This window comes from Crinia signifera, chromosome 1 (assembly GCF_055691185.1).
Source record: "Crinia signifera chromosome 1, ASM5569118v1, whole genome shotgun sequence".
NCBI classification, from domain to species: Eukaryota; Metazoa; Chordata; class Amphibia; order Anura; family Myobatrachidae; genus Crinia; species Crinia signifera.
In genome coordinates, this window is record NC_139217.1 from 34,711,528 (window position 1) to 34,783,616 (window position 72,089).

A 72,089-nucleotide genomic window follows, 5' to 3' on the forward strand; every position below is an offset into this window, starting at 1 on the left:
CTGGCTCATACTGTGTGGCACAACATGAATTTTTGTCTCATGCAGTGTGGCATAATGTGAATTTTGGCTACTTCTATGTGGCATATTGGTAATTGTGTCTCATTCTATGTGAATTTTGTCTCATTCTGTGTGGCATGATGTGAATTTTTACTCATTCCGGGGTCTATGTTGCATAATGTGTATAAAGGGTATTTAGTGTGGTACACTACAGCTAAGGACATGCCCCTATTGAATGGCTCTTTTCCGGAGAGCGCGCATAACTAGAGATTTCACTTTACCATAACCTAACTTCAACCACTGTGTGTGTATTTATGTAAAATGTATAAAATTATATATATTCTAATGTTGTAGTTGTTAGTATGCTTTGTGTATTATATGCAATTAACAAAAATGTTCTCTGTATTGTGTCGTTGTCACTATAAGCTCTGTATACTGTAATATGACTTTTAATTTGTTTGTTCTATAATGTTGTCTATTTTGTATATACAGATTGAGCCCCTCTCATTCATCCCCAGCACCCGCCAGAATGTCCACGCTGGCAAGCACTGGCTGAGAGGGACTCCATAAGACTGGGACACGCAAGCATCTCACATGCACCAGTCACTCGGTGGCTGGTCCGCGGAAACCATGCCCATCTCTGCTTCAGAGAGACGGGCAGGGTTTGGGGGGGTTCGGGGAGATGGCAGCAGGGAGCTCGGTCAGAACAGGCGTGTGAGCACCTCATGTGCGCGCGCCCCCTTGCGATGGATGATGGGGCCTGGTGGCTGGAGAGGCTGGCGATACTATCGCCAGCCCTTGCAAAGCTAAAGCCTGCTCCATCTGTATATCACTAATAATGACCAAATTATCATACGAAGCAGAATAAAATTACTTTGCATGGTGTATACATGGGAGTATTTTCATTTATTTTGAATAAAAAACAACCCTGTGGAATTACCATCAATATTGCCCTAACATGCTGTGGCCACACCCCCTCCAGGGGGGCTCCAGGAAGTTGTTGTACCAGGGCCTGGGATTTCTCTTGGCAGCCCTGTCCATACTCACCTAGCCCCTGCACAGATAAGTAAGCATCTAGGCAATTCAAAATGGAGAATCACACATGTGTTTGCTAAGCCGCCATCCAATCAGTAGCCACTTCCATTAAATAAGACCAACTAGTGGTTGTGATTGGCTGGCAGGCCTTCAAAAGACATAATCCAGGGGGTTCCAGCATATACATATAGCTGCACTTTTATGACATGTGGGTATTAAAGTTACACTATTACCGTGTGTGTGCACTGTCTTTATTTTTTATATCTGTTTACCGGTAGACTATAGGAATCATCATGCTAGTAATGACCCACATGCTGGCATTTGTGGTACTCCAAGTGGGGGAGGCTTACTGTGACCTCCTGACTATTCTTATGGCTTTCACTCATTTACTATCAATTCAGACCCACTGCCATGAGGTGCCTGGGATAGCCTCAGGCTTCAGTGCCAGCTTGTAGTGCCCTTATTTTTAACAATGTAAGAGAGCAGCAGTGACAACTACTCCATCTACTTCTGAATCAGCCTGGAAGCCCTGTTTAAATCCAATTTTTTTAACAAATCCAAATCCCAAGTTTTGAATTCTGAACCCAAAACAGTTTTTGGCTGTATGGCAAAACCAAAATCAAAGCATGGTGCTGAAATTACAATGCATAATGTATTACATAAATTGACTGTATATTAACCACTTAATGGCTCACTGTGACTTTTCTGCCTTTTCATTTTGTATAATATTTCTGCAGCTGTCAGTGGGGAGATATAAGGAAGAGGACAACAATCACATTACAGTTCTACTATTCAATAATATATTTCATTATCATCTACCAAATGATTTGGTTGTGTGTCCCCAGCATCACACCCTGCACATGTGAGGCACAGGGCCGGGAACCTGGATGTCGGCTTATTCTGAGCAATGGTTATATATTTGAAAATAAATATTCAAAAAGTGGAAATATCATTATAGGTGGAATAATCACAGCCCATAAGTGGGAGTCAATTTTTAAGGAGACATATGGGAGAACAATAATGTGTCTAGGGTAAGTAACAAACTGAGGGGCAGATTTATTAAGCTTGGAGAAGAGATAAACTGAAGATAAAGCGGAGAAAAGGTAAAAGGAGATAAAGCACCAGCCAATCAACTCCCAACAGTCTTTTTCAAACACAGCTGATTGGCTGGTGCTTTATCTCCTTTTACCTTTTCTGAAGGGTTGGGGCGACCAACGCCAAGCTACAGATGCTCTCATTCAGCGCCAGCGCTTGCCAGATCCCCTCCGCTGGTGAGAACTGGCGGAGAGGTGCTCCATATGACTGAGACGTGCGGGTCTCCTGCACGCGCACCCCCGTCTGGTGGATGGCGGGGGCTGGTAGAGGCTGGTGGCTGGCAATTCTTTTTCAGCTGAATGAGAGACGCTACATCTGTAGTTGGCCAGTGACTGGTGAGGATAGCATTTTGGGTACTTGTGTAATATCTGGGCACCCGATTTTTCGATTGTATGCTTTAACTTAAGGCATTCAATCAAATGCGATGGTCCCGATTTTTTCGGGACCAAATCGCGTGCGATGCAAAGCGAGCGACGTGATTTTTACATAGGATAAAATGTTAAATGGTCCCTGAGACCCGATTTTACATTGGGTCCAATGTAAAATACCCCCCAGACCCCATTTTTTATTGTATACCTACCCTGTTCATACACCCACTATCCAAGTGGACATGGAGTTGAATTTATATAGTGTGGCGAGCAAAGTGAGCCACCGAGCCCGAAGCGTGGCGAGCGGCCGCGGATTACTTAACATGTATTCAGTGTCCCCTCGCAGGGCTCGCCACGCTTCGGGCTCGGTGGCTCGCTGTGCTCGCCACACTATATAAAATCAGCTCCATGCCCACTTGGATAGTGGGTGTATGAACAGGGTGTGTATACAATAAAAAATGGGGTCTGGGGGGCATTTTACATTGGACCCAATGTAAAATCGGGTCTCAGGGACCATTTAACATTGGATCCTATGTAAAAATCGCGTGCATCGCATTTTGTCTAGTCAGTGACAGGTTTGCTGGGTAATTTATCGCTAGTGCGATATTGGAGCCAATTCTGAAATTATTTTAAAAAATAATAATATTAATAACAATAGTAATAATTGCACTCTTTTTTTTAGTATAAACGCTAGAGTATACAGACATCTCAGAGCTTTTCTCTTTGCCATTAATGAAATTAACATGAACCCAGACATCCTGCCCAATATCACTCTGGGTTATCATCTGTATGATTCTTGTGGAAGTGAGAATAAAGCTGTGGAAGATGTTTTCTGGATATTGTCTGGATACGAGTTGACTCCTAATTATATATGTAGAAAGAATGGCACAGTAGGTGGTTTTATTGGAGATCTCAACTCTCACACCACCATCTCAATGGCACAGATCCTGAGTATATATGGGTATTCACAGGTACGTGCTATCCAATATGATTACAGAAAATATTTGACAAAATCTGGTCTATATGGAAGTTACTGGATCTAAGAACTCACCTTTTTTTTTGGAATATTACATGTATTACAATGTGACTTTTTGTTGCAATAACAATAAAAAAAATAGTGATAAAAAAAATACCCACCCACCCACTCACATGCCGAATTCACCAGCACGGCTGCCAATGCATGTTTTGCAAATACATCCAATCATAGCCTAGGGGGCGAGCAGCGAATGATGTGGAACGAGCACAAAAAAAAAGATACACTCAGTTGTCGTAGCTTTGCTTGTGACCTGTACGAGGACAGGGTGGGAAGCTGACATCCGGTGATGTCAGCTGCTCACCCCCCAACAGCTGCATCACTGCCTCATTACCATGGAAACGCCCAGCGTTTTAATGGGGACACCCATGAAATGTTGGGCTTTCCCATGGTTGAGTTCATCCGCCGCCAAGCAGCCTAGCCAGTCACTCTCAATTGATATATTATAGTTTTGTTTTGGTTTCTAGTTTTGTTTTGGGTGTACTGTTATCCCTTATCCTTGTGTTCCCCTGTCCTGGTGTTCTTTTTTGCCTTGCCCAGCTTCTAATAGCAGCCTTGTCTATATCAAAGCCTGGAAGCATCTTTGGTCCTAATCCTCCTGGAAAAGGCGGCTGCTAACGGTGAAGTATTAGCATGCAGTAGGTTAAAGGGGATACGGTCATTTGGTATACAGCATGATGGTCAACAGTCATTAGGTCGACGTGGGAAAAGGATGACAATGGTCTAGGTCGACATAGGGAAATGTCAACATGGTTCTAGGTCGAAAGATCATTAGTTCGAGAGGTCGTTAGTTCAATAGGTCATTAGTTCGACAATGTTTAGGTCTACAGTCGAAAGGTCGACATGGGGGTTTTCACTGTTTTTTGAGCCGACATGGCGGTATTTCATGCCCTACCATCCACTAGGGCATGGTGGGAGAATAAAATAGTGTGCAGAGCTCAGCGAGGCACCGTGTCCGACGCATAGCGAGCACAGCGAGCGATGCGAGGGGATGTGGTGCACTTGATGTCGACTGTGTTGACAATCAGATAAAAAACAGTGAAAAACCCCATGTCCATCATTTGACTGTCGAACTAATGACCTGTCGAACTAATGACCTTTCGACCTAGAACCATGTCGTCATTTTCCCATGCCGACCTACATCTATGTCGACATTTTCAAATGTCAACCTAATGGTGTCGACCTAATGACTGTCGACCATCATGCTGTCGACCAAATGATCCCAACCCGGTTAAAGGACTATTGGGCAAAGAGCAAATCCTAACAGTGCTGTAATACTACTGGAACAGTTTTTAAATTATAACAATTGGAAAAGGCCAAGACTAAGGTTGGTAGAGTCCTTCATGATGTGATTTGCCCTGTCTACTCTCAGTGACTGCAGAATCATCAGAGGTCTCGGTACTTGTTTCCTAGCACGGGGTTGATCACATGCCTTAAGTTACGATGATCAACAGCGATTTTCCCATAGAGAACAATGTTAAAATAGTTTTAAAGTTAAAATCGCGTTGATCACGTCAGGCCATTATAGTGGCATCCAATGCGATTGACGCAATCAACCCGATTTTACATAGGGAACAATGGGAAAAGGGCCAATATGGCCAATTTCTCATTTTATATGCCCCCTCAGGGGTATTAAGTATGGTTAATGGCCCCCATTGTTAATGCCACCCCACTATTGACGCCAACCCGAAGCGTGGCGAGCGCAGCGAGCCTGCGAGGGGCAGCGGTACACGTCCTCCGACCTTTTCAAACCCCCACTATCCACATCGGCGTGGAGTTGATTCTATATAGTGTGGCGAGCGCAGCGAGCATACCTGTGAGCCCACGCTTCAGGCTTGGTGGCTCGCTGCGCTCGCCACACTATCTGAAATCAACTCCACGCCGACGTGGATAGTGGGGGTATGAAAAGGTCAGAGGATGCATACTGCCACCCCTCGCGGGCTCGCTGTGCTCGCCACGCTTTGGGTTGGCGTCAATAGTGGGGTGGCGTTAACAATGGAGGGCCATTTCACCCATCGGGGGTGGTTTGCTATCTAAATGGGGGGTTTGGGGGCTTTTTATATTGAAATAAATGTAAAATTGGGGTCTCAGGGAACATTTTACATTGATTCCAATGTAAAAATCGGGTTGATCGCATCACATGCGATTTGGTTGGCATGGGATGCGATCGACGCGATTTTTGCAGCCCCGATCAATACAATTAAAATCGGTGGCGCCGTGCTAGGAAACAAGTACCGAGGTCTCTAATGCAGCTGGTGTTATATCTAAACCACCAGTGGTGTAGCTAGGTCCCACAGTGCCAAGAGCAAGGGCATGTTTTGCGCCCCCCCTTCCCAGATTTGTAGTAGACTGGGCTCTTGCGTGACAAAAAGGGGACATGTCCTAACATTATACCACACACTGTAATGCCCATTGCACATTTTAGCGAACTTTGTAATACCCATTACATAAAGCCACATGCCGTAGTGCCAATTACACATAAGGCTACACCCATTACACCCATGCCCATTACATACTATATAACAAACCATAATGCCCATTACACATTTGACACATAAGTGCCACTTACCTACATGCTCATTGCTGGGAACTTCATGCTCGATGCCACAGGGCTTCATGCTCATTGCCAAGGGGGACTGAAATTGCTCGTTGTCAAGGGGGACTGAAATTGCTCGTTGACAAATGGAACTGAAATTGCTCATTGCCAAGGTGGACTGATATTGGTCATTGCCAAGGGGAACTGAAATTGCTCATTAACAAGGGGGACTATAGTGTTCCTTGATGTTACAGGTTTCTCTTTCATTACAAAGTTTTAGCTCCTCTTGCAATTTCAACTAGGCTTCCCCTGATATATTAGTATTCTGCCACCAATCTGCTATTTAACCATCATACACCATCCCAATGGATCCGATACGATTTCCCGGCGGTCGGGATCCCGGCGGTCGGAATCCCGACACTGGAATCCCGACCGCCGAAATCCCGACAAGGGGGGGACATGGATCGCCCCCCCCCTTGCGGGCTCGCTGCGCTCGCCACGCAGCGGGCCCGGTGCCTCGCTACGCTCGGCACGCTATTTTATTCTCCCTCTATGGGTGTCGTGGACACCCACGGAGGGAGAAAGTTTCGGGATTTCGGCGGTCGGGATTCCAGTGTCGGGATTCCGACCGCCGGGATCCTGACCGCCGGCAAATTAACCGCATCCCATCCCAATGGCTTTACACTGAAACAAAGGGGCTCCAAAAACATGATATCCCTTTCACACATTCTGCAGATTCCAGTCCTGGTTTTCTGTCGCTCACATGTTATTATTATTATTATTAATATTATTAATATTATTATTATAATAATTTTATTTATAAGGCGCCACAAGTGTTTCGCAGCACCGTACAAAGGAACAATACAGGGAGACAAAACTTGGCATAACATTGAACAAATAACAAAAATAGAGTACAAATAAAGAGTGCCACAGATCAATACACATTACAGCTTAAATATAAGTAGTGAGGACTTAATAAACATACAACTAGAGGCTTAAGGCCAATGATGGAGATGAGTATGCAGACGAAGATGGTCACTGAATGTTTGAGTATAGGAGAGCTGTGAGTGAAATGTGAAGAGAAGAGGGCTTTGACAACAGGAGGGAAGAGGGCCCTACTCGGAGGAGCTTACAATCTAGTATGAAAGGGACCCAGATCGATTACAAGAGGTGCAATCAAGTGGGCGGTGGCTAGATAGCAGGATGTAAACAGGCAAGCAGGCAAGGGGTCGGAGAACCAGCTAGTTTATGAAGGACTAGTTTATGCAGTGAAAAGGTACGCTTTGATGAATAGGTGAGTTTTCAGTGCCTTTTTGAAGCTTTGCAAGGTTGGGGAGAGTCTAATGGAGCGAGGGAGTGCGTTCCACTGAAGGGGTGCAGCACGGCAAAGTCCTGTACTCTAGCATGGGAAGCAGTGATCAGGGTGGAGGAGAGTCGACCGTAGAGGTTGGGAGGGTGTTTGAATGGAGATGAGGACATGTAAACTGTACAATTGACACACCTGTGTGACATATTTCAGCTTTCTCATTCCTAGCAACGTATGCACAGACCATCTCTGTGGTTTTTGCTTGGCAAAACCTCCAACATAGCATACAGCTTTACTGATAGTATATGTGGAACTACTATAACCAGCACCTTTTGCAGACAGTACTTTGGTAGTCTGCTGCCCCGCACGCCCAGCTCTCCAACTCCCCGCTGTGCTCGGCCAACAAGCGCCTATGGGCAGAGCTGGACCGCTAGTCAATAGGTGCTCGCAGTCCAGCCGCTAATGCTGCTTCTGATTGGCTGCTGGACTGCAAGTGCCATTTGGCTAGCGGTCCAGCAGGTGAGGGTGACTTTAATTGAAAATAGAGGCAGACTCAGGTGCTAGGCACAGCGGGGAGCAGGGGAGCGGGCAAGCAGGGGAGCCAGCGGCAGAGTGCACAGCTCTGGCACCCAGTGACATTTTGGCGCCCGGAGCTAGTGCTCCGCTACCCTCGCCCTAGCTACGCCCCTGTAAACCACATCAAGTGAATGCCCCACAGTAACCCTAAAATAACAATGCATTCAAAGAATATATCCTTCATGATTAACTTACATCAACACCCTTATGTTGTGAGATCATTTTGGTTTCATTGACCCAGGTCAGTAACCCTAGGGCTGGCTTCTGCATTAAGAGAGTGGATGAAGCTGGTGGCTTGATGAAGCTCTCCATCATGCAGGTTGGTTCTGTAGCACAGATGATAGGTAGAATGCATAGCAGACAGGAAAGCTGGAGAAGCTTAAACAATTGGATCATTGCAAAGCCAGAGACATGAAACCTGATCACTATTTGACAGGCAGGAAGCCGCCATATCTGGGTTTTCTGGGAGTGTCAGGAGAAAATTTATCACTGTAATATCAGTGGCGGCCAGGGCTTAAAGTGGTCATGAAGAGGTGGGGGTACTCATTTCTCTCTGCCACCAAATTACCTCCCCTTCCCTACCCCCATTAGGCAGAGACAGGGCCAGTGGTAGGCATTATGGCACCCCCTGCAAACTAGAATGCTATTCTGTGAGAAATACTGTGCAGGGCCAATGTGGAGGTAAAAATGTTCCACCTCAACATTAGAGGTAGTGGAACTCAGTTCCACCCAGTCCCCCCTCACTTTAACCCCTGGTGGCGGCTCCTTGTATTGGGCTGCAGGACTGGAGCCCCTCTAGTGAAACCCAGGAGGTTTTTAGTGTAAAACAGAAAGCCAGCATCAGAGCTCCGGTGGGACCTACAAGAGGGGGGTGCGCATTCTACCCGTGGGGGGAGGGGGTGCAGGATCTTCCTCTGGAGCTCTCTGCTGGCTGTCTGTGTCTCTCCCAGTCCTCATGTGTCACATGATCACATGTCTTTCCTGTCAGGAGTCACAACACTAGCCTCCATGTGCGACCTCCTCTCGTGTGGTGAGGAGTTCAGCAAGTAGTAGCTTCCTATTGGAAGCTGCTACTACCCTTCATACAGAGGACTGAAAACTCCTCCCCCACTTGGGCTGCCAGTACATGGTTCAATGACAGAAATATATTTCCAGCAGGAAGCCATTCTGTGCACATCACCAGAGCTACAGTGCTTCCATGGGCTGCTGCCTGTGCAGCCCAGCAGAAGCAAATCCTCTGCAGTGAGCATGCCCAGACTTAAGTGAGTCACTCAGTGTGATGCAACTGAAGGAAGGTATGCATTGCACCAGTGGTGCATGTAATTTTTTTTTACAATATTTGAGCCTCTAGGAATAATATCTATTTAAATTATTATTTGTGTGTAGATCTTTAATAGTAGTATAATTTTCTGTACTTTTATTAATATTAAAGTTATTCAAAGTGTGTATTTTGCTCTGAACCTGTGTTTGTGTGCATGTGGGTACAGTATATGCACAACATCACTGGTACAAAGCAATCACAATCAAGGTTAATTTATTCCATAGTTTAAGGTGATTTAAAGTAGATTATCTGTATGTTGTGTTCGGTTTGCAATGAGCAGGACCCAGGCAATTGCAGTCCCCTTTAATTCTAAAGGCAGGAGCCACCACTGGGTAATATAATGAAGAAGTACAGCACCAGGACTTAAGATCATGGGTGACATTCTATGGGATGAGATGTGTGTTTTTTGGCGATTATTAGAAAAAAAAAATGGCGACATCATATTTTTCCTTGAAATCGCATATTTAATAGGATGCGCTAAGGGACGGATATCGCATATTATGTGCGATAACTCATGCGAACTGAAAGTGTGTGAAAAAATTGCATTTTTATCGCATCCATATGTTTTCGTACAGAAAAGTATACAAATCGCTTATTTAATGGGATGCGTTTTTGCAAATCACACTTTTAAGGTGTCTAATAATTGCACTTTTTTTTCAGACCAGGTTCTGTTGGGCGATTTGGCCCAGAACTCACTTTGGTCAAGTGCACAAATGGTTAATTTCAACACAGGTGCACTCAATTTCACTCTGAAACACCCCTACATTTACCCCAACATCATTAAGGACACCTGTGAGGGTTTGAGACATGGAGATTTTGCAGAGTGGTTTGGAGTTGCTGATTTGTGATGTGGCTCATTTGGAGGAGCTGCGCAGGAGGGAGGAAGCTGCGCACCAGATCCAGGTAGCCCCCCGACTACTGCGTACCCCACGTATGTATCGTGCTTGGCTGTACCTGGACTCCCTCTCGGATCAACAGGTTGTGGGGATGTTTAGGCTGAACCGCAATAACCTGTTGGACTTATATGAGCAGGTGAGAGATGATTTGGACCCTTTCGGGGGAGGCAACTATGCAGTGTCTGGGCTGCAGAAATTAATGTGTACCCTCTACTATTTGGCCACAGTCTGTGACCTCATGGTCCTTTGGGGTTTCACAGCCCACTTTCTCTAAGCATTTTACTCAAGTGTTACTTGCTTTTAAGAAGTTTTGGCGCACATACATCAGATTCCCCAGTTCTGAGTTGGAGTGGCAGGACCACAAGGTGGCTTTCTACAGACTCTCAGCATTCCCTCACATGCTGGGAGCTATAGACTGCACAAACATTGGGATTAGGGCACCACACGTGCGGGGATACGTCTATGTCAATCGGCGCGGGCGGCACTCTTTGAACATACAGGTGGTATGTGATGGTCATCTCAAAATCCTAAGTGTAGTAGCAGGCTTCCCTGGGAACTGCCATGACGCCTATATTCTGAGGCACTCAGCCCTCTGCAACCGATTCAACCAACAACAAACACCAGGGGGCTGGCTACTTGGTAAGTACATTTTTACATATTACCCTCTCTGTCCTTATTTGTACCTGCTCAAATGTGTGTGTTTCCAGTTTCACAAGCATATTGCTCTTGTCCCAGTGACTCCTGTTTGCACAATGCACATACCTTACCATACAAGGCAATAATTTCCTATCTGTGTTTTAGGTGACAAAGGATATGGGTGTGTTTCCTGGCTCATGACACCTTTGCGCTCCCCAGAGGGCCCTGCACAGCACCGGTATAATGAATCCCATATTGCAACCCGCAATGTGGTGGAGCATACATTTGGAGTATTGAAAAGTAGATTCCGGTGTTTGGGCCGGTCATCTGGTACACTGCTTTACCACCCAGCAAAAGTAGTGATGATCGTCCAGGCTTGCTGCATGTTACACAACATAGCCCTGTCCCAACCAGCCTATGTGGAGGAGGAACATGCAGCAGTCGTGCAGGAAGCCCAACCTACCACACCTCGGGTAGTGAGGGGTACGCAGAGGGGGAATCTGGTGCATACAGAAATCATCAGGCGTTACTTTTCCACCCACATTTAGCCTAATACACAGAGCCCAACTGATGCACCTGGTGGTGCTGACCTATCCCTTGCTGTAATCAACCTTGTAAGTACATTTGCAACATGTATGAATTAATTTTTCTGTAAAACATGGGTCACCTGGTGTTGTGGAACTACACATGGCAGCATGCCCTGACACACTATAACCATTACAGTCCAAACAATGAGTGCCAGAGCTTGCTGGAATATTTAGTTCCACAACCTGTGACGGGCCAGTAGTTACACAACACTACTTTTCAGCAATCCCATGGCCATATACCATTACACTCTGGGCGGTATTCAATGTGAATACCGGCGACGTGCAGTGAATCCTGTTTAGGATTCGCTGCACATTCGCCACTGCTCGCTGCGTTCCGGAGCCTCGCCGGCTCCGGTATTCAACGAGTCAGGGGCTCGCTGCCCCTGACTGGCGAATTTGAGCTCCTGCGGCGGACGCCACAGGGAGCCTGAGGACGGTGGCAGGCAGGGAGATGGAAGTCTTCCTGCCTGCCCCAGAATGTTTGTGGGGGGGAGGTGGGCTCCCCGGGTGCCAGGCAGCACAGGCTGCCCCCCGGGGGTGCCAGCAGGGGACCGGGTATATTCACTACACCCGATCATGCATATGTAATGATCGGGTGAAGTGAATATATGAATATCTAATGAGCGGCTCGGCTCCGGCCCCCTGCTGGCTGGTCTGTGTAAAAAAAAAAATATATATATAGATATATTTTTTTTAAATTAAATATATATTCATGTGCTTACAGCACATGAATAAAAATAGCATGCCCCTCCTCAGAATAAAATTTCTGATTTTTGGACACCAAATGTAAAAAACAACACACTTCATTTAAAAAGTTCACATTCCACTTCACCATAAAAAGATAGCGATTGCTACTCGGTGAATCATGGCGAAAAAAACCTTGAAATGTATTCGCCATCTGGTCATTGAATAGGGTGATTCACCGTTTTAGTCAGAAATTCGCCTTACAGCACAAAATCGCCATAAAAACCTGGCGAATCAGCCTTATTGAATACCGCCCTATGTCATATTTCACAAAACAATTGTTTTAAAAATAATACACAGACAAAATGGTATGCGTTTAGACATTTTTAATGCAGTATAGTATGTCATAAACAACCTGCATTTTTGTCACTCAAACATTCGTACTGTCGGGGGATGTTACAAGATGTATTGCATAATACATGCAAATAAAAAATGTAAAAAACAAATAAATTATTTTTTTCCCACCATTAACCCACCCTAAACCACCTTTTGAAGCTGCACCCAGGCCACCCCGGGTCCTAATACTCCGACGGGGTGGGGAAGTGGGGGAGCCACTTACTGGGGTGCTAGATACACTACTCAGTGTAGATGCTGCTGCACCTATGACATTGGCCTCCATCTGCTGAATTTGTGCCTGCATACCTATTAAGGCATTGGTCTGCGCTGTACACGATTGGCTAAGTGCAGCTATACTTTGCGCAAGGCTGCCAATATGGCTATTCTGTTCCCTTACAGCAGAAGCAAGATCTGCAAAACGGGTGTCAATGCTATTAGTCATGCACACATGAGTACCTACACCAACCCGTACACTCCTTGAAATTTTTCTTAATTGCAGAAAAGTGTGACGCATGTACCCCTGGATGTTCCCTATTTGCAGGCTTTGGGAGGCCATAAACTCAATTTGTTTTTCCTTGAAATTTACCAAGGAGTTAGCTACTTGTGCAGCAGAAGCTGCTGTATGGGGTGTGTTTGTGGGTGGGGGTGGGTTGGGAGTCACCCCACTTGGTGGAAGATCACTCTGTGATGACGTCTGTATTTCCTCCTCAGCCGCAAAGGTCTCCACGGGTTCTAGAATGATGTCCATTTCATCCAGCATCATAACAGAGGATTCTGTTAGTTGTGTTCCTAGTTGTACAGTACCTGTGGATACAGATGAAGAGGTAAGTACTGATGCATATATAGGCCAGTCTCTCTTCAGTACTGTTTTTGAAAGGGCTTGAGATGCTGAACGCACAAACCTAGGGGTATTATGTACTTACACATGTACCCCGATACTGCATGTTACATTGACATTAATAATAAGTGAGATGGCTAGGTCAGATTACATTCATTTCCGTTGCAATGTAGCAGCAGGAGATGAATGTAGTGTGAGATATTGTTGATGTGACATGGGTGTGTTTACTGTATGTGTAATGGCCTGTTTTTTGTTCCTTTACCTGCTTCCACAGATTCTGCAGCAACGGGCCTTCTTTTCTGTGATGCGTGAGCACTTCGGGACGGACAATCTGTGAAAGGATAGATGGGCAGCCATTATGTACCTTGCAATTGATAAACATTTATGCCAAATATGCATTGAAATGACATTACTGGACAATACTTCCTTTGGTTAAGGACTACATTATTTAGTCCCCACATTATTTGACATATGTTTTACACCTGAATTTTTTGTTAGATTATTATTAAACTATTGGACACATTACAACTGGTGGATAATCTGTGGTATGTAGGCGTGGCAGCTAAACCACCAGTACACCTATGTGTTTTTGGCCCACATACATGTTAAGCTGCTAGAAAGAATGTTAAAGTGTTGATCAATATCAGCAGTTGTGGAACTACAAGGCCCATCATTATGACCAATTTGAAAGTAGGAGCAGGCAATTTTTTTTTGCCTGACCTTGCTGGGCTATGTAGTTCCACAGCAGCACTTTACTTAGCATAACAATACAAGTGAACATTACAGTTTGAAAACATTGCCATGTATGTTTAAGATTGCATGTGGTCACACTTACCAGCTCTGGGTGGCGTCGCCGGCCTATCGGTAACCGCGACGTGCATGCCAGGCAGGACCTCAGGGGGTATGATTCTTTTGAGCTTCACCTCATAGGACGTATAGCAGACAGTGGTGGGGCTTTCTCCGCCAGTCTTGGTGGCCTCCTCCATCTCCATGGCCATTTTACTTTTGAGGTGTCCCATTCTTTTTTTTTTAATTCAGTCATTTTTATTGAAAATTTTGACAATACCAGTAAACATAAACAGAGCGGCTGGACGCATTAGTTATGACAGTGTGCATATGAGAGCAAATACAGATCAAAAGTGCACATGTTAGCAGGATTAGCAGTAGAACATGGTATATTGCATACAATATAGAAGTAAAGTCAATACCCGAAGGCGCCATTCGGGCAGACAATTAGAAGGAGGGAATATACCGACAAAGTCCCATGTTCTACAGTTGGCACATATGGCCGTCTCGCAGCCAATATAATTGTGGAAGGATTCTTATAGCACAAAAATCACACAGTACGAATGAGTATTAGACATCTAGCCACTAAATGGTCTAAATCTAATCTACCCTCAACCCCAACAAAGCAAAAAAAAACAACAAAGCAACCCACCCAGAAAACCCCCCACCCTGTACTACCCACCCCCAACTTAGGTGTACTTTATTCCCTGTAACCGTACCTCACCAATCCTCCCCTAACTATAACCACTGAATAGAGAAAGTTAGTGGCCTATAGCTGGCAAAAGCAGCTACTATAGCCCAAAAAAAGCCTAACTTATCCCTCCCACCCTAGCCTCCCCCCCCTCCACCTATCCCACTAACTATCCCCTCCCACCCATACTATCCCCCCCAAAATAAGGGATATTGAAAGGAGAACTACCAGGGGCATAAAGAACAGAGTATATTTTACAGCGTGAAGTAGCAGAAATGGGATAAATAATTTCTAGAAACAGGATGTAATAGGGACGGTGTGAAAAACAAAAAGGTCAAACATAAATGATCCAGAACTGGGATAAGCGACTCTCCCGTCTAAGTCAGCTGTGCACACCCTATTGTTATATATATATAAAATAGAAAGCAGCAGAATGTATTGTAGCATACATATAAAATCAAATAAAATCATAGCAGGATATAATAATGTAAAACAACATAAAGTAATGTATAGTGAGCACAGTTAGAAAGAGTCACCTCCTTAGGTAAATGGAGTATTACATCAATCTGGCCATCTGCTAGCATTTTGGTATGGGATAAATATAGTGCCAGTCCCATCCCCATAGAGACCATAATATATATCGGAGCGTTCAGCGTATTTAGATATTAAAGATACCAGATTGGTCAACATAAACGGAGGTAGTATTATTGGAAGCAGCGCGGCCATCTCATGGTTTTCACAAGTGATAGTAGGTCAGCAATCCCAGTGAAGTCTTGTATAAAAACAGATTCCCATAGTACACAGGCTTAGTAAGAAACGCAGGGTCATTGCAGGTAGAAATGGCGATTATATCTCCATCATTAGATGCCCCAAGGGTACTTACATTGGGAGTGACCTTGAGGTACATCCCAATAACAGGGGGTAAAGGGGATATTTATCCCTACCTCCCACCCACCCCACAAAAGGATAGCAATAGGATGGACTATCGGGAGTAGCAGACAAATAGTATCAAAGTATTTTGGACGCAGTATTTAAGGATAATATCTGCTGTAACAACCTGGAGCAGCATAGCAATTAAATGAGCAACCCCCCCCCCCCCCATACAGGATAGTACAATTAGACGGAGGACTAGAAACTATTGAAAACCATTTAACAAGTACAAATTATTGTAAGGGCGCAGCAGATGCAAAACAGGGAAGTCAGTCCAGTTATAGAATACAGTATCTTGGATCCGGCCATACATATATGTGTAATGTTATCAATTAATTATTCCGGCCACGAGTCAAGGTGTCTCAGATGCAAAGGCGTATCAGTAATCCCATTCCAAGGGCCAGAGGGATTACAAGAGCACTGTATGGTCGCCACATTAGAGCAGTGAAGGGACCCATTGTCCTCAATTTTGAAAGCAGGAGAGAACGGTAGAAGATCCATAATGTCATAATTATATCCAGACCCTGAAGAAAAACGCTGCTCCATCAGACAGGGTATCTCTGTGGGGGAGAGGGTCTCAGCGAGGCCAGTAGTAGTATAAACAGGAGCAACCAGAATTGGAGGTGATGGATCTACTTCATTTACTTTGACATTTTGATCAGAGGTAGAAGAGGGTGACTGAGCAGTGACGATTGTAGCAGAGAGCATCTCAAGCAGCCTCTGGGTTGAGGCATTCAGTGCCAGGATGATTTTAGAGACTGAGATAGCCATCATAGGATGCACAAAATGGCCGTGACCCCTCCTAGGAAAGAGTCCCACAGTGGCCAGAGACAAATAGTAATCAGGAGAAGTGCACAGATCAGGTACTATAGCAAATTATGCAGTAATTAGGTATACACAGGTACAATACACAGGATATGTGAGAGACAGTCTCTGTGTGTAATCCAGTGGCAGCAGGGCAGACACAATGAATAGGGAACAGTTGGCAGTGTGACACCCACAAAAGGGAATCATGTAGGGAGGAATCTGCAAACACCCACCGTGGAATAGGGCAGGGATGTATCAGTAGCAGGCTAAAAGGTGTAATATGCTGGCATCACCATGCCTTTTGCTTTTGCCCAGTATGGTGATGTTCACTGACCCCGATCCGCCCAACATTGACAGGGTATTGCACCAGCTGAGCTCATCCATCTGCAGCCCCCCGGCCGCCGTAGGAGATTCCGAGCAAGGGCGATAGTTGCTGCAGCAGTGCGCCCAGCCCCGGGTCCCATCGGCGCGGCCGTCAATCAAGGCTGCAGCTGGAGCCGCAGGAGGAGAAAGGCCCCAAGATGGCGCCCAGCAACACGGAGGGCAGAGGCCCAGGCGCTCACTGCAGGATGCGCAAGCCACGCAGGAGATCCACGGATGGCTCTGGAGGGGCAGAAGGCACTCCGGAGTGTGAGTGAAGGGGAAATGGAGGTCCTCGGGCCCCAGGGCAGGATGTGCAGACAGGATTTAAGTGGAGCCCACGCCACACACGTCCACTCACAGCACGGACCAAGCCGAGGTATCCTATTCTTGACATTTCTGACCAGGCGTTTGTGCTGACTTACAGCGTTCACCGCCTTGGTGATGTCCTTCCACATAGCCCTTTTCCGCTGTGTAGTGGTCTTGTGGTGACTTTTCCCCAGTAACCGGTCAAACACGGGTATGATAGCCCGGACAAGATCAGCATTTTCCTCGTAGGAAAATCTGACCTTTCTGCCACTTTTTGTGCGGCCAGCTTCTAACTCATCCTCCTCATTTTCTACTCCAGCCATGTACCCCTCCTCCTCCATGCCAGTGTCTTCCTCCTCCTCACCTCCATCTTCCTCCACCTCTGACATGTGGCCCTCCTGCAGCTGCTCTGGGGTATGGAATAGGTCCTGGGTATAGGATGGGGATGCCAGCGGATCCTCCACCTCCTCCTGCTGGGGCTGTCCGCCAGGGCCTGGTATGGGTCTGGCCTTGCTGTGGCCATGCTGCCTGCCACACTGCTTCCACTCCCTGTAATGGAGGACGACCTCAGCAGTCCTCTGCTGCCTCTCCCACTGGCTCTTTTTGGCTGGCTGCTGCCACTGCTTCCTCTGCCACTGCTCCCTCTGCCACTGCTCACTCTGCCACCAACACCTCTTCCTCTGCTCACACTGCCACTGCTCCTCTCCAGGCTCCTTACTTCCTATTAAAGAGTGAAATGGTGCCAGTGCCCCTTTATATAGGGGGTGTGATGCAAAATGGAGGGGACAGAGGTGGGCCAATAGGTTAGGGGGTTCTTAGTCATGCGGAGACAGTCTTGTAAATCGCACTCTGGTTGGTCCAAAACTCGCACATGGCCGGCGGAAGAAATCACACTTTTATGTGTCATAAAATCGCACCACTTCACCGCAAATCGCACTACATCGCACTTTTCAGCCTCCAAATCGCATACCATTAAATATGCGATTTATTACTAAAAAATGTGATTTCAAAAAGTGCGAAGAGCGGCGATGTGGAGCGAGATAAAAAATGCGCTTTTATCTCATCCCATAGAATGTCACCCCATATCTTAAGTAGACCCTTGTATTCCAATTATTATACAGACTAGGGTACTTGTGTATTTGCAAGGCGCCCAATTTGCATACGTACGCAGGCGTAGTGAAATTGCATCGCACGGCACGGTTTCGTGCCGTGCGATGCGATCTCACTAGTACTTGCGATCTCACTGGTACTTGTATATTAGCACGGCGCAGTTAGCGTAGCGGCACTGTCAGAATCAGCGTAGTGTTAGCGCGGGCAGCATTGATAGCGTAGTCAGTCACAAGTAGCGTAGTGTTCCCGCTCCCTGTCAGATTCAGTCAGAGGTGAAGCTAAAGTGACTGCGTAATGGCTGCAGAACCTGTCACAATGTTCACCTTGCCGCAGACAGAGGAGGAGGCAGTGGGTTTCTTCCAGCAGGAGCATTTGCTGCCACTGACACAAACTTGTGTTATGGACACCCAATGCTTTAAATATGAAGGAGTGCAAGTGGCGCTGCCATATTAAAACATGTCAGAAGAAGGTGAGCCTCCGTGCGGCACATTGGTTCCCGGGTTGCCATTTACCTTTCCTTACGCTTATACGGTTTATTTATTCATGGGCGGAAGAGCTCACAACTATCAGTTTCTGTGAGCGACAACTCAAGTTGTCAAATAAAACAATGGTGCTATACAATAACCTGATGCGGGAAGCCTGCACCTTGGACCTAATGACACAAGCCCCAACGCCATATTGGTGGTCCTGGGAAAATCGTGGAAGGCGACGAGAGCCTCTTTGTACAGAGGAAAGGTCATGTGGGCCGGATGCTGCCTCAACAGTGGCTATTCGGAGACATTTCAAGAGACACCGGTGAGTGCTTCGTGACACCTGTACAAAGATGTGACACCAGTACCCTGATGGCTGCCATCAATCAATTCATTAAACCGGGGATGACTATCCACTCTGATTGCTGGTGTGCCTATAACACCGAGCACCTGGAGCAGGCAGGGTACCACCATGCTCGGGTGAACCACAGGTTTAATTTTGTGGATCCGGACACTGGGGTTCACACAGAAAACATTGGGCGCCTTTGGGGATCCTGTAAATGGGGCAACAAGCGTCAAAGAGGCACCAGGCGCCAGAATCTGGACTCCTACTTACAGGAATTTATCTGGAGAAAAACTGTGGGTGTAGAAAATGCTTTTGAGCATATTATTTATGCACTTTCTCTTCTTCCAAAGGCTGATGCAGAATCAGAAGAAGGACTCTTTTATTATTTTCTTTGTTCTTGATTAATTGTTATTACTGTAATTTGTTAATTTGATATTTTCTTCTTTATTATTAATTAAAATTCAGTTAACAGTTAACAAATGTCGTCATTATTGTCTCAGATGTATGATATGGCAGGTGTGAATGTGATCCTAAAACACCCCATGTCCATGTTCCCTCGCGGGTCTCGGTGGCTCACTGCGCTCACCACACTTTAAAAAATCAACTCCATGCCGACGTGGATAGTGGGGGTATGAAAAGGTTGGGAGGATGCGTTCCACTGCGCTCGCCATGCTTCGGGGTGACGTGCATAGTGGGGGTGTGGTAAATACCATTGCATCACATAGACATGTACACTGGGGGTGTTGTGCTAAATCGCATCACATCGCACACAAAATTGCAAGCGATCGGGTGCAATGAATAAATTAATTAGTGAGATTGCATCGCATCACATCGCATGGCACAAAAACTTGTGATGCGATGCAATTTCACTATGCAGAATAACCCACTAAGCAAATAGCTTAGTGGGCACCCTGTAAATACACAAGTACCCAGACTAGTTTTAAAGCCAGTCTGATGGATGGCAAAAGTTTATGATTATGCAATTCTCAAAAGTTTTGTAAAGTGAAAATGTTTTTCATTTAATAGACCCTTATATGCCTTTAACCCCTTTGGTGGTATGCCCATAAATTTCTCGAGCTGTGCTGCAGGAGCAGGCTCTCTGAAGAAGATTCCGGGCATGCCACTGTCTTCAGTTAAAATCTGGGCTGCTCTGGGAGGTTCAGACGTGCTCGGCCATTCGTGTGTTTAAGCATCCAAAGCATCCAAAGCAAGGGCTGCTGCAGAAGGCAGCAGCTGCCCCTTCTGTAGTGAGTATTTCTGGAGCAGAAAAAACCTGCCCTGCTAGGTTTGTCTTGCCCAAAGAAAACCCACCACTCAAGGGGTTAAGGGTCCACTTAAGGGGCATCGAGAGAGGGGAGATGAGAGTGTGTGGGGGGGGGAAGTACTTTTTGCCCAGGCCCGTGTCTGATGGAGGGGACAGTGGCTTATCTAGTGCAAGGCAGCCACCACTGCCGCTTGGTTGAGCGAGCAGCAGCGGGCTCTGTGTGGGCACCGGGCAGTGGTGTATCTATCGTGCTGCAGACCCTGGAGCCAGCGCCAATGTGGTCTTCAGTGGGTGCATTGAAGATCCGGAATACAGAATCCGGAGACTAAGGAGCTGCTGCTGCAAGGAAGGAGGTGCCCGGCAAGCGCATCATGGCCTGGCCCAGGTGAGTTTGCTACCGCGCACCCTGCCTTCCCGCACCCGGAGACCTTGTCCCTTCCCCCCACACACACTATGCAGGCCCCTGCGGGAGTGTTGGAGCCAGCCTCAGGGACCCAGCATGTCTGCTGCATACCTCTCAGGGACTCGACAGCTGGAGTGTGCAGCCGTCCACCACTCTCCCTTAGGCACCCGGACGGCAAGTGTGTAAAGTCCCTCCCCCCTCCATGTCCCTCAGACACCCGGAGGCTAGTGTGTACAGTGACCCCCCCTTCCTTCTTTCGGCAGCAAGTGTGTACAGTAACCCCCCCCCATTCCCTCAGACACCCGGCGGCTTGTGTGTACAGTAGCCCCCCAAACACCCGGAGGCTGGGTTCATGGAATGATCTAGTGGTCTGGCCAATATAGTAGAGCCTCTACTATATTGGCCAGACCACTAGATCTTTCTGTGAATGGATGGGTTTACATAGGTCGGCCATCAGTCTGTCTATAGGTGGGAGAGATGTGGACCAACCTGTTGCCCGTTACTTTGTTACCATGGGTCACCCGGTGGAGTCTCATAAATATATCATGATAGACCACTTACCAGAGGGTAAAATGAAAATAGCTTGATGTAACCATAAGCTTGTACAGTAAGTGTATTATGTACATTATAATTATTGCTGTTTTCAATGTATGTATGCATTTTTCACAGTCACTGTTCATTACGTGTGTTTGTTTTGTAATTAAAATGTATCCGATGTTTTTTAACATTGGTCCATGCTATGTTGCCCATGGCAACCACAACGGTGCTGGCGTGTGTGGCTGCATGCCTAATATGGCTATGCTGGAACCTGCCTATGTATACAGTAGTGTGTGGTGGCTGGTGGATGTTCAGCGGGACCATAGTGCTAAATTGTACTTTATCTGTCCTCCAGTGCGGCCGAAGTGCGCATGTCCGCTGTTACCAAGATGGCTGTTACCAAGATGGCTAGTTGCTCCTTCCTGGTTATTGTAGCATAATCCTACTGCTGCATAGCAACAGGGCTGTCATCCGTGACCGGAAGTGTGTCACGTCAACTTCCGGTATTGGCGTGACGCGGCGGCGGGGCCCGTGGAATGGACAGACAAGGTAGGTATATATGGGGTGAGTGTGGGGCTGTTCCTTTGCTGTAGGAAGGGGTCTGAGGATGGGGTTTGTCCCCGGAAATGTTACCCACCCTGTATCATTGAATATATTGTTTTGATGCAAGCTGTTTGACGCTGAGTGCCATTTGTTGTTCCATGCTATGGGATTCGGAGGATATCCATGATCTACTGTATTCATTCTGGATCCAGGGTAATTTGTTTTCTGGAGTCCATAGTTAGTCCCGGCCGAATTGGATCTCTCTCTCTCTACTTATTTTTATTTATTAACAGTTTCTTATATAGCACATACATATTCCGCAGCACTTTACAGAGGATATTTGAACATTCACATCAGTCCCTGCCCCAGTGGAGTTTACAATCTATATTCCCTACCACATGTATACGCATACACAGACATTCTAGGGTTAATTTGTTGGGAGCCAATTAGCCTATTAATATATTTTTGGATTGTGGGAGGAAACCGGAGTACCCGGAGGAAACCCACGCAAGTACGGGGAGAATATACAAACTCTGTACAGTTAGAGCCATGGTGGGTATCGAACCCATGACCTCAGTGCTGTGAGGCAGTAATGCTAACCATTACACCATCCGTACAGCCCATATTCGTCGGGTCGGCACACCGTGAACAGTTCCACAAACACCGGGGTGCAAAACGCCAGGGGGGATTTTGAGAGCAGGGACGGCAGCGGCACTCACACAGATTTAAATAATGATACCATACCAAACTTGGTAGTTTAGAACAATGACGTTTCGGAGTTTAATCCTTTCACAAATCACAAATAACAAAAGAACAAAAGTGTGTAGCTTACCTAAATAGAAGAACCTGGACCCGCTCAGCCACTCCAAACTCATGGGCGGGTGTCCGCCTCTGTTCCCTCCCGCTTTCTGGAACCTCAGGGCGCGCATCAGGGCGTCACTCTCCAGCTTCAGGAGTGTCTCCGGTCGCTAGGCAACCCCCGCACCAGAACGAAAGTGGTGAGCTGTAATACACAAACAAAAAATATGTCTACATATAAAGGAACCACAGAGCTATATAAATCAAAGAACAGTATCCAAGGTGTATAGTTACACCATTCTCGCGTCAACCATGAGGAACTAAAAAAAAGGAAAAAGGCATAACAAAAAAGCAAAAATGAAAGGCATGCATTAACATCATAGGAACATTTTAAGGGACCACTGCTCATTCAAACACCATGGCCACATACAGCAGTGTCCAGTTTGAATATCCAGCGACTTTCTAGCTGTAAAAGTTTCTTCGCCCGATTGCCACCTCTTAAGTTGAGAGGGACGTGATCTATGATAGTGTACTGTAGGCACGACAGTGGATGATTTGCCAGCAAGAAATGACGTGCCACAGGTTGTTTATGTTCTTTATCTTTCATCAAAATTGCCGCTCTGATGGCAGTTCTGTGATTTGCCATACTCTCCTGTAGGCTCCTCACTGTCACTGAATGTGCTTGTACATGTCAAGAGATGTTTAATTTGAAATTTGGCTCCAGAGTAGGGATGAAAGAACTATTTGGTATTTGACATCCCGCTGCAGGTGGTGCTACGTTTCGGGGTCTCCCCCGGCGTCAGGACAAAACAATAATGTGTGATACAAGCAGTATCACACATTATTGTTTTGTCCTGACGATGGGGGGAGACCCCGAAATGTAGACCACCAGGCAATAAATTTGTCCTACGTTCACCAGCATCTAGTCCCTGAGTGCCCTTCTTTCTCCAATTTGTGTCTTCATGGGCTGCGAAGCCCTTAGGGTGGCACCAGGGCAAGCTATATAATCACGATACCTCCTGGTCTGGCTAGGGCCAGGTAGGAAAAAGCGGCACTCCACGGACTCCAATAGTGTAAACAAGTAATTTAATCCATAAAGGTGCAGTACATCATGGTCGACGTTTCAAGACCTACAGGTCTTTTCCTCAAGACTAGTACCATAAAGTGCAATCAGTGCTGTGCTGGTGACCAGGTCACCAGCACAGCACTGATTGCACTTTATGGTACTAGTTTGTACATAGTGCACCTCACACACTTGAATATTGGACAAATACAGTACACACAAAACATACACATAACACACCACTCTCAGTACAACACGCACCCAAAACAGTACAACATACACACAAGCACACACATAGAACACACACACTTTTTTTTGTAAATTGAGTCTTTATTTGTACAAAAAGGTGAAACATACACTACTGTGACAATATATTATAAAATTTTTCCCACTTTTTTCCCACAAAAACCTCCCCCCCCCACCCCCAGACATAACGTACAAACATAAATACATTTGGCCTTTAATTCACAACGATTCACATTGCTCTTAGCGAACTTTTCGCTAGACATGAGACAAGGCATTGCACATAACCATATACTCCCGGAGTAGAAGCGTTTTCCGGTTTAATACCCCTAGTTACTTTATATATTTATCACCCCTTTATTACACAATGTACAAGAGTACGGTTCGGTCCCCCCTTTTTTCTCTAAGTATTGGGTCTGTAGGGTCCTATATCCCGAACAGGGCGGAGATCCTGACGTATTACAAGGAAAAATAGACTTAAGGAGAAATAGACACTTAAATGACTAACCAAATTATTACATTTTCCCTTCCCCACCTTCCCTTTTTCCCCTTTCTCCCTCCCTTTAACTATCGTGATGTAATGAACTAGACTCCGGGCATGGGTATGTATTATTGCCCTCTCCCATCTCTTTACAAGCTACTAATCCAAACAATCTATTATCTCCTAAAAAAAAAAAAAAAGAACACACACACTTAAACATTGCACAGATACACAAGCACACAACACACACATTTAAATATTGCACAGATACACACAGCACACTACACACACATACTATATATACTGTATGTAGCGCACTTCACAAACTTATACATTGGACAGATACACACAACACATACACACCCATACATAACACACCACACACACAGTACAACACGTATTCACATACACTACAACACACAAAGAAACAGTACAACACACACAAACACACAGAACCAGGTCTGAGAGGTTTGGGCTCCGACACATATCTACAAGGCACAAGGCTTTTTCAAGGCCTTGAAAAAGCCTTGTAGATAGGTGAAACACGTGTTGGACCCAACCCCTCAGACCTGTGTTGTTGCCTAGGAAATTATGATAATTTGCTAAAACCAATAATGAATGTATAATTGGGATAGGAGTGTGCAATAGTTTCTGAATGCAGTAACGGCTTCAAAGCAACCCCTCATTGAAGGGTGAGCACGCTGTAAGCACTAGTACAGTTTTGAGTGCTAAGGGCGAAAACTAAGCCCCCCCCCCCCAACCACCACTGTACATTTAATTAAGATCAGAGCAATAAAAATGCCTGCTTATTTAAATAAGATCTCTGCTGAAGGAGCAGGGCATCCATATATCAATATCAATTGTAATATTTATGTATACATTCCACTGATGAGAGAAGCCTGGGCTCTGTGCCAGATAATAGAGGTACAAAGTGGCAATAAAGGCCGAAGCTCAGTGCTAAGCAACAGAGCTACAAAAGTAGTAATGCAGTAATTAAATTACCAACAACATTCTCTCACATCCAGAATACATTTGGAGCACAACACAGGTTCTGTATTTTTAATACACCACTTGTTCACTATTTTTCAAACTTACACACTATATATGTTACATGTGATATTAGTACATCTTTTTAACCTCTTACTTACCACGTCTAACTGTCCAATGCCCCAGAGTTTCAGTGAATAACAGAAAAACAAAGGGACATTTTTTAATAAAACTTTATTGTAATTACAATTGATCTATAAAAGTGTGAAAAACAGGTGTTCATCAAATCTCGCAACCCCTTTCACCTTTTTTTGCCTTTGGCACAGCATAAGACATATTTTGACACCATTTTTGGATATGAAAAAAACCTGCATAGCCGCACAATAGTACCACCAATTCAATGATACAGTAGCACAATATTATTCACATTATGCTGCACATGGTGTCCCTGATTCACAATACACCAAATATAAACAAAGCCCATAGAAGTGCCCCTTATACACAATACCCACAGAAGTAGTGCCCCTTATACAAAATGCCCACAAAATAAGTGTCACTTAAACTTAATGCCCACAGTGTTGCCACTTAAAACACCCACAGTAGTGTTGTTCCTTATACATAACTCCCATAGCAGTGTTACTTAAAACACAATGCCCACAATAGTAATATCCTTATAAAAAACGCTCCCCAGTAGTACCCATTACAAATTAAATCCACAGTAGTAATGCACGTTATACACAATATGCCCACAGTAGAAGTGACATAAGGTTTGAAGAAAGCAGAAGAGGAATAATAAAGGAGAGGCACAAGAGGGGTAAATGTGAGAGGAACAGTGAGTTTTGAGGAGAACAAGGGAAATGAGAGTGTTGTTGGAAAATGGTGGAATATACAGATGGAGCAGCTCTCCTTTGAGCTGCTTCTGGCACTTGTATTGCCAATCGCCACCCCCCCCCCACACCCACAGCAGCCACCATCCTCCAAGAGAAGGGGGTGTGTGTACACGAGACATCACACACCGTTCTATAAGAGCCCTCTGCCCATCTCCCCACTCCTGACACTCTGCCCCCAGCCCGCCCCCGCTCGCTGCCTGTCTTGCTTAAGCAGAAACAGACAGAGAAGCCATCGATTGCTGCTCCCTGACGTCTTGCTGATGGGGATACACAAGTGAGTGAGATGCTCGTGCATCCCAGTCAGCCAGTCCGCTGTCTGCCAGCCTGCAACAGCACATGAAATCTAATGATCGTGCACAAAAAATGGCACACTTGGGTAAACCTGGCAGAAGAGCAGGGAGAGCCCAGTAGGGACCAATTATCTGATCTCCAGATTCAGGCTTTTGAATCCCATTATCTCCGCTAACTCTGCATGTACATACAGTGAGGCAGCCCCCTGTCATCGCTAACACCGGCTCTTACATACACAGCAGGGAGTGTGCTCAGTCCTGCCAGGGGTGGAATGTGGGAGTGACAGGTACAGGAGTTATAGAAGGTGTACATTTCCCCTGTAGTTTCAATAAACAATATTACTGTTTTGCAAACATGCTGGTGAAAAAAACTACTTTTAAAAAATATTATTTTGTACTCTAACTATAAATATATGTTCATTGTAGATCAGTTACGGAGCAAGAGACCCATCACTGAGTGACAAAACAATGTATCCGCACTTGTTTCGGATAAGTTACAATGACCAGATGCAATTTGTGGCAATTGTAAAGTTATTGAAAGACTTTGGCTGGAACTGGGTTGGCATCATTTCATCAGATGATGACAGTGGAGAGCGGGAGCTCCAACAGCTGAGCAGAGAGTTATCCACTCACGGGATATGTGTTGAATTCAGGTTAAAAGTAACTGATACTGATAGTATTTGGGAAAAGGCATTGATTGAGAAAATGCATCATTCTACTACTGAGATTATAATAATGTGTGGCACAAATTCCTTACATATTGCATATACAATCCATGGAATAGCCCAATTTACTGTTAATAAGACTTTTATTCTTCCAGCTTCGTGGTCAGCTGCAGTAGAGATGACTATATCCAAACACAGGAGTGTAGTAGCTAATTGCTGCCTTGTGTTTTCACTTCCTGTATGTAACATCTCTTGGTTGGAATTATTTTCAGATCATGTCAGACAACCAACTAATTCATATGACCCATTACTGGAGGATGTCTATATATCTCAACTTCTTTGTGTGTCTCAAAATAAGTTTAAAAATGACGTTTTTAAATTATTTATTAATAAAACCCTTAGAAATTGCAGTGGGGGAAATCCTATTTTAATATACGATTTCCCTGAAGATCCTATTCCCTACTGGGTGTATATCGCTGTTACTACTATGGCTCAGGCTTTGCATGATATGAATCTGTTTCTAAACAACAATGGAACAAGAAAAAACATTAAAGAAAATCAGGTAAGTTTATATAATTAACTTTTATTATCATTATCAAGACAGATGGCATTGTACTTAATAAACAAAACATACAGGCCTACTGTATTAGGTTAACACTTTTGAGGTTGACATGCTTTGGGTCAACCACTGAAAGTAGACAGGGCTTAGGTTGACACCTGAAAAAGGTTGACATGGCTAATGTCGACAGGTTAAAATGTTGACACATGTGCTGGCTGGAGGTATTTCATGCCCAACCATCCACTAGGGCATGGAGGTAGAATATAATAGTTTGCCAAGAGTAGCGAGCACACTACTGGCAGTAGTCTAGCAAGGGTTTTGCGGCGGTAGTGAGGGACCCAATCTACAGTGGTCCCAGCAGCGGTGGCCCAGGCTTCCCAGTGGCAGCGGTGGTCAAGGGTCCTCTGTGGCAGTGATGTTCCAGAGTTCCTGGTGGCAACAGTGGTCTGTAGCGGGTTCCCATCTACTGTGGTCCCGGACAGCTGCAATTTTTTATAAAATAAAAAATGGTCATGGCGGGCTACATCATTGCCTCACCCCTTAAAGCAGGCTATATTAGATGGAGCGAGAAAGGAAGTGAGACTCCAGGCATGTTTGCTCACACCTCCCCCTTCCTTCATCTCATGGTGACCACAATGCCAGAAGCCTTGGCCATCAGATCGGAAGCTGCCAAAGTCACCCCAGAAGCCCCCGAGGCAGGGATAAATAGAAGAAACAGGGGATTTCCCCCATGTAGAGCTGCTGAGAAAAGGACTGGACTGCAGTGCCGGGGAGCAGCGAGCAGAGGAGGAGGAAAGGATGACTCAGTGTCGACTGGGAGAAGGTAAGACTCCGGTAAGACTTTCTGAGCCTGTATTTGGTTAGTTAGTGTGTACTGTAGTTAGCCTGTATTTGGTTATTTAGTTTTTACTGTAGGTAGCCTGTATTTGGTTAGTTTGGAGTTTAATTAGCATGGATTCTATTAGTTAGTTTGAAATGTACTCAGCCTGTAGTTAGCCTGTATTTGGTTAATATGTTTGTATTGTAAGACGATGCATCCCCAAGGCCATGCTGGTGGGATGAGATGGCCCACCAAAGGGCGACGGGGGCCCGACGGAGGGAACACAGAGACAGAGTGCTGGGAGTGTGGACGCCCGGGGCACTTTGTGCGGGAACGCCCGAGGCCCATCAAAGCTGGGACCACTGCAGGTGACCTTTAAACTAATGGCCCTCGCAGTTGTAGGCAAAACAGTGAGGACACCTGACAAACAGGTGGAGGTCACCATTTCATCAGACTGGAGATTGGATTGGAGAATGCCCATTGTAGTAACCCAGCTGGATGGTCAGGACCAGCGCTGCCTCCTCGATACCAGCTCCCAGGTATCCACAATGTGGGAAAGATGCTTCCAGAGGGACTATGGCCATGTCAAGAAAATGGTGGTAGGAGGTTGGGTAACTTTGATTTAAAGGTGAAACAATGATTGCGCTGATGGAAGTTGCTCTGGATTTGGTTATGGAAATAATTTTGCTAGGCAAAAAATTGCCAGATACTGTATAGGGATAGGCAAGAATAGTAAAGAGAGCAGTGACTAGAATTATTAGAAAACACAAGTAAAAAGTTAAAAAATAAATAAAAAAATAAAAATAAAAAATAAAATTAATGAAAAAATGAGAAATTAAAATAATTGTTTATAGCCACTTTTAGGTGCTTTTGGTGTGGAGCGCACCAGTGTTGTAGAGTCCTAGGTTGGTTGGGTATTTTCCCTAACCTCTTCCTACCTTAGGTCTCTGTGTTTGGCTGCCCACGGTCAGTGTCTCTGCATTGATATGTGGGGGGTCTTCAATGACGTCACCCGCCAGCGCATCATGCATGCCGTCTATACCGAGTCTCTGTCAGTGGTGTCTGGATCAAAGAGATATGGTTCTTCCTGGGGTTCACAGTTCAATCAATGCGTTTCCATCAGTAGATTCTTTGTCAAAGAGATTGGGATATGCTCCTAGCTGCCAACAGCCTGCCCATCCCCTTATTGGGTGTATGGCTTGAGGTGGAACTGTATGGGGAAAAAAGGGATAATGGTAGTCGCCGGGGAAGAGTTATGGCATGGGTCTGTCATCCCGGGGATGAACATCTTGTGGGACTTGGACCAAGCCCTGGTGCACAAGCTACACTGCAAACTATTGCTGAGCCAAGGACAGGGTCCCTGGCATCAATCATGGTATGGTACCCATACGTATGTGTAATCTGGGAAACTACACCACTCAGATTCATCCTCGGACCATCCTCGCCCAAGTGGATGAATTCCCATCCAAAGGTTTGAAGACAGGCTGAGACCTAATCCTGAATACCGATCCCAGGAAGCCCTGGACACTGACTGTGAAACTAGAGGAAACCGAGATAAGAATAGCCAGACCATACAGTTCTGTCTCCAGTCTTTCTACTGCCTGTGTGTCAGGTTGAACTTGCCACCCCACCCATCCGGGTTGCCCCACCCACCTGGGACTGCCGTGCTCAGCTGCACTAGAGGGCACTAGAGCAGCATCAGTGGTGGGCTTGGGTCTCCTACTCTCCTGCAGTGATGGAGGAAACACCCTGCTACTGTTGACAGAAGGAGGATAAGGCAGCAAGAGAGGTGTCCCTGGGAAAAGCACAGCGAGAAGCATCAAGGCAGTCTATTTACATGCATAGTATGACCAGTTTAGTAAACTAGTCTTGTCTTAACCATACACCCCTCCCTGCAGCCTACCATTAACCATAGACCCCATTTTGCATGCAGCCTAGTCCTAACTCTGCACCCCCTCCCAGCCTATCCCTAACCCCCTCTCCACACATCCTAATCCTCACCTTATACCCCCTGACAGCCTAACCTTAAGGATACCCATACCGAGCCGCAGCCTAACCCTACCTATACACTCACAGCCTAGTCCTATCCATCCATACACACACACACACCCAGCCTCTGCCTAACCCTATCCATCCATACACACACACACACCCAGCTGCTGCCTAAACCTATCCATCCACACACATACACCCAGCCACAGCCTAAACCTGAATTATTCCTGCCAACGATGGATGCTTGAACAATGAGCACTTCCGAGGTTTTAGGCTCTTGCATCAGCTGGAAGCAGTGAGAAAGGGCATTCGCCTTGATGTTTATGGACCAGGCCTAAAGGTTATGATGAAGTTGAACCTAATGAAGAACAATGCCCAGTGGGCTTGTCTAGGATAAAGACATTTGGCAGATTCAATATACACCAAGTTCTTGTGATCAGTAATCACTGTAACCACATGTGTGGCCCCTTCCAGCCAGTGACGCCTTTCTTGGAACGCCCATTTAATGGCCAACAATTCCTGATTCCCATAGTTCCTCTCAGACAAGGGGTGGATTTGATGGTGTCTTGCGGAGTTCAGGAAGAGATGAGTGACCAGCAGAAGATGGGTTTAATGAATGAACTCATAAAAGGGATAACATAAGCAGCATCAATCCTTCTTGAATTAGATTATAATAATAGAAGACAAGTCTCTGATATATTTAGCAGGAAGAACAAAAGAAGGCAATCTTTTGCATAATATAAGATAATTTAGGCAGGCAAGTCTTTGCGTAATTTTAGAAGACAAGGTGAGGATTAGACGGTTTGGGATTTGAAGAATATGGAGTCGAAGTACCTGAAGATTGAAGATTTGAATCCTGGATTTGTAGAATAACTTTGAAGAATTTGCTGAAGACAAGACTGAAGAGTCCGGAACTAGAATGAGATCTGGAGGGTATTGTAAAGATCCGGAGAAGATCCAGGAGGGAAAACTAGTGGACAGTGTGGCACACCTGAGGTAGCAATGATGGGATCAGAGGCCAGCAGGGACAACCAGCTGGAGAGCACAGTGTGCATGGGCACTAGGATAGCCAGGAATTCCCCAGATGCAAGCAGGCTGAAGGAACAATTTGCACTGATGGAAGGAAAAGCCCAGACCTGTCCAATCACCGCTTTTGTGCTCATGCAAAATGCTGGCACCCTGTCAGCCAGACTGCCGTGCCTCTGTTTGAATCCATTGCTGCCATTGCCTGCCCAACCAGGACCCCAACGGACATATGCCAGCCGCCGGTGAGCATGGATGGGTGAGTACTGTGCCTGCCGTGTTATGCCGCGGCAGCTTGTGACAGAGGAGAATTTACAAAAAGGTATTCACAGGGGTGGACCTTGCTACTGACGGAGTCCTTTTGGGAGAGAATTGCTCCAGCCCCAATGTCAGCAGTGTCAAACTCCACAAGAAAATGAATCTTGGGATCGGGGTGCTGCAATACAGTTGCCGAACAGAAAGCTTTCTTCAACTTGTCAAAGGTTGAGAGGGCCTCAGGAGACCAACACTGAGGATCAGCCCCTCTTTGGTTAATTCCACAATGGGAGCAACAGTGTCAGAAAAAGAGTGAATAAACATCTGATAGTAATTTGAGAATCCGAGGAATCTCTGAATGGCCTTTAGACTGGTTGGATGAGCCCAGGACAGGACTGCCTCAACTCTGCTCGGGTCCATGGAGAATCCCCTAGGAGATATAATATATCCAAGGAATGCAATCTGACTTACTTCAAATTCACATTTCTCCACCTTTGCGAACAGGCCATTTTCACAAAGCTTCTGTAAGACTAACCTGACATGTTTTTGGTGTTCCAGAAGGGTTTTGAAGAAAAAAAAAAACGTATATCGTCCAGATATACCACAATAAAAAGACCAAGGTAGTCCCGAAGAACCTCATTGATTAATGAAAAACTGCCGGGGCTTTGGATAAGCCACATGACATAACCAGGTATTCATAGCGTCCTGTGTGTGTGTTGAACGCTGTTTTCCATTTTACTCCTTTGCGAATCCATATTAAATTGTATGCCCCCCTAAGGTCAATCGTGGAAAAGATCACTGCCTCTTGGAGCTGGTCAAACAATACTGAAATTAAGGGAAGCAGATAAGAGTTTTTGAAGTTGGCCTTTTTCAAGCCCTATAGTTTATACATGGCACAGTGAGCCGTCCTTTTTTACAACAAAAAAGAACCCAGCTCCCACAGGGTACTTGGAAGGGCAAATTAACCCGTTGGCCAGGTTTTCTTGAATGTACTGATCCATAGCCTTAGTCTCAGGAACTGAAAGGGCATACAATCTACCCTTCAGAAGTTTGGCATTTGGAACCAGATCAATGGCACAGTCGAAGGGCCGATGTGGAGGTAAAGCATCTGCCTCTTTCTTTGAAAATACATCCAGATAATCCTGGTATTGAGGAGGTAAAGGAGACTGACTGGGTTGGGTTATGCGAAGAGGAAGGGAAAGACAACATTTTACACTTGTTACATCAATGGACAATTTCTCCTGTCTCCCAGTTAATGCCAGGATTGTGTTTTTTCATCGAGGGTAAGCACAGGACTATATGGGCCAACAGACCATGAAATACGAAGAAAGAGAGCTCTTCTGAATGAAGAATTCCAACAGCCAGCTGAATCTAAGGGTTTGAAAAGAAATGGAACTCGTGGCTAATGGGTTACCATCAAGTCCGCAGACTGAAATGGGAGGATCCAATGGCAGAAAAGGAACCCCCAGAGAGGTCGCGAATTCCATATCCATGAAGTCGCCAGCTGCCCCACTATCCAAAAAGGCATCAGTACAGGCACTGCCACCATCAATGGAGACGCAGACAGATATCAAGACTGAATATAGGGGAGAAAATCTAGAAAGGCCTAAGTGAACTCCCCTGACGTCACTTAAGCCCTGTTTTTCACAGGCTTAAGGGGACATACAGAGACGTGGTGGTCCTGACCTCCACAGTACAGACAGAGGCCCTTGGACATCCTACAATTATTTTCTGAAGAGGACAGATGGGTGGCACCAAGTTGCATGGGCTCATCTGAATCCTCAGAAACCCCTTTCCCAGAGGTGCTGGAAAAGGAGGCACCTGACTCCTTCTAACTCTCTCTCTGACGTTCACAAAAGCACTCTGATAGCGAGTTTCATGTGCTCGTCCAGAGACGATGGGGTAGGATATTGTAAGAGGCAATCTTTGATTTGCTCAGACAATCCGATGCGGAACTGGCTATGAAGCACAAGGTCATTCCAGCCAAAATCTACCACCCATCTTCTGAATTCCGTGCAATATACCTCAGCCAGCCCTCTTCCTTGTTTAAGAGTGTGGAGATTCACCTCTGCGGAAGCTGTCCAGTCAGGATAGTCGTATAGGAGGCCCATGGCCAAAAAGAAAGCATCCATCGATGTGAGAGCTGCTGAGCTGACTGTAATGCCGAATGCCCAGGTTTGGGGGTCCCCTTGAAGATGGGAGATGATAATTCCAACCCGTTGGGACTCAGAACCAGAAGAGACCGGACGTAATTTGGAATAAAGTTTACAGGCGTCCCAGATATTAAAGCATTGACAACGGTTCCCAGAGAAACAATTCGGGAGATTTTTCTTGGGCTAAGGACTTTTTTTGGTAAGATGAAGGTCCTGACCTGCCAAATCTTGTGGTCAGTTGCTGACTAGGATCCATGTCAGAACAGAAAGTGACTAATCCAAGCAGGAAGAATTCTAAGAAGGCTTCTGAAATCCTTTTCTTTCTTTTTGGGCTGGTTATAATGTTATGCTCACCATAAGGGATACAGGAGCCGGGTGTCACCGACGGGGGACCGGAGGACTGAGGTGAGCCAGTGGACGCGTGGAGGGCACTCACAGGACCTGTGGGAACTCGTGGATGAGAGCTTGCAATCTTCCTGGAGCCTTCTGGGTAGTCACCCAGGACCCCATCCAGCTCAGCTCACAGAGCACACCAGTGAGCCTTCTTGCCTATAACAGCCCTTTTCCCTTAAGACTGACTTTGTCTACCGGTACTAGTATGCCACCAGGTCTTAAGTCGACAGATGGCAGTGTAGTCTGAACTGGTGGAACCAGAGTGAGCTACCGGTAGGTATTGAGGGGAATACCCTAACTACAGGACTAAAGAAATGACAAGGGACATAGGAATGGACTGAAATCTCACTAAAGAGAATAACTCTGTAAAAGACAATAACAAGTGCTAGATTGGTGATTAATACAAACACACAGGACATACTAGTGAAATAAGAGAGCACACAAATGCAGGCTAAGAGCCTGCTAAAAGGGTGATGGCCCTTTAACTAAGGCCTCTGCAACAACTCCCTAATTGGAGAAAGCTGTAGCAGCAATGGACATAAGCAACCATGGACCAGGAGTAAACTGCAACAGGGACCGGATACACATGCAAGGCAGACAGAGAGTTCTTCACACCAAACTCTATAACTGGCATTTGACTGCCCCCATAGAGTATCTTAAAAAGCATTCCCTGACCAATTTTAGCAAATTCCCTGCTGGAGGTATTTAATGAGTGCAGCTGCGTGCTGCATCAGAAGCATGCCTAAACTGTGGAGGCAGCAGCTGCCTGGCGTGCCCATCGCCTAGGCAACTACTGCGGAAAAGGGTCTGCAGGCAGAGGGAGGTGTCCAGGTCGCCCAGCAACTGTCGCGGTGACGCAACTGTGAATTCGAAATACACCTGCCTGCCCACTATAACAGGAATTTAGACACAAAGTTCAAATACAACAATTTGGCAAATAAGATGTCAATCTATATAATAAGTTGAAGAGTCTGTGTGCGTGTGTGTGTGCGTGTGTGTGCGTGTCCGTCGCATTGCGGACACACCGTGGCACTCAGAGACACCAAATTCAGCAACAAGGTACCTCTGGACCTGGTGGTGTGCACCTCGAAGCCCTTTTTGGGAAATTTCACTTAGAAATTTAAAAAACACCAAGTTGTAATTTTCCTACATTGATGTTCTGGGGAAAAGATTGATGATCTGGGAAACCGTTTGCGAAGGAACAACTCCACACCTGATTTCATTGCTGTCACTGAGTATGAATGACACATTCTAACATTATGGTGAAGGCTTTAAACAATTAGGAAAGAATGGAGGATATACATAGACCACACAACACACACACACACACACACACATACACATTGTACACATGCACACACACACACACACACACACACACACACACAACACCACATACGCACACATACTGTAGCACACAACACACACATTTATACGTAGAGCACCTCACACACTTACACATTGGACAGATACACACACACAAAACACACCACATGCAGTACAATACAAATCCATACACACTACAACACACACCCAAAAACAGTACAACAAACACACAGAACACACACACTTAAACATTGCCAGGATACGCAAAGCACACTACACACACATATATACGTAGCACACATCACAAACTTATACATTCGGCAGATACACACAACACAACACTCACAGTACAACACACACCCACATTCACTACAACACACACCCAAAAACAGTACAATACACAAAACACACACTTAAACATTGCACAGATACACACAGCACACTACAAACACACAGATTTATACATAGCACACCTTACGCACTTACACATAGGGCAAATACACACAACACACACACATAACATACCTCTAACAGCACAACACAAACCCACATTCACCACACACACCCAAAAAACAGTACGACACACACAAAACACACACTTAAACATTGCACAGATACACAAAGACACAACATACACATACTGTATATACGTAGCACACCTCACACACTTACGCATTGGACAGATACATACACTACAACACCCACAACCACATACACTACAACACACACACACACAAAAACAGTACAACACACACAAACACACAGAACACAGAAAAAATATTTTGCCGTTTATTTAACCGTCAGTACCAGCAAATAAAAACTGTACCTAATGTACCGTTTCTACTTTGTTCCCCATATCCGTCTATCCAGTCCTCGAGCCTGTCACTGCGCTCCCCGGCCAGTTGCACTAAGAAATCTTTGTCCTGGCCAATGCACCCATTGATCAATACAAAGTGGGTACACTGCACTCACCCTGTTAGTCAGTTGGATATCAGGCACTGCTCTGCCTTAAGGGTTTCCCAGACTCTTTTGGTTCATAGATAATGTTTGGTCGATGGGCATGAGCGCTGCATGCATTTGTTTGAATGTTATGAGTGTAAGAAGATGAAGAATAAGACTGAGATGAAGATTTGTCACGTTATAGTGTACAATTTACTCAATAAATCATAAAAAAAATTGCGTACATAGAAGTACAATACAATCAATAAATGAAAGTAAGATTAAAAAATAAATTCTGATTCAAACTGATAATTATTTGAATGGCGGTGGGTTGCGAAACAAATCTATAGGTGGAGGGGGTATGGATATTGTGGGCATAATTGGTGTTTGGTACACCTACAGGGGGTCCCCAGTTGATGAGAAATTCTCACTACAGTGTCACCGTAGGGGGATTTCCAATTGGGGTTCAGGTGGTCTTTTAGGGACCCCTTTACAATCCTGTTGGTCTCTTCTCCTGGAGCCTACGGTCTCCCTCAGTGATTGAATATCATTAAGGGAGACTGTAAGCTCAAGGAGAAGAGACCTACAGGATTGTAAAGGGTCCCTAAAAGACCACCTGGACCTCAGTTGGGAATCCCCCTATGGTGACACTGTGACCGTGACACTGTAGTGAAAATCCCATCAATTGAGGGCCCCCTGTAGGTGTAACAAACACCAAATATGCCCACAATATCCATACCCCCACCTATAGATTAAATTATTTTTTAATCCTACTTTCATTTCTTGATTGTACTTCTATTTTTTTCACGATTTATTGAGTAAATTGTACACTTTGTAACATGGCAATTCTTTTTCTCAGTCTTATTCTTCAACTTCTTAAACTCCAAACCTTATCAATGCATCCATTGATGATTGTGATGGCTGGATCAGTGGATTGGCCCGGCGGGTGTAGGGAAGAATTTGGCCCATTGCACCCATTCCCAGTGGTGCATTACAGTGGTGAGGATAGTGTGCGTCGCGTCATGACATCATGTGGCTAGGCCCGCGGACCTGCTCCCACACTCAGGGGCTGCCCCACTGTTTGGTAGAGATGCTCGGTGCATGTGCTTTAAAGATCCCCAGACCTCAGAGACTGCTGCAGGCAGGTTCGGTGAGGTGAGTGGCAGTGGCAAGGAGCAGTGAATTTTTAATTAATTATGGCGCGGTAAGTAACGCCCACCCCGGACCCCACGCACTCAGCGCCTATAATTACACACCCTAGAAACTGTACCATTGAAAGTATAGAAATTGAGGTGTGGACATGTCCCTTTCTGATTTTGTACCGATTTCTGACCCTCAGATGTTGGAGGATATGTCATAAAGTAGGTGCTAAATCTCAGGAGTGGATGTGGAATTCATCAACACATACAAGTTTTCAACTCAGGAGCGTTGTGTTTCAAACAACACCACACCTGATTTCATTGCCATCATTAAGTATCAATGCAAACACATTCTAACATTATGGTGGAATCTATAACAAATTACAATCTTAGGTCTTTGTCACAGCATACTGTAAGATGACATTTTTCAGCAATTTTGGAAATAAAGAAACCCCAAGGTTTTCCCGGGCAACGCCGGGCGGGTCAGCTAGTAAGTAATATTACAATTATCCCCTAATATATAACTTGCTGCCAAACTGTGGAGATTTCAGCTCACTGAATAGACTTTGGGAACAGAGCCAACAGTGGATTCAGAATGTCAGTTACAATGTATAACCTTTACTAATTGAAGGGATACAATGAACATAAGCAATCTAATTTGAACTTTATGAGACTATGAAATGTATCTGCCTTTGGGGCAGATAAATCTGACACTACAAAGGTCCCATGTTTGTATGGAAATCACATAGGTCTAACTAGAACCAACACTTTTGTATAATTCAAAAGTCATTGAATAAATTGAAAAGTAAAATAACAGATGCAGATCACACAGCTCGATTTTATTCGATCACACTTTGGGGGTTATTCTGGTTGATTCGCAAGGCTGCGAATTCACAGCCTTGCAAATCCACCAAACCCCACCCGCCAAACGTCAATGGAACGATGGGCGTTCCCATATGGAAATGGAGCAGGCCAGTGCCCCCGACCATCTCCGCCCCCCCCCCCCCCCGCGCACGCCATCTAGGGTGCGTACACCTGGCGATCTGAAAGTTTGCCATGGGTGCACGCACCCTACGTCTGCACATGTGCAGAAACTCATAATATTTTGCTGAAGTTAAAAAAGCATTCTTATTAAAATGTATAAATGTAAATAATTGTTTACTTAGTGCGCCACAAACAGACATCCTTGTGTTCTCTTTCCCTGTATCCAAGCTCAGTGAAAGATGGTAGCTCGTGCCATATATTGTGCAATGGCAGCTATCGCCCGGAAGTCCAGTATATCAGGTGTGCTCTGAAGATGACAGCAGGTGCACCAAAACCTTACACCGGGATATGTTGCGACCATGTGAACCCTAGAAATCCCATGTGTTCTGTCGGTCACTAAGATAGTCCTCAAGGGAGCCAGTGACCATCCTGGGGCCCATCATCTTTGACTGGTGGGTGCCAGCTTCACCTCTGGGAACAAGTACCCATGCCGCAATGAGTGAGGTGGCCACCGAAGCAAATGCACCCATGGCTACAACGCCAGTGGAACCAGCAGAGGCACCACAGACAAGCACCCCTTCAGGCCCCCTGCCTCCATCCATTCCAATATGGAGGTCAGCTTGCCCCACCATGGGAGTGCCACCATCGAGGTTCACGGACCCAGGCTTTGACTGGATGGTAAATTGAATCTTTGTGGGGACCACAAAAGAAAAGGAGGGGGAAATGTAGGACTCCAGGCACAGCTGCCTTGGCTTCCCCCCTTTCCCTCCTTCACTCGTCTCCTGGTGAAGACAACACTGGAAGCCACCAGAGGCCCCCATGCTGCCACTGCATGCCCACATGGTTTGGTTCATAATCAGTGGACAGTACTGCCCAATCAAGCACCGCCGCATCACCCGCACTGAAAGCCCCTGCAGCGTGGTTGTTATAGGAGGGGCAGGAAAGGAAGAGGAAATGAGTCAGCCATGAGTAGGAGAAAGACAGAGGATTTCCCCAACGTGGAGCTACTGAGAGGAGGAATAGACTGCAGTGCCTGGGAGCAGCAAGCAGAGGAGGCCTGTTTTACGTGAGTGCTAGGCTGCAGACCTGCTTAGGTGGCACTAGGTCGAAGGTATGCTTAGGTGGAGCAGGCCGCAAGGTTGCGCAGGTGCTAGGCCCCAGGTTTGCACGGGCGCCAGGCCCTAGGTTTTGTTATGTGTATTGATCATGTTAGGTGGCGGGTTGGTGTAAAGGGTTGAGCTGATGCCCCACAGTCAGGCCCCCCTGAAAGGTATGCTATGGAGTGTAGGCCATTGTGCTTTGTTCCAGGTGCTGGTACCAGGACTCCAGATCATCCAGAAGATGAGTAGATATCCAGTGAGAACATATTGTGTTGTGTCTATTCGGTGTTGTATGTGTTACATCCCCTTTCCCCGGAGCGATCCCCACACAGGTTACACCCACCGTGTTCAGGGCCGGCGCAAGGCACCGGAGCGCCCCAGGCGAGTCAAGTTGGGGGTGCCCTGGTGCCGGGGGAGGTGGGGGGTACCTGTCCTGCGGCGCTGTGTAGTTAAAGCTGGCGGCGGCGGCAGCGGGGGTCCCTGCCGTCAATAAGAACAAATAACCAGCGCTATCCACCAGGCTATGCGGAAGCGCTTCTGTTGTGAAAACCCTGTCCGCACAGCCAATCAGTGTGCGGACAGGGTTTTCACAACAGAAGCGCTTCCACATAGCCCGGCGGATAGCGCTGGTTATTTCTTCTTATTGATGGCAGGGACCCATCGCTGCCGCCGCCGCCAGCTTTAACTACACAGAGCCGCAGGACAGGTACCCCCGCGGCACGGGGGGCAAAATGCCACCCTCCAGTGGCCGGCGCCCTAGGCAAATGCCTAGATTTGCCTAGTGGTGGCGCCGGCCCTGACCGTGTTCTACAAATGGGTGTAACCAGTCTGAGGCCAGTAGTGCCTGTGATGACCATTCCCTCCATAGCGGGAGACTCCACCCCCATTTCTTGCAGCTAGCATTGCTCCAAATCCAGCAAAGCACGAGAGGGAATTACTGGGACCATTGTTGGCCCAAAGGTGAGATGGAGGATGGTGAGGTGAGTGAATGAAAGCCCCACCCCTGGTTCTCTTACAGGGGCAGGCAGCACGAAGGCAGGGTGGAACTGGGAAGAGATACAGAAGTCCTAGGTGGGCGGTAGCCAATGCAAAAGAGCTAAAGGGCTGCCACCCCGGGGTGTTGAACAAAGAAAGAGAATTTGGAGGAAGCCCTGGGGAGACAGTGGCCCTGCAAAAGATTTTAAAGACCGCCACTCGTAGATTAGTATTTAATAAATATTAAATGATGTGGTTATTTTAATATTGCCTTTGCAGGGGGGATATAGGTACCAGCGGGCCCTTAATGCCCCACATGCTGGTACTTGTGGTTCTACAAATACCAGTATGCGGGACAGGCTTACAGGGACCTGTAATCCAACTGTAAAGGCTAATATTACTTTCGAAAAAACTATCAACCCCGCACCTACTGCCCAGGGGGCTTCAGCCCAGGGCTGGGGCGCCCTGGAGAGGGTTACCTTGTTATTTGGGGCTCTCCACATGAACAAGAAAACACGGCCTGGGCTGTCTAGTTAGGTAAAATAATGCTTCAGCCATGGAACACTATCCAGTGGATCCTGGTGCTGGTCCTGAAAATACCGGTGACACCCACTCATTTTTTCCACCTGTATTTAAAGAGCCAGGGCCAGCTCCATGATTCCAGTGCTGGATCCTAATATATGGGTGAATCCGACTCATTTTCTCCCCCATATTTTAGGAACCGGGGATGCTCAAAGAGCCCAATGCTGTATCCTAAAATAGTGGGGACCCCCGCTCATCTTCTCCCCCATATTTTTGACCTCATTTCCTTTTCCTTGTAGTCTTGTAGCACCACCCATTGCTTAAATATTGTCAAGAAATTACAGCTGAAATGAAATTTGATTGAGATGATGTATGGGCACTTTCCAGATATGAAGATGCAATCTTATGACAGGAAAAATCTGCCGCTCACTAATACAAATCTGTAATGTGTGGGCAATTCAGACATATTTGGGGAAACAGCTTTCCTGGGTGAAAAAATAAAATCACTGGATCTGGGAAACAGTTAATTATGATTAGTGATGTATGGGCACCTTCAGCACTAGCATCTTGTATACAGCAGTGACAGGTAGGGGGCAGTGACAGGTATGGGGGCAATGACAGGTCTGGTGGTATTGCTGAACACCCGGCACATTAAAGAGGGCTCTGACTATACCCAGGAAGTGAGGAACGTATTTGGCAGCAGCATTATACTGACTATCATGTGTAACATCTGTACCTCTAATGTCTCACAGCACATCATAGACATGTGACGTCAGCCTCCAGCCCCAAGCAACTACGCACACACCTACATTGCAGGTGTCCACTCATGGTTTCCATGGTCAAGCCAACCATTTTTGTGGGTATGCCCTTAAAATGCTTGGAGGACCCCTGTCCACCCCCTTGCTGCCCATCGTTCAGTGTGAAACTCACCTTGGCTATCTCGGTAATCCACTAGTGCACTCAGAAACCCAAAGCAGTGAATTTCTGCTGAATTTACTGTGAATTGGACACAAATCTCAATTCTTATATATATATATATATTATAAGGGCACGGTAGTGCCCTTATATTAAGGCTGAATCCAACAAACGGATTTTTCCCATAGGGAACTTTTCGGATGGGGGCATGGTGTTTGAGGGACTGCACCTCAAAAGTGACTGGGTGTACTGAGCTGAAATTTGGCATGTACGCGTAGAATCGTCAACCGGTGCTGCATGCCAAATTTCAGGGCGAAATATTAAAAAATGAGCAATTGGGAGCGATCTAAACTTCCAACTGCCAGTTTTTTTCTGAGACTTCAGAAATGACACTTTGTCACCCATGTTAGTCTATGAGGGTTTTTTTGGGAAGGCATAACTCGGGGTAGGGGAACAATTGAGACTTGGGATTTGTTTTATTAGGTAGATATTGTCCCAGTGGAGTGCCTTTTGGGGTTGAGGATTTTCAGATAGGTACAGTTTTTTTATAATTTAGTGAAACATGCCCCATTATAGAGATAGGAGCTCCAACTTGTTGCGCATGCGCAGTCCCGCCACTAGGGGGAGTCCTCAGATTGGCTTCACTTCAGTGTACCAAGATGGCCGACGGTGAAGCTAGTGTGAAGTGCTGCGGCCAGAGCCTCCTGCAGGTCCCCTCCATAAACTTCTGCCTGGCCAGCGTTGAGGTACTGGGTGGGGGGAGAGTGAGTGGGGGGCGCTGGCAGCTTATTCATGGGGTGAGTGAGTGAGTGGGGGGCGCTGGGAGCGAGGGGGAGTGTGGCTGTCTGTCCTGCTGCTGACATCCATGCGCTGCAGCCTCAGTGTGCACGCCTCGTTATTAATACTAAACTATCTCTGTATGTATGCTCTCCCTGTCCTGTCACCCTGCAGCAGAGAGTGACAGTGTGATTTCAGCTGCAGGGTGACAGGACAGGGAGAGCGTACATACAGAGATCTTCAGTGCAGACACTCACAGCGTATTGTTCAATTGTTGTATTAATCTAGCCAGCAGCTGCTGCTGCCTCCAGAAGCCCCCGGTGTATGTAGCAAGTCCTCTTGTGGCCACCCCACCCCACCCCACCCCACGGTGAGTGCCTGCCCCACCCCACCCCATTCTGAGTGTCTGCCGTAGTAGATCTCTGTATGTCCACTCTCCCTGTCCTGTCACCCTGCAGCAGAGAGCGGCTGTGTGCTTTCAGCTGCAGAGTGACAGGACAGGGAGAGCGTACATACAGAGATCCATACATACCTCCCAACTTTTAAGTCCTTAGAAGAGGGACACAGGCCGTAAAATAGGGGGCGTGGCTACCTGAAAGGGGGCGTGCCCTATATTCACGTCTGCCTGCAAGACAACGCCCCCATTTTGACGCTGTGGGGGTTGGGATGGCCATCATTGCCATTGCCATCGATGGTTGCCATCGATGGCAATTCTGCAACTGACCATCGATAGTCCTAAACTATGCAATGGATGACCATCGATATTTTTACATATCGATGGTCATCCATTGTGTTTGATTGGCATGTGGGCCAATCAAAACACGGAGGCGGAGCTTCATGGGTGTCAGGGGCGGAGCTAAGCTCAGTGTCCTGGCACTATGAAAAAAAAAAAAGCAAAACATTGTTTTGCTGTTCCATTGATGGTACTCTGCCCCCCCCAGTGCCCCCATGTGTACGCTGCCACCCCCCAGTGCCCCCATGTGTACGCTGTCCCCCCAGTGCCCCTTCGTGTGTACCCAGTCCTCCCCAGTGCCCCCCGTGTGTACGCTGTCCTCCCCAGTGCCCCCCATGTGTACGCTGTCCTCCCCAGTGCCCCCCATGTGTACGCTGTGCCCCCCGTGTGTACGCTGCCCCCCCAGTGCCCCCCGTATGTACGCTGTGCTCCCCCCGTGTGTACGCTGTGCTCCCCCCGTGTGTACGCTGTCCCACCCCCAGTGCCCCCCGTGTGTACGCTGTCCCACCCCCAGTGCCCCCCATGTGTACGCTGCCCCCCCCAGTGCCCCCGTGTGTACGCTGTGCTCCCCGTATGTACGCTGTGCTCCCCCGTGTGTACGCTATGCTCCCCGTATGTACGCTGTGCTCCCCCGTGTGTACGCTGTGCTCCCCCGTGTGTACGCTGTGCTCCCCCGTGTGTACGCTGTGCCCCCCGTGTGTATGCTGTGCCCCCCCGTGTGTATGCTGTGCCCCCCCGTGTGTATGCTGTGCCCCACCATGTGTACGCTGTGCCCCCTCCTCCATGTGTACGCTGTACCCCCCTCCTCCCTGCCCCCATGTGTATGCTGCCCCCCCCAGTGCCCCCGTGTGTACGCTGTTCCCTGCCCCCCAGTGTCCCGTGTGTACGCTGTTCCCTGCCCCCAGTGCCCCCGTGTGTACGCTGTTCCCTGCCCCCCGTGTGTACGCTGCCCCCCCAGTGCCCCCGTGTGTACGCTGTTCCCTGCCCCCAGTGCCCCCGTGTGTATGCTGTTCCGTGCCCCCGTGTGTACGCTGTTCCCTGCCCCACAGTGCCCCCCTGTGTATGCTGTTTCCTGCCTCCCAGTGCCCCCGTGTGTACACTGTACCCTGCCCCCCAGTGCCCCCGTGTGTACGCTGTTCCCTGCCCCCCTCCTCCGTGTGTACGCTGCGCCCCCCTCCTCCGTGTGTACGCTGCGCCCCCCTCCTCCGTGTGTACGCTGCGCCCCCCTCCTCCGTGTGTACGCTGTGCCCTTTAATATTATTATTTATTATATTTCCTGCCCAGACGCTGACCTCCCCATGCCACCGCCAGGACTGAGGACCTACCACAGCCTGCGGACCAGATTCAGGCGCTTCCTTGAGTTGCCTCCGCCACCGAGAAGGCAGAAAGAAGCCACCCGGACCATCAGAGGAGCAGCTGCATCCAGGTAAATCCATCCCCCCACTGTCCCTGTGTGTACCCGGCCCCCACCCCACTGTCCGCGTGTGTACCCAGTGCCCCCATGTGTACGCTGTCCTCTTCCCAGTGCCCCCATGTGTACGCTGTCCTCTTCCCAGTGCCCCCATGTGTACGCTGTCCCCTTCCCAGTGCCCCCATGTGTACGCTGTCCCCTTCCCAGTGCCCCCATGTGTAAGCTGTCCCCTTCCCAGTGCCCCCATGTGTACGCTGTCCCCTTCCCAGTGCCCCTATGTGTACGCTGTCCCCTTCCCAGTGCCCCCATGTGTACGCTGTCCCCTTCCCAGTGCCCCCATGTGTACGCTGTCCCCTTCCCAGTGCCCCCATGTGTACGCTGTCCCCTTCCCAGTGCCCCCGTGTGTACGCTGTCCCCTTCCCAGTGCCCCCGTGTGTACGCTGTCCCCTTCCCAGTGCCCCCGTGTGTGTACGCTGTCCCCTTCCCAGTGCCCCCGTGTGTGTACGCTGTCCCCTTCCCAGTGCCCCCGTGTGTGTACGCTGTCCCCTTCCCAGTGCCCCCGTGTGTGTACGCTGTCCCCTTCCCAGTGCCCCCGTGTGTGTACGCTGTCCCCTTCCCAGTGCCCCCGTGTGTGTACGCTGTCCCCTTCCCAGTGCCCCCGTGTGTGTACGCTGTCCCCTTCCCAGTGCCCCGTGTGTGTACGCTGTCCCCTTCCCAGTGCCCCCGTGTGTGTACGCTGTCCCCCCCAGTGTGTGCACTGTCCCCCCCAGTGCCCCCGTGTGTGCTCTGTCCCCCCCCCACAGTGCTACCATGTGTACGCTGTTCCCTGCCCCCCAGTGCCCCTGTGTGTACGCTGTTCCCTGCCCCCATGTGTATGCTGCCCCCCCCAGTGCCCCCGTGTGTACGCTGTTCCCTGCCCCCCAGTGTCCTGTGTGTACGCTGTTCCCTGCCCCCAGTGCCCCGTGTGTACGCTGCCCCCCCCAGTGCCCCCGTGTGTACGCTGTTCCCTGCCTCCCAGTGCCCCCATGTGTATGCTGTTCGCTGCCCCCCAGTGCCCCCGTGTGTACGCTGTTCCCTGCCCCACAGTGCCCCCCTGTGTATGCTGTTTCCTGCCTCCCAGTGCCCCCGTGTGTACACTGTACCCTGCCCCCCAGTGCCCCCGTGTGTATGCTGTTCCCTGCCCCCATGTGTATGCTGCCCCCCCCCCAGTGCCCCCGTGTGTACGCTGTTCCCTGCCCCCCAGTGTCCCGTGTGTACGCTGTTCCCTGCCCCCAGTGCCCCCGTGTGTACGCTGTTCCCTGCCCCCCGTGTGTACGCTGCCCCCCCAGTGCCCCCGTGTGTACGCTGTTCCCTGCCCCCCAGTGCCCCCATGTGTACGCTGTTCCCTGCCCCCAGTGCCCCCGTGTGTATGCTGTTCCGTGCCCCCGTGTGTACGCTGTTCCCTGCTCCACAGTGCCCCCCTGTGTATGCTGTTTCCTGCCTCCCAGTGCCCCCGTGTGTACACTGTACCCTGCCCCCCAGTGCCCCCGTGTGTACGCTGTTCCCTGCCCCCCTCCTCCGTGTGTACGCTGCGCCCCCCTCCTCCGTGTGTACGCTGCGCCCCCCTCCTCCGTGTGTACGCTGCGCCCCCCTCCTCCGTGTGTACGCTGTGCCCTTTAATATTATTATTTATTATATTTCCTGCCCAGACGCTGACCTCCCCATGCCACCGCCAGGACTGAGGACCTACCACAGCCTGCGGACCAGATTCAGGCGCTTCCTTGAGTTGCCTCCGCCACCGAGAAGGCAGAAAGAAGCCACCCGGACCATCAGAGGAGCAGCTGCATCCAGGTAAATCCATCCCCCCACTGTCCCTGTGTGTACCCGGCCCCCACCCCACTGTCCGCGTGTGTACCCAGTGCCCCCATGTGTACGCTGTCCTCTTCCCAGTGCCCCCATGTGTACGCTGTCCCCTTCCCAGTGCCCCCATGTGTACGCTGTCCCCTTCCCAGTGCCCCCATGTGTAAGCTGTCCCCTTCCCAGTGCCCCCATGTGTACGCTGTCCCCTTCCCAGTGCCCCCATGTGTACGCTGTCCCCTTCCCAGTGCCCCCATGTGTACGCTGTCCCCTTCCCAGTGCCCCCGTGTGTATGCTGCCCCCATCCCAGTGCCCCCTTGTTTACGCTGTTCCCTGACCCCGTGTGTACGCTGTCCCCTTCCCAGTGCCCCCGTGTGTACGCTGTCCCCTTCCCAGTGCCCCCATGTGTACGCTGTCCCCTTCCCAGTGCCCCCATGTGTACGCTGTCCCCTTCCCAGTGCCCCCGTGTGTACGCTGTCCCCTTCCCAGTGCCCCCGTGTGTGTACGCTGTCCCCTTCCCAGTGCCCCCGTGTGTGTACGCTGTCCCCTTCCCAGTGCCCCCGTGTGTGTACGCTGTCCCCTTCCCAGTGCCCCCGTGTGTGTACGCTGTCCCCTTCCCAGTGCCCCCGTGTGTGTACGCTGTCCCCTTCCCAGTGCCCCCGTGTGTGTACGCTGTCCCCTTCCCAGTGCCCCCGTGTGTGTACGCTGTCCCCTTCCCAGTGCCCCCGTGTGTGTACGCTGTCCCCTTCCCAGTGCCCCCGTGTGTGTACGCTGTCCCCTTCCCAGTGCCCCCGTGTGTGTACGCTGTCCCCTTCCCAGTGCCCCCGTGTGTGTACGCTGTCCCCTTCCCAGTGCCCCCGTGTGTGTACGCTGTCCACTTCCCAGTGCCCCCGTGTGTGTACGCTGTCCCCTTCCCAGTGCCCCCGTGTGTGTACGCTGTCCCCTTCCCAGTGCCCCAGTGTGTGCACTGTCCCCCCCAGTGCCCCCGTGTGTGCTCTGTCCCCCCCCCACAGTGCTACCGTGTGTACGCTGTTCCCTGCCCCCCAGTGCCCCTGTGTGTACGCTGTTCCCTGCCCCCATGTGTATGCTGCCCCCCCCAGTGCCCCCGTGTGTACGCTGTTCCCTGCCCCCCAGTGTCCCGTGTGTACGCTGTTCCCTGCCCCCAGTGCCCCGTGTGTACGCTGCCCCCCCCCCCCAGTGCCCCGTGTGTACGCTGTTCCCTGCCTCCCAGTGCCCCCATGTGTATGCTGTTCGCTGCCCCCCAGTGCCCCCGTGTGTACGCTGTTCCCTGCCCCACAGTGCCCCCCTGTGTATGCTGTTTCCTGCCTCCCAGTGCCCCCGTGTGTACACTGTACCCTGCCCCCCAGTGCCCCCGTGTGTATGCTGTTCCCTGCCTACATGTGTATGCTGCCCCCCCCAGTGCCCCCGTGTGTACGCTGTTCCCTGCCCCCCAGTGTCCCATGTGTACGCTGTTCCCTACCCCCAGTGCCCCCGCGTGTACGCTGTTCCCTGCCCCCCGTGTGTACGCTGCCCCCCCAGTGCCCCCGTGTGTACGCTGTTCCCTGCCCCCCAGTGCCCCCATGTGTACGCTGTTCCCTGCCCCCAGTGCCCCCGTGTGTATGCTGTTCCGTGCCCCCGTGTGTACGCTGTTCCCTGCCCCACAGTGCCCCCCTGTGTATGCTGTTTCCTGCCTCCCAGTGCCCCCGTGTGTACACTGTACCCTGCCCCCCAGTGCCCCCGTGTGTACGCTGTTCCCTGCCCCCGTGTGTACGCTGTTCCCTGCCCCCCAGTTCCCCCGTGTGTACGCTGTTCCTTGCCCCCCAGTGCCCCCGTGTGTACGCTATTCCCTGTGCCCCCGTGTGTACGCTGTTCCCTGCCCCCCCAGTGCCCCCGTGTGTACGCTGTTCCCTGCCCCCCCAGTGCCCCCGTGTGTACGCTATTCCCTGCCCCCAGTGCCCCCGTGTTTACGCTGTTCCCTGCCCCAGTGCCCCCGTGTGTATGCTGTTCCCTGCCCCCCAGTGCCCCCGTGTGTACGCTGTTCCCTGCCCCTGTGCCCCCGTGTGCACGCTGTTCCCTGCCCCCAGTGCCCCCGTGTGTACGCTGTTCCCTGCCCCCGTGTGTACGCTGTTCCCTGCCCCCCAGTGACCCCGTGTGTACGCTGTTCCCTGCTCCCCAGTGCCCCCGTGTGTACGCTGTTCCCTGTGCCCCCGTGTGTACGCTGTTCCCTGCTCCCCAGTGCCCCCGTGTGTACGCTGTTCCCAGTGTCCCCGTGTGAACGCTGTTCCCTGCCCCCCAGTACCCCCGTGTGAACGCTGTTCCCTGCCCCCCAGTGCCCCCGTGTGTACGCTGTTCCCTGCCCCCCAGTGCCCCCGTGTGTACGCTGTTCCCTGCCCCCCCCGTGTGTACGCTGTTCCCTGCCCCAGTGCCCCCGTGTGTACACTGTGCCCCCCCCCCCCGTGTGTACGCTGAGCCCTTTAATATTATTATTTATTATATTTCCTGCCCAGACGCTGACCTCCCCATGCCACCGCCAGGACTGAGGAGCTACCACAGCCTGCGGACCAGATTCAGGCGCTTCCTTGAGTTGCCTCCGCCACCGAGAAGGCAGAAAGAAGCCACCCGGACCATCAGAGGAGCAGCTGCATCCAGGTAAATCCATCCCCCCACGGTCCCTGTGTGTACCCGGCCCCCACCCCACTGTCCGCGTGTGTACCCAGTGCCCCCATGTGTACGCTGTCCTCTTCCCAGTGCCCCCATGTGTACACTGTCCCCTTCCCAGTGCCCCCATGTGTACGCTGTCCCCTTCCCAGTGCCCCCATGTGTACGCTGTCCCCTTCCCAGTGCCCCCATGTGTACGCTGTCCCCTTCCCAGTGCCCCCGTGTGTGCTCTGTCCCCTTCCCAGTGCCCCCGTGTGTGCTCTGTCCCCTTCCCAGTGCCCCGTGTGTGCTCTGTCCCCTTCCCAGTGCCCCCGTGTGTGCTCTGTCCCCTTCCCAGTGCCCCCATGTGTACGCTGCCCCCCCCAGTGCCCCCCGTGTGTACGCTGTTCCCTGCCCCCCAGTGCCCCCGTGTGTACGCTGCTCGCTGCCCCCAGTGCCCCCGTGTGTATGCTGTTCCGTGCCTCCGTGTGTACGCTGTTCCCTGCCCCACAGTGCCCCCCTGTGTATGCTGTTTCCTGCCTCCCAGTGCCCCCGTGTGTACACTGTACCCTGCCCCCCAGTGCCCCCGTGTGTATGCTGTTCCCTGCCCCCATGTGTATGCTGCCCCCCCCAGTGCCCCCGTGTGTACGCTGTTCCCTGCCCCCGAGTGTCCCGTGTGTACGCTGTTCCCTGCCCCCAGTGCCCCCGTGTGTCCGCTGTTCCCTGCCCCCCGTGTGTACGCTGCCCCCCCAGTGCCCCCGTGTGTACGCTGTTCCCTGCCCCCCAGTGCCCACATTTGTACGCTGTTCCCTGCCCCCAGTGCCCCCGTGTGTATGCTGTTCCGTGCCCCCGTGTGTACGCTGTTCCCTGCCCCCCAGTGCCCCCGTGTGTACGCTGTTCCCTGCCCCCAGTGCCCCCGTGTGTACGCTGTTCCCTGTGCGCTGTTCCCTGCCCCCCCAGTGCCCCCATGTGTACGCTATTCCCTGCCCCCAGTGCCCCCGTGTGTACGCTGTTCCCTGCCCCCATGTGCCCCTGTGTGTAAGCTGTTCCCTGCCCCCCAGTACCCCCGTGTGTACGCTGTTCCCTGCCCCCCAGTGTCCCCGTGTGAACGCTGTTCCCTGCCCCCCAGTACCCCCGTGTGAACGCTGTTCCCTGCCCCCCAGTGCCCCGTGTGTACGCTGTTCCCTGCCCCCCAGTGCCCCCGTGTGTACGCTGTTCCCTGCCTCCCCCCATGTGTACGCTGTTCCCTGCCCCAGTGCCCCCGTGTGTACACTGTACCCTGCCCCCCAGTGCCCCCGTGTGTACGCTGTTCCCTGCCCCCCAGTGCCCCCGTGTGTACGCTGTTCCCTGCCCCCCAGTGCCCCCGTGTGTACGCTGTTCCGTGCCCCCGTGTGTACTCTGTTCCCTGTTCCCCCGTGTGTACGCTGTTCCCTGCCCCCCCAGTGCCCCCGTGTGTACGTTATTCCCTGCCCCCAGTGCCCCCGTGTGTACGCTGTTCCCTGCCCCCATGTGCCCCCGTGTGTACGCTGTTCCCTGCCCCCATGTGCCCCCGAGTGTACGCTGTTCCCTGCCCCCCGTGTCCCCGTGTGAACGCTGTTCCCTGCCCCCCGTGTGAACGCTGTTCCCTGCCCCCCTGTGCCCCCGTGTGTACGCTGTTCCCTGCCCCAGTGCCCCCGTGTGTACGCTGTTCCCTGCCCCTGTGCCCCCGTGTGCGTGCTGTCCCCCCCCCGTGCCCCTGTGTGTACGCTGCCCCCCCAGTGCCCCCGTGTGTACGCTGTCCCCTTCCCAGTGCCCCCGTGTGTACGCTGTTCCCCATCCCAGTGCCCCCGTGTGTACGCTGTCCCCTTCCCAGTGCCCCCGTGTGTACGCTGTCCCCTTCCCAGTGCCCCCGTGTGTACGCTGTCCCCTTCCCAGTGCCCCCGTGTGTATGCTGTCCCCTTCCCAGTGCCCCCGTGTGTATGCTGTCCCTTCCCAGTGCCCTCGTGTGTATGCTGTGCCCCCGTGTGTATGCTGTCCCCCCCAGTGCCCCCATGTGTATGCTGTCCCCCCGTGTGTGCGCTGTCCCCCCCAGTGCCCCCTTGTGTATGCTGCCTCCCCCCAGTGCTTCCGTGTGTATAGTTCACCCCGTGTGTATGCTGTGCCCCTCCCCGTGTGTATGCTGTGCCCCTCCCCGTGTGTATGCTGTGCCCCCCAGTGTGTATGCTGTGCCCCCCCCCCAGTGTGTATGCTGTGCCCCCCCCAGTGTGTATGCTGTGCCCCCCCCCCAGTGTGTATGCTGTACCCCCCCCCGTGTGTATGCTGTACCCCCCCCCCGTGTGTATGCTGTACCCCCCCCCCGTGTGTTTGCTGTACCCCCCCCCCCGTGTGTATGCTGTGCCCCCCCCCCGTGTGTATGCTGTGCCCCCCCGTTTGTATGCTGTGCCCCCCGTGTGTATGCTGTGCCCCCCCGTGTGTATGCTGTGCCCCCTCCGTGAGTATGCTGTGCCCCCCGTGTGTATGCTGTTCCCTGGCCCCCCAGTGCCCCCGTGTGTACACTGTTCCGTGCCCCCGTGTGTACACTGTTCCGTGCCCCCCTGTGTATGCTGTTCCCTGCCCCCCAGTGCCCCCGTGTGTACGCTGTTCCCTGCCCCCAGTGCCCCAGTGTGTACGCTGTTCCCTGCCCCACAGTGCCCCCGTGTGTATGCTGTTCCCTGCCCCCCAGTGCCCCCGTGTGTACGCTTTTCCCTGCCCCTGTGTGTATGCTGTCTCCCCCAAGTGCCCAAGTGTGTACGCTGTCCCCCCCAGTGCCCCCGTGTGTACGCTGTCCCCCCCAGTGCCCCCGTGTGTGCGCTGTCCCCCCAAGTGCCCCAGTGTGTATGCTGCCTCCCCCCAGTGCTTCGGTGTGTATAGTTCACCCCGTGTGTATGCTGTGCCCCTCCCCGTGTGTATGCTGTGCCCCCCCCCCGGTGTGTATGCTGTGCCCCCCCCCGTGTGTATGCTGTGCCCTTCCCCCCCCCGTGTGTATGCTGTGCCCTCCCCCGTGTGTATGCTGTGCCCCCTTTGTGTGTATGCTGTGCCCCCCCTCCGTGTGTACGCTGTTCCTTGCCCCCCTGTGTATGCTGTTCCCTGCCCCCCAGTGCCCCCGTGTGTACACTGTTCCCTGCCCCCCAGTGCCCCCATGTGTACACTGTTACCTGCCCCCCAGTACCCCCGTGTGTATGCTGTTCCCCCCCGTGTGTACGCTGTTCCCTGCCCCCCAGTGCCCCGTGTGTACGCTGCCCCCACCAGTGCCCCCGTGTGTCCGCTGTTCCCTGCCCCCCTCAGTGCCCCCGTGTGTACGCTGTTCCCTGCCCCACAGTGCCCCCGTGTGTATGCTGTTCCCTGCCCCCAGTGCCCCCGTGTGTATGCTGTTCCCTGCCCCCAGTGCCCCCGTGTGTACGCTGTTCCCTGCCCCTGTGCCCTCGTGTGTATGCTGTCCCCCCCCAGTGCCCACGTGTGTACGCTGTACCCCCCAGTGCCCCCGTGTGTACGCTGTACCCCCCAGTGACCCCGTGTGTACGCTGTACCCCCCAGTGCCCCCGTGTGTACGCTGTACCCCCCAGTGCCCCTGTGTGTATGCTGTCCCCACCCAGTGCCCCCGTGTGTATGCTGTCCCCACCCAGTGCCCCCGTGTGTATGATGTCCCCCCCCAGTGCCCCCATGTGTGCGCTGTCCCCCCAAGTGCCCCCGTGTGTATGCTGCCTCCCCCAGTGCTTCCGTGTGTATAGTTCACCCCATGTGTATGCTGTGCCCCCCGTGTGTATGCTGTGCCCCCCCCGGGTGTGTATGCTGTGCCCCCCCCCAGTGTGTATGCTGTGCCCCCCCCCCAGTGTGTATGCTGTGCCCCCCCCCCCCCGTGTGTATGCTGTGCCCCCCCTTGTGTATGCTGTGCCCCCTCCGTGTGTATGCTGTGCCCCCCCTCCGTGTGTATGCTGTGCCCCCCCTCCGTGTGTATGCTGTGCCCCCCCCTCCGTGTGTATGCTGTGTCCCCCCTCCGTGTGTATGCTGTGTCCCCCCTCCGTGTGTATGCTGTGTCCCCCCTCCGTGTGTATGCTGTGTCCCCCCTCCGTGTGTATGCTGTGTCCCCCCTCCGTGTGTATGCGGTGTCCCCCCTCCGTGTGTATGCTGTGCCCCCCCTCCGTGTGTATGCTGTGCCCCCCCTCCGTGTGTATGCTGTGCCCCCCCTCCGTGTGTATGCTGTGCCCCCCCTCCGTGTGTATGCTGTGCCCCCCCTCCGTGTGTATGCTGTGCCCCCCCTCCGTGTGTATGCTGTGCCCCCCTCCGTGTGTATGCTGCGCCCCCCCTCCGTGTGTATGCTGCGCCCCCCCCCCCTCCGTGTGTACGCTGCCCCCCCCCCGTGTGTACGCTGTGCCCCCCTCCGTGTGTATGCTGCGCACCCCCCTCCGTGTGTACGCTGCCCCCCCCGTGTGTATGCTGTGCCCCCCCCGTGTGTATGCTGTGCCCCCCCCTCCGTGTGTATGCTGTGCCCCCCCCTCCGTGTGTATGCTGTGCCCCCCCTCCCGTGTGTATGCTGTGCCTTCCCTCCGTGTGTACGCTGCGCCCCCCCCTCCGTGTGTACGCTGCGCCCCCCCCTCCGTGTGTACGCTGCGCCCCCCCTCCGTGTGTACGCTGCCCCCCCCGTGTGTACGCTGCCCCCCCCGTGTGTACGCTGCCCCCCCCCGTTTGTACGCTGCGCTCCCCCTCCGTGTGTACGCTGCGCCCCCCCTCCGTGTGTGCCCCGTTTGTACACTGCGCCCCCCCTCCATGTGTACGCTGCGCCCCCCCCCCTCCGTGTGTACGCTGCGCCCCCCTCTATATGTGTACATTGTGCCCCCCCCCCCTCCGTGTGTACGCTGTGTCCCCCACTCCGTGTGTACGCCCGTTAATATTATTATTTATTATATTTCCTGCTCAGACGCTGACCTCCCATGCCATGGAGCTTCCACAGCCTGCGGACCAGATTCAGGCGCTTCCTTGAGTTGCCTCCGCCACCGAGAAGGCAGAAAGAAGCCACCCGAGCCATCAGAGGAGCAGCTGCATCCAGGTAAATCCATCCCCCCACTGTCCCTGTATGTACCCTGTCCCCCACCCCACTGTCCCCGTGTGTACCCAGTGCCCCCATGTGTACGCTGTCCCCTTCCCAGTGCCTCTGTGTGTACGCTGTCCCCTTCCCAGTGCCCCCGTGTGTACGCTGTCCCCTTCCCAGTGCCCCAGTGTGTATGCTGTCCCCCCCCCCCCCCAGTGCCCCTGTGTGTATGCTGTCTCCCCCCAGTGCCCCCGTGTGTACGCTGTCTTCCCCCCCAGTGCCCCTTGTGTGTGCTCTGTCCCCCCCCAGTTCACCCGTGTGTGCTATGTCCCCCCCCCCCCCAGGGCCCCTGTGTGTGCTCTGTCCCCCCCCCCCCAGTGCCCTCGTGTGTGCTCTGTCCTCTCCCCCCCCCCCCCCCCGGTGCCCCCGTGTGTGCTCTGCCGACCCCCCCGGTGCCCCTGTGTGTGCTCTGTCTCCCCCCCCCAGTGCCCCCGTGTGTGCTCTGCCCCCCCCCCAGTACCCTCGTGTGCTCTGTCCCCCCCCAGTGCCCTCGTGTGTGCTCTATCCCCCCCAGTGCCCTCGTGTGCGCTCTGTCCCCCCCCCCCCAGTGCCCTCGTGTGCGCTCTGTCCCCCCCCAGTGCCCCAGTGTGTATGCTGTCCCCCCCCCCCCCCAGTGCCCCTGTGTGTATGCTGTCTCCCCCCAGTGCCCCGTGTGTACGCTGTCTTCCCCCCCAGTGCCCCTTGTGTGTGCTCTGTCCCCCCCCAGTTCACCCGTGTGTGCTATGTCCCCCCCCCCCCAGGGCCCCTGTGTGTGCTCTGTCCCCCCCCCCCCAGTACCCTCGTGTGTGCTCTGTCCTCTCCCCCCCCCCCCCCCGGTGCCCCCGTGTGTGCTCTGCCGACCCCCCCGGTGCCCCTGTGTGTGCTCTGTCTCCCCCCCCCAGTGCCCCCGTGTGTGCTCTGCCCCCCCCCCAGTACCCTCGTGTGCTCTGTCCCCCCCCAGTACCCTCGTGTGCTCTGTCCCCCCCCAGTGCCCTCGTGTGTGCTCTATCCCCCCCAGTGCCCTCGTGTGCGCTCTGTCCCCCCCCCCCAGTGCCCTCGTGTGCGCTCTGTCCCCCCCAGTGCCCTCGTGTGCGCTCTGTCCCCCCCCCCAGTGCCTTTGTGTGTGCTCTGTCCCCCCCAGTGCCCTCGTGTGTGCTCTGCCCCCCCCCCCCCCAGTGCCCTCATGTGTGCTTTGTCCCCCCCAGTGCCCTCGTGTGTGCTCTGTACCCCCCAGTGCCCTCGTGTGTGCTCTGTCCTCCCCCAGTGCCCCCCATGTGTATGCTGCCCCCCAGTACCCCGTGTGTACGCTGTTCCCTCAACCCCCCAGTGCCCCCGTGTGTACGCTGTTCCATGCCCCCCAGTGCCCCTGTGTGTACGCCGTTCCCTGCCCCCGTGTGTACGATGTCCCCCCCAGTGCCCCCATGTGTATGCTGCCCCCCAGTGCCCCCGTGTGTGCGCTGCGTCCCCCAGTGCCCCCGTGTGTGCGCTGCGTCCCCCAGTGCCCCCGTGTGTGCGCTGCGTCCCCCAGTGCCCCCGTGTGTGCGCTGCGTCCCCCAATGCCCCGTGTGTGCGCTGCGTCCCCCAGTGCCCCCGTGTGTGCGCTGCGTCCCCCAGTGCCCCCGTGTGTGCGCTGTGTCCCCCCGTGTGTGCGCTGTGTCCCCCCGTGTGTGCGCTGTCACCCCCCAGTTCCCCCGTGTGTACACTGCCTCCCCCAAGTGCTTTCGTGTGTACAGTGCCCCCGTGTGTATGCTGTCCCCCCCAGTGCCTCCGTGTGTATGCGCCCCCCCAGTGCCTCCGTGTGTACGCTGCCTTTCAGTGCTTCTGTGTGTACAGTGCCCCCGTGTGTATGCTGCCCCACCAGTGCCCCTGTGTGTATGCTGTGCCCCCCTGTGTGTATGCTGTGCCCCCCGGTGTGTATGCTGTGCCCCCCCCCGTGTGTATGCTGTGCCCCCCCCCCCCGGTGTGTATGCTGTGCCCCCCCCCCCCCCCCCCGGTGTGTATGCTGTGCCCCCCCGGTGTGTATGCTGTGCCCCCCCCCCCGGTGTGTATGCTGTGCCCCCCCCCCGGTGTGTATGATGTGCCCCCCCGGTGTGTATGCTGTGCCCCCCCCCCCCCCCGGTGTGTATGCTGTGCCCCCCCTGGTGTGTGTGCTGTCTCCCCCCCCAGTGCCCCCGTGTGTACGCTGTCTTCCCCCCCCAGTGGCCCTTGTGTGTGCTCTGTCCCCCCCCAGTTCACCCGTGTGTGCTATGTTCCCCCCCCAGGGCCCCTGTGTGTGTTCTGTCCCCCCCCCCCCCCGTGCCCCTGTGTCTGCTCTGCCCCCCTCCCCAGTGCCCTCGTGTGTGCTCTGTCCTCCCCCCCCCGGTGCCCCCGTGTGTGCTCTGCTGACCCCCCCGGTGCCCCCGTGTGTGCTCTGCCCCCCCCAGTGCCCTCGTGTGTGCTCTGTTCCCCCCCCAGTGCCCTCGTGTGTGCTCTGTCCCCCCCCAGTGCCCTCGTGTGTGCTCTATCCCCCCCAGTGCCCTCGTGTGCGCTCTGTCCCCCCCCCAGTGCCCTCGTGTGCGCTCTGTCCCCCCAGTGCCCTCGTGTGTGCTCTGTCCCCCCCCCCCAGTGCCCTCGTGTGTGCTTTGTCCCCCACAGTGCCCTCGTGTGTGCTCTGTACCCCCCAGTGCCCTCGTGTGTGCTCTGTCCCCCCCAGTGCCCCCGTGTGTATGCTGCCCCCCAGTACCCCGTGTGTACGCTGTTCCCTCACCCCCCAGTGCCCCCGTGTGTATGCCGTTCCCTGCCCCCATGTGTACGCTGTTCCATGCCCCCCAGTGCCCCTGTGTGTACGCCGTTCCCTGCCCCCGTGTGTATGCTGCCCCCCAGTGCCCCCGTGTGTATGCTGCCCCCCCAGTGCCCCCGTGTGTGCGCTGTGTCCCCCAGTGCCCCCGTGTGTGCGCTGTGTCCCCCAGTGCCCCCGTGTGTGCGCTGTGTCCCCCAGTGCCCCGTGTGTGTGCTGTGTCCCCCAGTGCCCCCGTGTGTGCGCTGTGTCCCCCAGTGCCCCCGTGTGTGCGCTGTGTCCCCCAGTGCCCCCGTGTGTGCGCTGTGTCCCCCAGTGCCCCCGTGTGTGCGCTGTGTCCCCCAGTGCCCCCGTGTGTGCGCTGTGTCCCCCAGTGCCCCCGTGTGTGCGCTGTGTCCCCCAGTGCCCCCGTGTGTGCGCTGTGTCCCCAGTGCCCCCGTGTGTGCGCTGTGTCCCCCAGTGCCCCCGTGTGTGCGCTGTGTCCCCCAGTGCCCCCGTGTGTGCGCTGTGTCCCCCAGTGCCCCCGTGTGTGCGCTGTCACCCCCCAGTGCCCCCGTGTGTGCGCTATCACCCCCCAGTTCCCCCGTGTGTACACTGCCTCCCCCAAGTGCTTTTGTGTGTACAGTGCCCCCGTGTGTATGCTGTCCCCCCCAGTGCCTCCGTGTGTATGCGCGCCTCCCTCCAGTGCTTCTGTGTGTACAGTGCCCCCGTGTGTATGCTGCCCCACCAGTGCCCCGGTGTGTATGCTGTGCCCCCCGGTGTGTATGCTGTGCCCCCCCGGTGTGTATGCTGTGCCCCCCCGGTGTGTATGCTGTGCCCCCCCCCCCCCCCCGGTGTGTATGCTGTGCCCCCCCGGTGTGTATGCTGTGCCCCCCCCCCGGTGTGTATGCTGTGCCCCCCCCCCCCCCCCCGGTGTGTATGCTGTGCCCCCCCGGTGTGTATGCTGTGCCGCCCCCCCCCAGTGTGTATGCTGTGCCCCCCCCTGGTGTGTGTGCTGTCTCCCCCCCCAGTGCCCCCGTGTGTACGCTGTCTTCCCCCCAGTGGCCCTTGTGTGTGCTCTGTCCCCCCCCAGTTCACCCGTGTGTGCTATGTTCCCCCCCCAGGGCCCCTGTGTGTGTTCTGTCCCCCCCCCCGTGCCCCTGTGTCTGCTCTGCCCCCCCTCCCCAGTGCCCTCGTGTGTGCTCTGTCCTCCCCCCCCGGTGCCCCCGTGTGTGCTCTGCCGACCCCCCCGGTGCCCCCGTGTGTGCTCTGCCCCCCCCAGTGCCCTCGTGTGTGCTCTGTTCCCCCCAGTGCCCTCGTGTGTGCTCTGTCCCCCCCCAGTGCCCCTCGTGTGTGCTCTATCCCCCCCAGTGCCCTCGTGTGCGCTCTGTCCCCCCCCCCAGTGCCCTCGTGTGCGCTCTGTCCCCCCCAGTGCCCTCGTGTGTGCTCTGTCCCCCCCCCCCCAGTGCCCTCGTGTGTGCTTTGTCCCCCACAGTGCCCTCGTGTGTGCTCTGTACCCCCCAGTGCCCTCGTGTGTGCTCTGTCCCCCCCAGTGCCCCCGTGTGTATGCTGCCCCCAGTACCCCGTGTGTACGCTGTTCCCTCACCCCCCAGTGCCCCCGTGTGTATGCCGTTCCCTGCCCCCATGTGTACGCTGTTCCATGCCCCCCAGTGCCCCTGTGTGTACGCCGTTCCCTGCCCCCGTGTGTATGCTGCCCCCCAGTGCCCCCATGTGTATGCTGCCCCCCCAGTGCCCCCGTGTGTGCGCTGTGTCCCCCAGTGCCCCCGTGTGTGCGCTGTGTCCCCCAGTGCCCCCGTGTGTGCGCTGTGTCCCCCAGTGCCCCCGTGTGCGCGCTGTGTCCCCCAGTGCCCCCGTGTGCGCGCTGTGTCCCCCAGTGCCCCCGTGTGTGCGCTGTGTCCCCCAGTGCCCCCGTGTGTGCGCTGTGTCCCCCAGTGCCCCCGTGTGTGCGCTGTGTCCCCCAGTGCCCCCGTGTGTGCGCTGTGTCCCCCAGTGCCCCCGTGTGTGCGCTGTGTCCCCCAGTGCCCCCCGTGTGTGCGCTGTGTCCCCCAGTGCCCCCGTGTGTGCGCTGTGTCCCCCAGTGCCCCCGTGTGTGCGCTGTGTCCCCCAGTGCCCCCGTGTGTGCGCTGTGTCCCCCAGTGCCCCCGTGTGTGCGCTGTGTCCCCCAGTGCCCCTGTGTGTGCGCTGTGTCCCCCAGTGCCCCCGTGTGTGCGCTGTGTCCCCCAGTGCCCCCGTGTGTGCGCTGTGTCCCCCAGTGCCCCCGTGTGTGCGCTGTGTCCCCCAGTGCCCCCGTGTGTGCGCTGTGTCCCCCAGTGCCCCCGTGTGTGCGCTGTGTCCCCCAGTGCCCCCGTGTGTGCGCTGTCACCCCCCAGTGCCCCCGTGTGTGCGCTATCACCCCCCAGTTCCCCCGTGTGTACACTGCCTCCCCCAAGTGCTTTTGTGTGTACAGTGCCCCCGTGTGTATGCTGTCCCCCCAGTGCCTCCGTGTGTATGCGCGCCTCCCTCCAGTGCTTCTGTGTGTACAGTGCCCCCGTGTGTATGCTGCCCCACCAGTGCCCCTGTGTGTATGCTGTGCCCCCCCGGTGTGTATGCTGTGCCCCCCCGGTGTGTATGCTGTGCCCCCCCGGTGTGTATGCTGTGCCCCCCCCCCCCGGTGTGTATGCTGTGCCCCCCCCCCCGGTGTGTATGCTGTGCCCCCCCCCGGTGTGTATGCTGTGCCCCCCCGGTGTGTATGCTGTGCCCCCCCCGGTGTGTATGCTGTGCCCCCCCGGTGTGTATGCTGTGCCCCCCCGGTGTGTATGCTGTGCCCCCCCGGTGTGTATGCTGTGCCCCCCGGTGTGTATGCTGTGCCCCCCCGGTGTGTATGCTGTGCCCCCCCCGTATGCTGTGCCCCCCGTATGCTGTGCCCCCCTCTGTGTGTGCGCTGTGCCCCCCTCTGTCTGTGCGCTGTGCCCCCCTCTGTGTGTGCGCTGTGCCCCCTCTGTGTGTGCGCTGTGCCCCCCTCTGTGTGTGCTGTGCCCCCCTCTGTGTGTGCGCTGTGCCCCCCTCTGTGTGTGCGCTGTGCCCCCCTCTGTGTGTGCGCTGTGCCCCCTCTGTGTGTGCGCTGTGCCCCCCTCTGTGTGTGCGCTGTGGCCCCCCTCTGTGTGTGCGCTGTGGCCCCCCTCTGTGTGTGCGCTGTGGCCCCCCTCTGTGTGTGCGCTGTGGCCCCCCTCTGTGTGTGCGCTGTGGCCCCCCTCTGTGTGTGCGCTGTGGCCCCCTCCGTGCGTCCGCTGTGGCCCCCTCCGTGTGTCCGCTGTGGCCCCCGTCCGCTGTGGCCCCCCTCCGTGCGTCCGCTGTGGCCCCCCTCCGTGCGTCCGCTGTGGCCCCCCTCCGTGCGTCCGCTGTGGCCCCCCTCCGTGCGTCCGCTGTGGCCCCCCTCCCGTGCGTCCGCTGTGGCCCCCTCCGTGCGTCCGCTGTGGCCCCACTCCGTGCGTCCGCTGTGGCCCCCCTCCGTGTGTACGCTGTCCCCACCCCCTCCCTGTGTACGCTGTGCCCCCCCCCCCCTCCGTGTGTACGCTGTGCCCCCTATATAATTATTATTATATTTCCTGCCCAGACGCAGACCTCCCCATGCTACACCCAGACGCAGACCTCCCCATGCTACCGCCGGGACTCAGTCGCTTCCACAGGCTGCGGACCAGATTCAGGCGCTTCATTGAGTTGCCTCTGCCACCGGGAAGGCAGAAAGAAGCCACTCGGCCATCAGAGGAGCAGCTGCACCCAGGTAAATTCGTCCCCCCACTGTCCCTGTGTGTACCCTGGCCCCCACCCCACTGTCCCTGCTTGTACGCTGGGCCCCACCCCACTGTCCCTGCGTGTACCCTGGCCCCCACCCCACTGTCCCTGCGTGTACCATGGCCCCCACCCCACTGTCCCTGCGTGTACCCTGGCCCCCACCCCACTGTCCCTGCGTGTACCCTGGCCCCCACCCCACTGTCCATGCGTGTACCCTGGCCCCCACCCCACTGTCCCTGTGTGTACCCCCCCAGTGCCCCCGTGTGTACGCTGTCCACCCCAGTGCCCCCGTGTGTACGCTGTCCCCCCCCCCTCCCAGTGCCCCCTAGTGTACGCTGTTCCCCCCTCCCAGTGCCCCCCGTGTGTACGCTGTTCCCCCCCCAGTGCCCCCGTGTGTACGCTGTTCCCCTCCCCCCCCAAATGCCCCCGTGTGCGCGCTGTCCCCCCAAATGCCCCCGTGTGCGTGCTGTCCCCCCCCCAGTGCCCCCGTGTGCGTGCTGTCCCCCCCCCAGTGCCCCCGTGTGTGCTCTGTCCCCCCCCAGTGCCCTCGTGTGCGCGCTGTCTCCCCCACAGTGCCCCCGTTTGTGCGCCTTCCCCCACAGTGCCCCTGTGTGTGCGCTGTCCCCCCAATGCCCCCGTGTGTACGCTGTCCCCCCTCCCCCTTCCCAGCGCCCCCATGGGTACGCTGCCCCCCCCCTCAGTGCCCCCATGGGTATGCTGCCCCCCCTCAGTGCCCCCATGGGTACACTGCCCCCCCCCCCTCAGTGCCCCAGTGTGTATGCTGCCCCCCTCAGTGCCCCCCATAGTGTAATAGGCAATACGGTGTTTGCTATAAAGTGTAATGGGCAGTACAGTGTTTGCTATAAAGTGTAATGGGCAGTACGGTGTTTGCTATAAAGTGTAATGGGCAGTACGGTGTTTGCTATAAAGTGTAATGGGCAGTACGGTGTTTGCTATAAAGTGTAATGGGCAGTATGGTGTTTGCTATATAGTGTAATGGGCAGTACAGTGTTTGCCATAAAGTGTAATGGGCAGTACGGTGTTTGCTTTAAAGTGAAATGGGCATTACGGTGTTTGCTATAAAGTGTAATGGGCAGTACGGTGTTTGCTATAAAGTGTAATGGGCAGTACGGTGTTTGCTATAAAGTATAATGGGCAGTATGGTGTTTGCAATAAAGTGTAATGGGCAGTACAGTGTTTGTTATAAAGTGTAATGGGCAGTACAGTGTTTGTTATAAAGTGTAATGGGCAGTACGGTGTTTGCTATAAAGTGTAATGGGCATTAGGGTATTTGCTATAAAGTGTAATGGGCAGTACGGTGTTTGCTATAAAGTGTAATGGGCATTACGGTGTTTGCTATAATGCGTAATGGGCATCACGGTGTGTGGCATAGCTTAATGGTCATTATGGCATGTGGCCTTTTACTATATTGGATCATCTCATCGTGATCCCAAAATAAAACTTTATTGATTTATTAACAACAGTATAAATGATGTTAGAGATTTTTTTTTCAAAATTTAAAAAAAATTTCCTTTTTGAAAAATGTAAAATTTTGATTTTGACCATTTTTATTGAAATATATCCACATCTGAAGAAGGAACCAGATTCCGAAACACTCTGACGGGAGGACTCTGCTGTAACACCATTGTATCCCCATCCAAAGCCTGTGCGGTGGTGCTTTCATTCCTGCTACCCGGGACCCACCATCTATAGCACTCAACCCACCGCACCTCCCTGGAATGGTGAGATAAAAGTATCACCGCACCTCCCTGGAATGGTGAGATAAAAGTATCAGATTGCCCCGTCGTGTTCATTGTACATGCACCTTGAAACACCTATGCATTGTCACTTTGGAATTGAAAAATTGTACTGCTGCTGCACTTGCACTTTGTGTACCCTTTTGCATTTGCACTTTTTAAACTGTGATTTGTATGTTAAATAAATCTTTGTTCTGGTAAAATATTCCCCATTGTGGGTCCAGATTATTCACATATCCAGTCCGGAATATTTGCGCCTAACCTGTTGACCTAACCTTCCATTAAGATATACTGCTGTTTATAACTCATATGAAAGCCCATAAATTAAACCTTGTCCAACTCTTTACCTCAATTTCATCTTTGAAGGCATATTAACTTCACAAACCAATGTACGTTAGCCTAAGAATTTGAAGTTCTCTCACATCCAAGCCATCAATAAATATACCAAATGCAATTGCAACATGGAATAGTCAGTTTAACGCCCAGCGGGGAATGTAATAGGGTGTGAGAATCCAAAACTGAGAGATTTTAGGAGAGTTTATGCCCTACAGTAAAGCTTCTACACGCTGGGTGTCATGCTCATTGCCAGGGGTTTCATGGGCTCGATGTCTTGCCTGTTGACAGAGGTTTCATGCACTGGGACGGGTGTCATACTCATTGCCAGGGGTTTGTAATGCTCACTGCCAGGGGTTTGAAATTCTAGTGGCCAGGGTTAATGCTTGTTGCCAGGGTGTGTTATCGTTAAACATTTAAATAAATCCAATGTTTATTCTTTGTGAAATTTTAGATTTCTGAATTAAAAAAATAAATTGAAAAAAAGCTATGAAATTCCATTGACAAAAAACCTTACGGTTTCACATGTCCCATTAAGGCTTCTTACACATGATCTCGCATTTCTGAAACCTGTTGTAACTCTTCCACTCAAACGCCAAAAAGCAATGAAATTACGATCATTAAGGCTGACGCCTTAATGGACGTGTTCCTTGCGCAATACAGATATGGTACGCCATCACAGCCTGTGGGTAAGTGCAGATTCAGCACTCTCACAGAGTGAGATTGCTGTCACTCACACAATGGTGGAGCTGCTAATTCACAGATTTGTGTGCTCATTGGAATACACACATGCAGTCTATGCAACTGAAGGTCTGAGCAGTTATGTGGCGCACTCATCCTAATAAGTACCTGCAATCATCTAAAACTGTCTATACCTCTGAATTACTATAGTGTTCATTCTAGCACCCACCATCTTTGAAAACCCATGCAGTTCCTCTTCCTTGCCTGGGGTGTAGCGGTCTGCTGTAGTAATTCTAGCACAGTGTGGTCTGTATATCAGCACAGCAAACCAGACCTGTGCTAGAAACACTACAGCAGACAGCAACACCCCAGACAGGGTAGAGGAACTGCATGGGTTTTCAAAGATCGCAGGTGCTAGAATAAACATTATAACTAGAACTATCCCACTGAGGGTCCAACATCTTTCACACTCACTACATATATCCATTTCATTTAGTATTCACATGCAGTTACCAGAAACATCTTTCATAATTGCAAAAACTATAATACTCCCAACTACTATGCATCTACACTTTCTTCTCCTATACGACTTCAGGCTGCTATGTCTTCCCCAATCCCTACTGCTGTGTGTATTCCCTCATCCGCACCAATGTGTCTTTTCCCATCTGCGCTGCCCTGTTTTTCCACACCGATGCCACTCTGTTTCTTTCTTTCTGTGCCAATGCATCCCCATCTATTAGTGATACTCTGTCCCCCCCTCCATCCATGCTGCTCTGCCCTTCTCATCCATGCCACAGTTTCCTTACATCTGTACTGCTCTCTCTCTCCTATCTGGTCCACTCTGTCTTTTCTCCAACTGCTTCACTGTTTCCCACCCAATCGCATCACTCTGTCTTACCTCCCCCAATCTGTGCCATGGTTTTCCACCCATCCGCATTTGTTAGTCTCCCATCAGTGCTGCTTAGCCTTTCCACAATCTACGCATTTCTATTCCTCCTCATCTGCACCACACTGTCTCCTCCCCCAATCAACACCACTTTTACCCCATCCTCTCAGCTCTGTTTACTGCTCAGACCTTCAGTTGCATAGACTGCATGTGTGTATTCCAATGAGCACACAAATCTGTGAATTAGCAGCTCCACCATTGTGTGAGTGACAGCAATCTCACTCTGTGAGAGTGCTGAATCTGCACTTACCCACAGGCTGTGATGGCGTACCATATCTGTATTGCGCAAGGAACACGTCCATTAAGGCGTCAGCCTTAATGATCGTAATTTCATTGCTTTTTGGCGTTTGAGTGGAAGAGTTACAACAGGTTTCAGAAATGCGAGATCATGTGTAAGAAGCCTTAATGGGACATGTGAAACCGTAAGGTTTTTTGTCAATGGAATATATATATATATATATATATATATATATATATATATATATATATATTATCTACAGTATCATTGCTATGTCCTATATCCACATCAATGTAAGGTTTTATTTCATTTCATTTGTAAAATTGACTTGTTTTATTAATTTTATCTTGTCATGTTCATTCTCTCTCTTTTCATTTCGAAGCTTCACACCTACATTAAAAAAATTTATCAAGAAGATGAATATGGTAAAATATTGTGTAATGGAAAAAAATTATCTTCAACTTTACAGCTTATAAATAGGATAGTAAAGGAAGGAACAACAAATGATCCTTTAACTGATATAAACATTGGGAAATTTGATGATTCTTTTCCAGATGATAAAAAATTATACATTGAGCCATGGAAAATACATTGGAGAAATGAAAGGGTAGGTTGTAAAATTACATTGAAATAAAATGTTTAAAGTATAATTATCGACCTTTAGGATATTTATGCAATTTTTAACCATACGCAGAGGCGTAGCTAGGGTGGAGCCGGTGGAGCACAAGCTCCAGGCGCAGGATCATCACCTGGCGCCGGAGCAGTGCACCCTGCCACCGGCTCCCCCCTGCCCTGCTCGCCCGCTCCCTGCTGTACCCGGCGAGAGCATTGCGGTGGCGATAGAAGCCGGAGAATGACGCTGCTGACTGAAGCGCTGAGGTCACAGCGCTTCAGTCGGGTGCCGGAGCTGGGCACCGCCAGCCTGCCTGCCTCTATTTTTCATTCAAGTCTCTCTCCTGACCTGCTGGACCGCGGCGCTCGCCAATAAGCACTTGCAGTCCAGCAGCCAATCAGAAGCATTGGTGGCAGCTGGACTGCGAGCGCCTATTGGTTAGTGCCGCAGTCCAGCGGGAGACTTGAATTCAAAATAGCAGTGGACAGAAGGAGGCAGAGCTGACGACTTGTAATTTATTGTGTGGGTCCCGGCGCTCAGCTCAGCAGGTGCCGTGCGGTGCAGGAGACGCGCTCTGCATCCTCTGCTCCTGACCTCTTTTTGCCGGCTACCGCAGCCGCACTGTCTGTCAGGCAGGACCGGCTTATCTTCAGCACCACTCTCTTATTCACCCTCCTTTCAGTGCTGCTGGGGCTCCTCCTCTCTTCATCTTCCTGCAGCACTGGCAGCCACTATAATGACGCCTATTAGAGCAGAGAGGAGGGAGGTCCTTCATGTCACTCAGCCTCCAGCTGTCCCTACTCCTGCAAAGTAAGTGTCCAGACTCGTCTCCAGCATTCTATGAGCACTGAACCTACAGCGGGCACTGTGTGTATAAATGGTGCTACTATTGGGGGCTTTATGTGTATAAGTGTTGCTAATACAGTGGGCATTATATGCAAAGGGCATTATGTGTATATGGCACTATTGTATGCATGTGTATCAACAGGACTACTACTACAGTGAGCATTATGTGTAAAATGGGGGGGGGGGGGGCGCGAAACATGCCCGTGCTCCGGGCACCGTGGCACCTAGCTACATCACTGACCATACGTGCAGGCAATCATACAGTATTCCTCATGTGCTACACCTTACAGTCATCATCAGTATTGTTGATGAGTAACAGATTTATTTTATAAACCCAGCAGAAAAAAATTGGCACAAAAAAAAAAAATTGGCATTGAACAGACTTTTACGCTGAGATATTTTTTGGTACTTGTTTCCTAGCACGGCCACAATCGCGGGCATCGTGTGTAATTTTTAGTAATATACGACGCGACCGACCCGATGCCCTCGATTTTCCCATTGAAATGCATTGAAAACAGTGAAAATCGTGTCGGTCGCGTCGTATGCGGCCAAAAAAGGCTTAAATGGTGCAGACGCGATGCCCACGATTTCCCCATAGGAAACAATGTTAAATGTCTCAATGTACCCGCGATGCCCCCGATTTCCCATAGGGAACAATGTTAAATGACTCAATTTCACCAAATAATCATAGGGACCAATGGTAAATGGCCCAGAAACCCCCCGAAACACCCCTGAACAGTGAAATTTCCCCCCAAAAGTATTTAACGCCACCCCACGATAAACGCAAACCCGAAGCGTGGCGAGCGCAGCGGTACGCGTCCTCCGACCTTTTCATACCCCCACTATCCACGTCGGCGTGGAGTTGAGAATAGAATAGTGTGGCGAGCGCAGCGAGCCACCGAGCCCGAAGCGTGGCGAGTGTAGCGTGGCGAGCGTAGCGTGGCGAGCGTAGCGAGCCCCGCGAGGGGACGCGGATACCTTCACAGGTAAACGCGTCCCTTCGCGGCCTTCACAGGTATCCGCGTCCGCTCGCCACGCTTCGGGCTGGGTGTCTCGCTGCGCTCGCCACACTATTCTATTCTCAACTCCACGCCGACGTGGATAGTGGGGGTATGAAAAGGTCGGAGGACGCGTACCGCTGCCCCTCGCGGGCTCGCTGCGCTCGCCACGCTTCGGGTTCGCGTTGATCGTGGGGTGGCGTAAAATACTTTGGGGGGACATTTCACTGTTCAGGGGTGTTTTGGGGGGTTTCTGGGCCATTTACCATTGTTTCCTATGGGAAATTGGGGGCATCGCGGCTAAATTGAGGCATTTAACATTGTTCCCTATGGGGAAATCGCGGGCATCGCCCGCGATGCCCCCGATTTTCCCTTACAATGCCCACGATCTTGATCGTTGTGGCCGTGCTAGGAAACAAGTACCTATTTTTTTTTTTCATTTTGAAATCATTTTCACAATGTATGACTAGTAAAAACCTGTAAACATGATATTATGCTTGCTCCATAATACTGTACTTCAGCATTAGGAACATTGACAGGGCCCAGAAAGAGCCCTCCTAACATGATAACTGTCTACAGGAAAATTCGATTTTATTATGATTTTCTTCTACAGTTGCCACGGCCTGACTCAATAAGTTCCTTTACAATATTCCCTCATATCTGCCATTTATTTTGCCAACTCTGCCACTTTATTTAGCCTCCCTGAAACTCTTGTTCCTCCAAACATGCTCTTACACTGCTAAACACCGATGGTGGAAGACTGACTTTAATGCTGAATTTCCGCATTTCATGTCCTATCTTTCCTTTTGTATGTTTTCATCTCCATTTAAACCTAGATAATAGAATTAATAATACTGGGGGTTTCTCCATGCAAGGCTCTTTCTGCCCCTATCTCTATTGCCAGTTTATTATCTCTCTAGCTCATCATCTTTGGTCTCCACTGGGGATTAACCTCTTATCTCTTCTTTTCAACCTCAGCTTTCTCCCTTGTTCCCATCTTTTACCAGCTCTTCCACTGTATATCTCCCCTAGTTTTTATTAGGGATGTGCACTGAGCACTTTTTATGTTTCGTGAAATGCGTTTTTGGTCTCTATCTCAAGCAGTGTTTTGGATCTGGGTCTGTTCAAAAACACCCACATTTTAGTGGTCTGTGTCTCATGTTTCATGTTTTGGATCTGTATTTTTTTGCCAAAAAACATAAAAATCACTGAAATAACAGAATTTAGTTTTTTTTTTGTTACTACGCTATTATTAACCTCAATATCATTAATTTCCACTCTATTCTGAACACCTCACAATATTGTTTTGAGGGGAAAAGGTTGCACCAAGGTAGCTGTATAACTAAGCTAAGCCGCACAAACACTTGGCTCATCTAGGAGTGGCACTGCAGTGGCAGACAGGATGGCAGTTTGAAAAACTAGGCCCCAAAAAGCACATAATGGCAAAAAAAAGAGGTGCAAGATGGAATTGTCCTTGTTCCTCCCACCCACCCTTATGTTGCGGAAATAAGACATGCACACTTTAACAAACCAATCATTTCAGCAACAGGGTCTGCCACACGACTCTGGCTGATATGATTGGTTTGTTTAAGACCCACAAAGAAGAAGCAAGTCACCTCTCCCTGTACAAACTGGCTCTATAGAGGCAAGATATCTTCCTCATTCTCCGATTCCCAACCCCCTTCAGTGTATACTTCCTCAACCTCACAGATTATCAATTCATCCCCTCTGGAATCACAGGTCCCTCTGTAGTCTCAGGAGGCAATTGATGGTCTTTGTTCAAGAATAGATAATTAATTTTGACTGACAGACCAGGTTCCCCGCTGCACTAAAAACTCTTTCGGAGTACACATTGGAGGGGGTCAACTCAGGCAAAAAAGGGTCAGTATGTACAGTCTGCGTGGGATGCGGCGGCCATCTTTGGACCCTGCATGAAATCCCCTAATGTCAGTGCCACAGTGCTATTGTCAGCAGCGCTGACAAGCGCGCTGCTGCGGTGCCGCCGCAGCAGCGTCCCGGCGCCCTTAGAAGGGCGGTCCGGGCACTTCCGCCCGGCGAGTCCAGGTGGAAGGACGCGACGTCCGCCCGGCTGCGGCGCGTCACTTCCGCCCAGCCGGGGGACTGTAGTGAAAGTCTGGCCGCGTCACCTGGTGGTTGCCAGGCAACCAGGGGACGCCGGGCGGCGCGCGCCCAGACAGCTGGGGCTAAATTAAAACAGGGTGAGGGCCGGATCTCACGGCGGAGGCTGATTGGCCAGCAGCACCCTTTTAAGGGGGCTGGCCCAACTCAGCCCCGCCGGTGATATTGTTTCTTGTGGAGAGTCAGTTACTCTCTGGTGTCCCGGTCCCTGCTCTTTTGACCACCCTGCACCAGTCCTGTGCCGCCTCCCGTGCCACTTGCTCGGCTGCATCATACCGCCGGTCCTGCGGTTGTTCCGTGGTCAGCAGCCGTGTCCTCTGGTCCCGCCGAGATCCTCCAGACGTGCACTTCTTCATCCATTGAAGCTGGTGTTTCCGATCCGGTTGTGTAAGTGCTCCAGTGGAGCCTGGTTCATTATTCTTTTATTTGTGGGCAAGCAGCCCTTATTCTTTAGTTGTTCTTTCCTGGTTTATGCCTGGCCTCTCCGAAGTTAGGAAAGGCGCATGCTAGGGGGTACTCGCCCGTTTTTGGGGTATCGGTATTTGTATCATTTATTGTAGGGGTGTCTTTGGTATACCCCGTCACGTTTAGCTCTGGTGTCTGTGACTTGGTCACACCCCCCGTCCTTGGTCTGGTGCCGCGAGATAGGGTGTTCTTTCCAGCTAGGCCCTATTAGCCAGTTCCACCTCTTGGTCCGAGTCCCTGACGGTCGCCGTGGGTTTGTCCCAACATAACACCTGGCTGCATCGGGGTTAGAGTTGGCTTAACTGACTCTTTCGAACGCGGCGGCTACAGGCGAAGCCTAGCACCTTGCAGCCCGCGGTCACTGGTCTGGGACGGCCAACAGAGTCAGCGTAGGGCTTTGCCGTGGCCGTTCTAAACAGCGGTCCCGGCTGAGGGCTCAGCCCACCACCTACCTCACATCCACCCACGCACGTTACATTATCACCGGCCCAAAAACAGATTATATAGATTTCATTTATATAATATACCTGTTTTGTCCGTGGGTGGTTCTGGGTGAGCAGAGCTCTCATTATGAATCCTACCTCCCCCCCGTTAGACGCCCAGGTTGCGGGTCTAACACAAATGGTGCAGGAATTGTCACTCCGGGTTTCTAATCAAGAGAGAGCACCTCGTCCATCTCCGGGGCCAATTCCTGAACCCAAAATGAATATGCCTGACCGGTTTTCTGGTAATAGGAAGGAGTTTTTCAATTTTAGAGAAAGTTGTAAGTTGTACTTTCGACTCCGAACAAGGTCCACCGGTTCGGAGGCCCAAAGGGTGAGTCTGTTAATCTCCTGGTTACAGGGAGATCCACAGACGTGGGCTTTTGGCTTACCTCCTGATAGCCCTGTCCTGGCCTCTGTGGACAATTTTTTCAAGTCCTTGGGTTTACTTTATGATGACCCGGATCGGGAGGCGTCTGCAGAGTCTCACTTACGAGCATTAAAACAGGGAAAGAGTCCAGTGGAGGTGTACTGCACAGAGTTCCGCCGCTGGGCGAACGACTGTGGCTGGAATGACCCCGCTCTGCGCAGTCAGTTTCGTTGTGGGTTATCCGACACTATAAAGGACAGCTTGATTCAATACCCAGTCCCTGGTTCGCTAGATAAGCTCATGGAGTTGTCTATTAAGATAGACCGCCGACTCCGCGAACGCAGAGCTGAGAGAGCGTCACTTTCTCATCCCATCTCATACGTTTCAGAGTCCTCGGAAGATACCGAGGAACCCATGCAATTGGGGTCCATTCGGATCACTCCCGAAGAAAGATCGCGCAGGATCAGCGCTGGTTTATGCCTCTACTGCGGGCGTAGAGGTCATCAATATCGCGCCTGCCCCAATAGAGCAGTAAAAGATCAGGCCAAGTGAGAGAAGAGGAGACTCACTTGGGCCTGAAGCTGTTTTCCTCAAATAACTCCTTATTGATCCCTGCGACCCTCGTCTATGGAGAGAGCTGTTTTAATTGCTCAGCTTTCGTTGACAGTGGTGCTGCCGGTAATTTTCTGGATTCTGCGTTAGCCGAGAGTCTCGGTATCTCCGCCATCCCGTTAAGTCATAGGATCACCATGAGAGGACTGGATGGGAGTCCTCTGCTCAATGGGGAAATTTATTTTTGTACTCCCAAAGTACGGCTTTCTATTG